The 72,089-nt window shown below is 41.4% G+C and overlaps 2 protein-coding genes and 1 pseudogene across 3 annotated transcripts; 2 read left to right on the top strand and 1 right to left on the bottom strand.

Annotated features, from left to right (window-relative positions):
• Positions 1–35,215: 35,215 nt before the first annotated feature.
• On the bottom strand, positions 35,216–37,175 carry Scgb2b12 (secretoglobin, family 2B, member 12). Its single transcript, NM_001281508.1, has 3 exons — positions 37,099–37,175; positions 36,453–36,634; positions 35,216–35,467 (listed from the first exon to the last, which is right to left on the bottom strand). The coding sequence occupies exons 1-3, from the start codon at positions 37,157–37,159 to the stop codon at positions 35,372–35,374; spliced, it is 339 nt and encodes a 112-aa protein (NP_001268437.1). The 5' UTR covers positions 37,160–37,175; the 3' UTR covers positions 35,216–35,371.
• A 6,936-nt stretch (positions 37,176–44,111) lies between these two features.
• Scgb1b12 (secretoglobin, family 1B, member 12) lies at positions 44,112–45,431 on the top strand. 2 transcript variants are annotated; one of them, NM_001310633.1, is made up of 3 exons: positions 44,112–44,191; positions 44,311–44,498; positions 45,283–45,431. In NM_001310633.1, exons 1-3 carry the CDS (start codon positions 44,128–44,130, stop codon positions 45,310–45,312), a joined length of 282 nt encoding a protein of 93 aa, NP_001297562.1. In that variant the 5' UTR covers positions 44,112–44,127; the 3' UTR covers positions 45,313–45,431. The 2 variants fall into 2 exon arrangements, with proteins under 2 accessions (NP_001297562.1, XP_030098761.1); XM_030242901.1 differs by having other exon boundaries at positions 44,128–44,215; positions 45,283–45,312.
• Positions 68,840–70,014, top strand: Gm9142 (predicted gene 9142; annotated as a pseudogene).

Raw genomic sequence — 72,089 nt, forward strand, 5'->3', positions numbered from 1 at the left:
CAGCCTTATTTATAATTTCCAGAAGCTGGAAAGAACCCAGATGTCCCTCAACAGAGGCATATATGCCTCAGTACAAGGGAATGCCAGGGACAAGATGTAGGAGTGGGTGACTAGGGGAGTGGGCAGGCGGGTATTGGGGACTTTTTGGATGGCATTGAAAATATAAATGATGAAAATATATAATAACATTTTGAAAAAAAATTAATGAACATGAATGAAATACTGGGTTCTTACAACTTACAGAAGAATTCCAGAGGATCTGTAGATGCTACTTCTGGGAATTGATTTCCCTCCAGTCAAAAGACTCAAGAATAGGTAATGTATTTGGGAAAGAGGTTAATTTGCTTCATGATCTGAAATGTTGAAAGTCAAGGATAGGGCAAACTCAGGTTGCCAGGGACTTGTGATGTCTGATCCCAGGGTACACAGCAGAAGGATACCTGGGGAATGTGGAAGACAGAGAGCAGAGACTCCACTCTGCTTCTCAAGCACCCATGATATGCTCACTGACCAGGCCTGCCACAATGAGGACCAATACTCAACGTGGGTATTGGTATGTGCCTCATACATGTTAATGCATATGTGGCCCTTCCTAAGGACATGTTGTTTTTTTATACAGACTGGGTATTTAGGAGACAAATTACCCAGGCAGGTGGAGAAAAAGTGTTTTAGGTAATGAGGGCAGAGCATATGAAGGCCCTGCTTTTTGCGTGTGTCACACTTACAGAGAAAGGGTGCCATACCTAGTACAATGTCTCTGCAAATGACACAGTGGTTAAATGGTAAATTTCAGGTACAGGCTTACACAGAGCAAATACATGACCAGCAAAGTCCAAAGAAATGATGTGAAGACATGTTTCTTTCCACTTGTTATCCCAATTTGTGGGAAGCTGAGGTAGGTATGCCCCAGTTACCTGTTTGGCATCTCCTTAATCACAAAGATAAAAATTTTCCACAGGTAGGGGGATCCTCTAGGAGGCTGGCTTCTAACCTCTTCTTTTCCCTCCCTGTTTGGCAACAGTGAGCAGAAGCTGGCTCTAAATGAAATATATATTTTAGCTAGCCTCTATAAAAGACACAAAGACTTGGTAGACAGGATTGTAACAAAAGCCTGCACTTGTTAAATAAATGTTCCTGTGATTTCTCCCTTTGAGTCTGTGACAACACTTGAGCATATGTGTATATTGAGCCACCTCTGGAATGATATGTTCTTTAATTGAGTACAACACAACTTTACTGAGAATATTGTGTCTATTTTCATCATTGAGTAGCGTATAATTTTCATTTTATGTTGTGTCTTTGACTTGGTATCAGAATAATATTGGTGTGACTTAATGAGTTCTGCTAATATACTTTGTAGAATACCTCAAGATTCATTATTCTTAGTACTTTAAAAGCTTAGGAGAAGTCAGCAGTGAACCCAGCCAATCTTACCTGGGACACTTTTCACTACTGCTTCAATCTCATTTCTGTTATAAGTTACATTGTAGTTTTAAGATACACTGTACTCATAAGTTGCATTGTAGTTATAAGTTACATTGAAGTTATAAGAGACATTGTAGTCATAATTACATATCTTACCTTTGGTTAGCCTTTTTAGTTTTCATACATTCTCGCGCGCGCTCGACTGGCCAGGAAGCACAACGCTGCAACAGGATCCTTCTGCACACGTTTATTGGGAGAGCTTGATTGTAGAGGCGAAAAGACCTCGAGCCCAGAACTGGTGCTGCTTTTATAGGCGTAGGACAGGCGTTCTCTCTCATCTGATTGGTTAACTTGTCTCTCATCTGATTGGTTAACTTGTCTCTCATCTGATTGGTTAACTTGTCTCTCATCTGATTGGTTAACTTTTGTCAATTCTCAAAACCTCACCTTGGCAAAAGAACCTTTACTGGCTATGTATGTGTGGTGGCCAGCTGTAGCCAACTGCCACTCTGCAAATGCCACTCTGTAACTGCCACTCTGTAACTGCCACTCTGTAACTGCCACTCTGTAACTGCCACTCTGTAACTGCCACTCTGTAACTGCCACTCTGTAACTGCCACTCTGCAACAGCTTCCCACATCTCCTCCTTTTTGTTTTAATAAAATGAGGCTGGTCTAGGCCTGTGCAATTACGTCCATCTGCCGTGGCTCCTGTTTTAGGTTATTCCTCTAATGTCACAGCCTTTCCTGTCATAGGGTAACCCTATCGCCACTGGGCCCCGTGTCTTAGGTTGGTCTGTGCATGAGGAAAGTTGCCCGTCTCTGGATACCGCAGTGCTGTGTGACAGTAACTGCTAAATGACCTAGGGCGAACTCTGCAAAAGAGGCCAGCCAAAAAATGAATTAGTGGGGAAATCATGATCACCCTATTGATGAGCAAGGGCTGATCAATGATCGTTTAGTCTCTCTCATCCCAGTGCCATTGGGTGCAAGAGCAGAGAACTCAGATGCCAACTAATTCTTGAGCATAGATAACCAAATTTCAGGGGAGGAGCCGTTTTCAGTAGCTAAAAGTGCCTGAGTTATAATCACCTTGTCACATTTTTGTTGGGTTCTGAATTTGCATACCAACCAGAGCATGAACACCAGTCCACAGCATATGGCAGCACCAAACAAAATCACTCCCACCCATTCCTTAAAGTAAGAAAAAGCAGAGGTAAGCCAAGAGGTAAAGTCTCCGAGGGTCACTGGTTCCACTCTGGTCCCATTAAGGTTCAGGATCTGCATCTGCAGCCTCGTCTGCAACCTTTCCAGCTCCTGCGACCAGTTCCCCTTCAGGTAATTCGATAGGTCGGTACTTTTAAAAAAAGAATTATTAATGTACCTATTGGGAGTAATGCACACATGCAAAGTGAATGCCACACAACTCATTTTTATGACATCCATCATCTGTTCCATGTCATGTTGTAAAATATCCACTCTCTGATTCACTAACATTAACCCTGAGGTGATATGAGAATCCACCCTTCGCAGGGTAAGCAATGCCTCAGATGTTTTTTGTTTGTTTGTTTGTTTGTTTTTTGTTTTTGTTTTTGTTTTTGTTTTGTTTTGTTTTTGTTTTTTTTTTTTTTTGCTATCTGACTTATAGTGTCAGCAGTATTAATTTGATCTGCCCAATTAGAGATAATCTTTTTCTTAAAAAAATTACAGGGTGTAAAAGGTTTATCCACATTATGCACAAAGCATAATGTATAATTTAAATGAAAACTAGTATTCTTATACACCCATGGTTCTTGAGGAGTTTGTCGTACATAAGGCACATCCAAAAAACATTCCTTTGCAAAAAAAACAAAGGCTAGGTAGAAGAATTGTAATGTACCGGTAAAGGTACTGGCCATGATCTTACTATGGCCATCAAAGGTATACTTATCCCGGTCTCAATCATCAGGAACAGTATCATCTTGGGATTCATCTTGATCTTTCACGGTCCTTGTCAGTCGCATTGGAACCCAAACTGGATTTTCTTCACCCTGTGGAAAAACACAAATAGCTCCCTGGGACCTGATTAAGATAGGATCCGGGCCATACCATTTATTATCAAGGACATTTTTCCATTTGACCATTTCATTGGGCGATTGAGGCCATTGTCCATGCCTTTCAGCTGGTGATTTTCCAGCATCATCCAATTTTTTAAAATTAAGAGTAAATATTGCAAGGGATAGAGCCATCTTTGGCGTCATAGCCTCTATTTCCCCTTTCTGTTCTTGCAAATATTGTTTCAGAGTGCGATGGGCTCTCTCAATGATGCCTTGGCCCTGTGGATTATAGGGTAATCCAGTAATATGTTTCACTTGCATTTGTTTGCAAAATTGGCTAAATTTAGAAGAAGTATATGCAGGACCATTATCTGTCTTTAACACTAGGGGCTTGCCCCATGCAGCCCAAGCCTCTAAGCAGTGAGATATGACATGAACTGCTTTTTCCCCTGTCAAGGGAGAGGCATGTAGGACACCAGAACTGGTATCGATGGATACATGCACATATTGTAATTTCCCAAAAGATGGGATATGTGTGATGTCCATTTGCCAAACATCTAGGGGTCGCAATCCACGAGGATTAACACCCACGGAAGGTGCATTAATAAATTCTACACATTTACCACACTGTAGGACAATATTTCGGGCTTCTGTTCGTGTGAGCTTAAACTTTTGTCGTAATGTAGAAGCAGGGACATGATAAAGCTGATGAAAATTCTTAGCACTTTCTATAGAACTTTGTGATAGGAAAACCATGTCTCTGGTGGCTGAATCAGCAATTGCATTTCCCTTAACCATAGGTCCAGGTAATGATGTATGTGCTCTAATATGTTGAATATAAAAGGGATGCTCACGCATCAAAATACAATTTTGTATTTTCATCAAAATTTCAGATACTGGACTAGACTGCTTAAAATTTCCGGCAGTCTCTAATGCTAGAACCTCATTAACTACATAAACAGAATCAGAGATAATATTTATGGGCATAGGAAATCTTTTAAAAACCTCTAAAACCACCAAACATTCTACCAATTGAGGAGCTCCTGGTGTAAATTGCAACCTTACAGCCTTTTCATTAATTACATAACTTCCAATTCCTGTTTTGGATCCATCTGTATAAATATCGATGGCTCCCTTTATAGGGGTATTAGCCGTTACCTTTGGAAATATTACTGGATGTAATAACATAAAATGTAATAACGGATGTTTAGGATAATGATTATCAATTAAACCAGAATAACTGCATCTAAGAATGGCCCATTCATCTATAGTAGCACACAATATTTGCATTTGTGCGACAGTATAAGGGACAACTATGCTATCAGGTATTTTTCCAAAGTGCGTAATTGAAGTTTTTATCCCTTTGTGGGCCATATTTGCTACCATGGTGGGATAATGCTCTATAGTCGTATTAGGGGATATATGTGGGTGTATCCATACTAAAGGACCATCTTGCCATAACACAGTAGTTGGCAAATTGATGGTGCGTAATATGCATAGGCACAAAGGTTCTTGCTCATTTATACAAGCTAACTGTGCTGTTTGGATCGCCTTTTCCACTTTCCTAAGAACATCAGAAGCCTCAGGTGTTAATTGTCTCAATGAGGTAATATGTGAGTCTCCTTCTAAACTTTGAAATAAAGGTTTTAATTCCGAAGTAGGGATTCTTAAATAAGGTCTAATCCAATTTATATCACCTAATAATTTTTGAAAAGCATTTAGTGTCTTTAGATGATCTTTTCTAATGCTAATCTTTTGTGGGGTGACACATCGTAAAGTAATAGTGGCTCCTAAAAAATGACTAACGTCATACTGCTGTACTTTTTCTGGTGCAATAATCAAGCCATTATTTTTTTAAAGTTTCATTAAGCAAGCCATAAGCTTGCTGTATACTTTCTTCTTCAGGTCCACAAATCACAATATCGTCCATATAATGACAAATTTTTAAGGAGGGGAAACCATCCCTAACTGGTTGCAAGGCTTTTCCTACATATAACTGACATATGGTAGGGCTATTTGCCATTCCTTGAGGTAATACCCGCCATTGGTACCTTTTATCAGGCTCCATATGATTAATAGAAGGCAAGGTGAATGCAAATCTAGGTTTATCTTTCTTATTTAATGGAATGGAAAAGAAACAATCCTTAATATCTACTACTATAATTCTCCAATCCTTAGGTAGAGCAGAGAGTAGGGGGAGTCCTGTTTGTACAGGACCCATAACTTGCATTTGTGCATTAATGGCTCTTAGATCATGTAACAATCTCCATTTACCTGACTTCTTCTTTACAACGAAAATAGGGGTGTGACTGTGACGACCCCATACCTAGTCTTTCATGTTCCACACAGTCGCCACAACCACAAAAAAGACTCAGAAAAATTACTCCAATGGCTAGAAAAAGAAAGTAACCCATAGACTGTCCCTATTATCCTCTTACTTTCACTTTCCTCTTACTTTCACTTTCTCTCTTACTTTCACTTTCTTGTCTCCAGAGCCGGAGATCCTATTTTTCTCTTTACCAAGAACCTATTTCTTAGGAGAGCATGCTTCTCAAAGACTCACATTAATTTCTTTCTACTTACCAGTACCACCGTTCCTCAGCTGAAGAGTTCTGAATTCACGCTGTTGAATCCTTCTCAGCAGCCTGTTTTACAGGAACCTTTATTACCACCGTTCCCCAGCTGAAGAGTTCTGAATCCACACTGCATCCTTCTCAGCAGTCTGTTTTACGGGAACCTTTATTAACCGCTCCTTCCCCGTGATGCAGTTCTGAATCCTCCCTGTAGCAGGGGGTCTTCGCTCGTGCCCGAAAATGTTTCTTTTCCCGGGTTTTCGGCACCACCTCTCGCATGCGCTCGACTGGCCAGGAAGCACGACGCTGCAACAGGATCCTTCTGCACACGTTTATTGGGAGAGCTTGATTGTAGAGGCGAAAAGACCTCGAGCCCAGAACTGGTGCTGCTTTTATAGGCGTAGGACAGGCGTTCTCTCTCATCTGATTGGTTAACTTGTCTCTCATCTGATTGGTTAACTTGTCTCTCATCTGATTGGTTAACTTTTGTCAATTCTCAAAACCTCACCTTGGCAAAAGAACCTTTACTGGCTATGTATGTGTGGTGGCCAGCTGTAGCCAACTGCCACTCTGCAAATGCCACTCTGTAACTGCCACTCTGTAACTGCCACTCTGTAACTGCCACTCTGTAACTGCCACTCTGCAATGGATTCCCACAATACATAAAATCTATTTCTTTAGATTTTCCAATTAGTGTGACATTGGGTTTAAAAGAGTGTCTTTATGATCTTTCTAATATTGTTGGTATTGTTAATCTAAAGGGTGGGAGGGAAAAAACACCCACCCAAATCATCATGGTCATATTAATTAAAGCATGCAATTAATTAAACTGAGCTATTTATTTATGTATACATTCTGCTTCTCCCTAAGTTGGGGTTTGATATGTCAACATTGGACATGAAGAATACAAGACCTATACAGCCCATGGGTAGGGAATTTGGAGATAAGGGATTTGGCAGGCAAAATAGGTAGGAAAAAGAAATTAGTCCTAACGACCTCTTGAATCAAAGATATGGCTGCAAGCTGTGAGTAACATGGTGTTCATAGTCAGAAGTCTTATCATAAGGAGCCATATAAACTTTCTGAAACAAAGATAGGGTTGCAAGATGTTTTCAAACAACGTTTGAAACAAAGAAATGATTGTCAGTCCTAGAACAGTAAGTATGGAGCCACATGTAGTTAAGGTCACAAGTAGGACTTAGTCCAATTCTTAAGATACAGACCTTTGTTTAATCATTAACATGAATGAATTTAGTTTATCTTTACTATAAGATGGCTTTTAAGCATAAGAAGGAGGCAGGCTAGTTCCTGATTATCTGTGATGTTATCCTCTTTCCTTCTCCTGTATTGTATTGAGTCTTAACTTCCAATTGGATTTGGATTAGGGCTTACAAATTAAATTCATTTTTTTACCCTATTTAGTTACTTAGGGAGGGTGGTGCTCTTTGCTGGCAGTTAACAGTAACTCACTGTGACTTGCCTTATACTCTAGCAAGGGCATGATTTTACCAGCTGCAAATAGTTTCTGTGAATGTGTGATATTTGGATTTCTGGGAACTCTTCAGAGGTATATAAACAATAGGACCACAAGAGTTCGGCGTTTGGGAGCCGCTGAGGCAGCACTCTTTGCGGGCCGCAGACAGCCGGCCACCGTCCGGACCAGAGGACAGGTGTCCGCCTGGCTCGGGAGGCGGCCTCAGCCTCAGCAGCAGCGGTCGCCATCTTGGTCCCGGGACTCCGTGGAACTTAGGAAATTAGTCTGAACAGGTGAGAGGGTGCGCCAGAGAACTGGACAGCTTCTTGGACAGGCGGAAGCACAGAGCCACTGAGGCAGCACCCTTTGCGGGCCGCAGACAGCCGGCCACCATCTGGACCAGAGGACAGGTGTCCGCCTGGCTCAGGAGGCGGCCTCAGCCCCAGCAGCAGCGATAGCCATATTGGTTCTGGGACTCCGCAGAACATAGGAAATTAGTCTGAACAGGTGAGAAGGTGCGCCAGAGAACCGGACAGCTTCTGGGACAGGCGGAAGCACAGAGCCGCTGAGGCAGCACCCTTTGCGGGCCGCAGACAGCCGGCCACCTTCCGGACCAGAGGACAGGTGTCTCCCTGGCTCGGGAGGCGGCCTCAGCAGCAGCGGTCACCATCTTGGTTCCGGGACTATTCGGAACTTAGGAATTTAGTCTGCACAGGTGAGAGTCTGCACCACAGAAGCTGACAGCTTCTGGGAACTGCCAAAGCAACACAGCTTCTGAGAAAGGTCCTGTTTTGGGCCTTCTTCTTCGGCCAGGAGGAGGTCCAAACACAAGATATCTGCACACCTTCCCTGTAAGAGAGCTTGCCAGCAGAGAGTGCTCAGAGCACTGAAACTCAGAGGAGAGTATCAGTCTCCCAGGTCTGCTGATAGACGGTAACAGAATCACCAGAGGAACAATCTCTAAACAGAGTCAACTATAACTACTAACTCCAGAGATTACCAGATGGCGAAAGGTAAACGTAGGAATCTTACTAACAGGAACCAAGACCACTCACCATCATCAGAACCCAGTACTCCCACTTCGCCCAGTCCAGGGCACCCCAACACACCCGAAAACCTAGACCTAGATTTAAAAGCATATCTCATGATGATGGTAGAGGACATCAAGAAGGACTTTAATAAATCACTTAAAGAAAAACAGGAGAACACTGGTAAAGAGTTACAAGTCCTTAAAGAAAAACAGGAAAACACAATCAAACAGGTAGAAGTCCTTACAGAAAAAGAGGAAAAAACATACAAACAGGTGATGGAAATGAACAAAACCAAACTAGACCTAAAAAGGGAAGTAGACACAATAAAGAAAACCCAAAGTGAGGCAACACTGGAGATAGAAACCCTAGGAAAGAAATCTGGAACCATAGATTTGAGCATCAGCAACAGAATACAAGAGATGGAAGAGAGAATCTCAGGTGCAGAAGATTCCATAGAGAACATCGGCACAACAAACAAAGAAAATGGAAAATGCAAAAAGATACTAACTCAAAATATCCAGGAAATCCAGGACACAATGAGAAGACCAAACCTACAGATAGCAGGAGTGGATGAGAATGAAGATTTTCAACTCAAAGGACCAGCAAACATCTTCAACAAAATTATTGAAGAAAACTTCCCAAATCTAAAGAAAGAGATGCCTATGAACATACAAGAAGCCTACAGAACTCCAAATAGACTGGACCAGAAAAGAAATTCCTCCCGACACATAATAATCAGAACAACAAATGCACTAAATAAAGATAGAATACTAAAAGCAGTAAGGGAAAAAGGTCAAGTAACATAAAAAGGCAAGCCTATCAGAATTACACCAGATTTTTCACCAGAGACTATGAAAGCCAGAAGAGCCTGGACAGATGTTATACAGACACTAAGAGAACACAAATTCCAGCCCAGGCTACTATACCCAGCCAAACTCTCAATTACCATAGATGGAGAAACCAAAGTATTCCACGACAAAACCAAATTCACACATTATCTCTCCACGAATCCAGCCCTTCAAAGGATAATAACAGAAAAAAAACAATACAAGAACGGGAACAAAGCCCTACAAAAAACAAGAAGGTAATCCCTCAATAAACCTAAAAGAAGACAGCCACAAGAACAGAATGCCAACTTTAACAACAAAAATAACAGGAAGCAACAATTACTTTTCCTTAATATCTCTTAACATCAATGGTCTCAACTCCCCAATAAAAAGACATAGACTAACAAACTGGCTACACAAACAAGACCCAACATTTTGCTGCTTACAGGAAACACATCTCAGAGAAAATGATAGACACTACCTCAGAATGAAAGGCTGGAAAACAATTTTCCAAGCAAATGGTATGAAGAAACAAGCTGGAGTAGCCATCCTAATATCTGATAAGATTGACTTCCAACCCAAAGTCATCAAAAAAGACAAGGAGGGGCACTTCATACTCATCAAAGGTAAAATCCTCCAAGAGGAACTCTCAATTCTGAATATCTATGCTCCAAATACAAGGGCAGCCACATTCATTAAAGAAACTTTAGTAAAGCTCAAAGCACACATTGCACCTCACACAATAATAGTGGGAGACTTCAACACACCACTTTCATCAATGGACAGATCATGGAAACAAAACTAAACAGGGACACACTGAAACTAACAGAAGTAATGAAACAAATGGATCAGACAGATATCTACAGAACATTTTATCCTAAAACAAAAGGATATACCTTCTTCTCAGCACCTCATGGTACCTTCTCCAAAATTGATCACATAATAGGTCACAAAACAGGCCTCAACATATACAAAAATATTGAAATTGTCCCATGTATCCTATCAGATCACCATGCACTAAGGCTGATCTTCAATAACAAAATAAATAACAGAAAGCCAACATTCACGTGGAAACTGAACAACACTCTTCTCAATGATACCTTGGTCAAAGAAGGAATGAAAAAAGAAATTAAAGACTTTTTAGAGTTTAATGAAAATGAAGACACAACATACCCAAACTTATGGGACACAATGAAAGCATTTCTAAGAGGAAAATTCAAAGCCCTGCGTACCTCCAAAAAGAAACTAGAGAGAGCACACACTTGGAGCTTGACAACACACTTAAAGCTACAGAACAAAAGGAAGCAAATTCACCCAAGAGGAATAGACTGCAGGAAATAATCAAACTCAGGGGTAAAATCAACCAAGTGGAAACAAAAAGAACTATTCAAAGAATCAACCAATTGAGGAGCTGGTTCTTTGAGAAAATCAAAAATATAGATAAACCCTTAGCCAGACTCACTAGAGGGCACAGGGAAAGCATCCTAATTAACAAAATTAGATATGAAAAGGGAGACATAACAACAGATCCTGAAGAAATCCAAAACACCATCAGATCCTTCTACAAAAGGCTATACTCAACAAAACTGGAGAACCTGGATGAAATGGACAAGTTTCTAGACAGATACCAGGTACAAAAGTTAAATTAAAATCAGGTTAATGATCTAAACAGTCCTATATCCCCTAAAGAAATAGAAGCAGTCATTAATAGTCTCCCAGACCAAAAAAAAAAAAAAAAAAAAAAAAAGCCCAGGACCAGATGGGTTTAGTGCAGAGTTCTATCAGACCTTCAAAGAAAATCTAATCCCACTTCTTCACAAACTATACCACAAAATAGAAACAGAAGATACTCTACACAACTCATTCTATGAAGCCACAATTACTCTAATACCTAAACCACAAAAGACCTAACAAAGATAGAGAACTTCAGACCAATTTCCCTTATGAATATTGATGCAAAAAACGTCAAAAAAGTTCCTGCTAACTGAATTCAAGAGCACATCAAAACAATCATTTATCCCCTCCAAATAGGTTTCATCCCAGGGATACAGGGATGGTTCAATATATGGAAATCCATCAACGTAATCCAGTATATAAACAAACTCAAAGACAAAAACGACATGATCATCTCGTTAGATGTTGAGAAAGCATTTGACAAAATCCAACACCCATTCATAATAAAAGTCTTGGAAATATCAGGAATTCAAGGCCCATACCTAAACATGATAAAAGCAATCTACAGCAAAGCAATAGCCAACATCAAAGTAAATGGTGAGAAGCTAGAAGCAATCCCACTAAAATCAGGGACTAGACAAGGCTGTCCACTCTCTCCCTACCATTCAACATTGTACTCAAAGTCCTAGCCAGAGCAATTAGACAACAAAAGGAGATCAGGGGGATACAAAATGAAAGCTAGAAGTCAAAATATCAATTTTTGCAGATGATATGATAGTATATATAAGTGAACCTAAAAATTCCACCAGAGAACTCCTAACCCTGATAAACAGCTTCAGTGAAGTAGCTGGATATAAAATTAACTCAAACAAGTCAATGGCATTTTGTACACAAAAAAATAAACAGGCTGAGAAAGAAAATAGGGAAACAACACCCTTCTCAATTGTAACAAATAATATAAAATACCTTGGCGTGACTCTAACTAAGGAAGTGAAAGATCTGTATGATAAGAACTTCATGTCTCTGAAGAAAGAAATTAAAGAAGATTTCAGAAGATGGAAAGATTTCCCATGCTCATGGATTGGCAGGATCAATATTGTAAAAGTGGCTATCTTGCCAAAAGCAATCTAAAGATTCAATGCAATCCCCATCAAAATTCCAACTCAATTCTTCAACGAATTAGAAGGAGCAATTTGCAAATTCATCTGGAATAACAAAAAACCTAGGATAGCAATAACTCTTCTCAAGGATAAAAGAACCTCTGGTGGAAGCACCATGCCTGACCTAAAGGTTTACTACAGAGCAATTGTGATAAAAACTGCATGGTACTGGTATAGAGACAGACAAATAAACCAATGGAATGGAATTGAAGACCCAGAAATGAACCCACACACCTATGGTCACTTGATCTTCGACATGAGAGCTAAAACCATCCAGTGGAAGAAAGACAGCATTTTCAACAAATGGTGCTGTCACAATATCATGTAGAAAAATGTGAATCGATCCATACTTATCTCCTTGTACTAAGGTCAAATCTAAGTGGATCAAGGAACTTCACATAAAACCAGAGACACTGAAACTTATAGAGGAGAAAGTGGGGAAAAGCCTTGAAGATATGGGCATAGGGGAAAAATTCCTGAACAGAACAGCAATGGCTTGTGCTGTAAGATCGAGAATTGACAAATGGGACCTAATGAAAATCCAAAGTTTCTGCAAGGCAAAAGACACCGTCAATAAGATAAAAAGATCACCAACAGATTGGGAAAGGATCTTTACCTATCCTAAATCAGATAGGTGACTAATATCCAACATATATAAAGAACTCAAGAAGGTGGACTTTAGAAAATCAAATAACCCCATTAAAAAATGGTGCTCAGAACTGAACAAAGAATTCTCACCTGAAAAATACCGAATGGCAGAGAAGCACCTGAAAAAATGTTCAACGTCCTTAATCATCAGGGAAATGCAAATCAAAACAACCCTGAGATTCCACCTCATACCAGTCGAAATGGCTAAGATCAAAAATTCACGTGACAGCAGATGCTGGCGTGGATGTGGAGAAAGAGGAACACTCCTCCATTGTTGGTGGGATTGCAGGCTTGTACAACTACTCTGGAAATCAGTCTGGCGATTCCTCAGAAAATTGGACATAGTACTACCGGAGGATCCAGTAATACCTCTCCTGGGCATATATCCAGAAGATGCCCCAACTGGTAAGAAGGACACATGCTCCACTATGTTCATAGCAGCCTTATTTATAATAGCCAGAAGCTGGAAAGAACCCAGATGCCCCTCAACAGAGGAATGGATACAGAAAATGTGGTACAATTACACAATGGAGTAGTATTCAGCTATTAAAAAGAATGAATTTCAAAATTCCTAGCCCAATGGATGGACCTGGAGGGCATCATCCTGAGTGAGGTAACACATTCACAAAGGAACTCACACAATATGTACTCACCGATATGTGGATATTAGCCCAAAACCTAGGATACCCAAGATATAAGATACAATTTGCTAAACACATGAAACTCAAGAAAAATTAAGACTAAAGTGTGGACACTATGCCCCACCTTAGAAGTGGGAACAAAACACTCTTGGAAGGAGTTACAGAGACAAAGTTTGGAACTGAGATGAAAGGATGGACCATGTAGAGACTGCCATACTCAGGGATCCACCCCATAATCAGCATCCAAACGCTGACACCATTGCATACACTAGCAAGATTTTATCGAAAGGACCCAGATGTAGTTGTCTCTTGTGAGACTATGCCGGGGCCTAGCAAACACAGAAGTGGATGCTCACAGTCAGCTAATGGATGGATCACAGGGCTCCCAATGGAGGAGCTAGAGAAAGTACCCACGGAGCTAAAGGGATCTGCAACCCTGTAGGTGGAACAACATTATGAACTAACCAGTACCCCGGAGCTCTTGAATCTAGCTGCATATGTATCAAAAGATGGCCTAGTCGGCCATCACTGGAAAGCGAGGCCCATTGGACATGCAAACTTTTTATGCCCCAGTACAGGGGAACGCCAGGGCCAAAAAGGGGGAGTGGGTGGGTAGGGGAGTGGGGGTGGGTGGCTATGGGGGACTTTTGGTATAGCATTTGAAATGTAAATGAGCTAAATACCTAATAAAAAATGGAAAAGAAAAAAAAAGAAATACAAGAAATAAAAATTGTAAAAAAAAAAAAAAAAAAAAAAAAAAGAGTTCGACATTTTCTTGTTAGTTGCCGGATGTTGTTGGTCACAGATTGTTAAGTAGTCATCTTCAAAGAAGAAAAAAGAATAACATTTTATATGCTGATGATGTAGATCAAACTTGTCCCAAAAGACTCAACCCTTAATCAGCAGGAAGTATTGAAATGATAAAAGGACCCACTTTTCAACCTCTGAATCAATTTGTGAATCTCTCTATCTCTCTCTTTTCTATCTACTGTTAGGAATATGAAAGGGTACAAGGAAAGAGGTGGATAAGGGTGGAAAGAAGAAAACACAAGGAAGGAATAAGACAGCTTTACCCTGTAGTCTGTAATAGTCTCCAACATGCTTACAAGTTCAAAGTCTTTTATGATATTCCTGAAATCTCTTAACTGTAATTCCATGTAAAATAAAGATAAAAAGTAAATCACATACTTCCCACAGATATGTCACAGGATAAATCTTACCATTCCAAAAGGAGCATAGTAAGGAAATACTGGACCAAAACCAAACAGAAAACCAACTGAGAAATCTCCAAACTCTGCTTTCTGATGTGTGATGTCAAAGCACTCTTCAGATGTCCAATTTCTTTCAACTTTGTTGACTGCAACACACTTCTTTTTCTTGGGCTGCTTCCACTCCCAGGTAACAGCTCTCCTAAACATGTTTACCACTGCTCTGGTACTGCCAACATCTTGGGGTCTCCAAGTCAATCCAAGTTTCACCTTAATACCTTCAATTAAAGGCCTCTCTTGGTCTTCTTGCGAGGATATTGCTGACACATGCCAGACATCAGAGGCTTTCTTGAGTTGAAAAGGTAGATCCTATAACCCATTTCCTGTCCCTGAAGCCAGAACCACATGGCTGAAGCTTCTAAGGTCTGCTGTTTGTTGGGGCTGAAACATTACTAACTTGATCAACCACAACTTCACCAGCTTTTGTTTTTCGATAGTCTCTTTCACTGCATATATTTGGTTTTCCTGGAAAATACATTGTTGACCAGGCTGGACTTGAACTCTGGAGTATTCCTGTCCTTTAAGGGTGTATACCATCATGCTCCACCATAAGCATTTCGTATTTCCTTTTCACAAGTTGGAAGCTTAGCTAGTCACCACTCCTTTTATTCCATTTAATATCAGACCTTCCATAGTGTGTTTACCTCCTTTAATACAAGATTTAGCTCCATTACACTTCTTGTTGCCCCTTTTCTCCTTGTAGTGTACATCTTCTAATTTTCCTTGCTTAGTTTGCTTATTTTTGTTATAAATTTTAATAACAGTAAGCACTAATAACCACCCAAAAAATAAATTCTAGGCTGTTTTGAGATTTCTTGTATTAAGAGAATTAATTTAAAAAAGACTGTATTTTAGCATCGTTGTGGAGAGCTGTGCCATGAGCAATCGCCATTAGAAGGTGGCGCTGGCTTCCACTGCGCCTAACTAGTAAACAAGCCTTATGCTCAAGTGCAAGAGTGAATTCACGCCTAGTCACTGCCCATCTCCGGGGTGGGGGGGAGTAATGGGGTGATGGGCAAGCAATGAATCAGGAGCTTTCACGCCACATCAGGTGCTGAAACGTCACGCTGCGGGCTATATAAGCAGCATCATTTTCTGGGTTCGGGGTCTTCCTCCTGATAAGTAGCCAATAAAGCCTTTTGCCGAAGAAGATGGCAGTTGTCCTGAGTATGTTCTTGCCAGAGGGGACCAAAGCTCGGGGAATAAGTGGCGCTGAAGGCCCGGGAACTACCATCACAGTGGCGCAAGGGAGATCCCTCATTCGTGGGGCAGAACCAGAACTGCAGGACACGTTACAGCTTTACCAGGTATGTCTAGCCTTGAACTTTCTCCAGCGTTAGAAGCATTCCTGTTCCTTTTCACTTGCCAACAAGTGGTTAAGGCAGGGCAGAGAATTCTGGACGAAATTCAAAACAGTCTATCAGAGGTAAAGCAGGGAGAGAGAGCAGGAGCAAAGAGGAAACATGGTGCACCAATTAAGCATACAGGCCTTTCCACGGGTCTCGAACCCGAGGAAAAGATCATGTCAGGGAAGAATACCTGGTGAGAGTTTGGAAGGAAGGAGAAGGAAAAAGAGAAGAAAAAAGATCAATCAGCAGATGTTTCTAGGAGAAGGAACCTATACCCGTCACTAGATGAGTTTAAGCGGCTAGCTCTTAGTAGCTCAGAATCAGATGAAGGACTTAGCTCCTCTGAAGAAATGGACTTGGAGGAGGAAACAGTTAGTTATAAGAGAGAAAGGTACCAGCAAGATAAAATGCAAGCTACTCAGTCCAGAAAAAGGCAAAAAGGAGCTGGCAAAGGCCAGCTTGCTGCTTGGCCTCTGGACTGTCGGCTTCAGGGTCCTAGTGCACCTCCGCCCTATGTGCAGAGGTTCCATTCAGAATCTTATGTGCAGAGATACCATTTAGACACGTTCATTCCAAAAGAGGAACAGAGGAAAATGAAACAGGCATTTCCAGTTTTTGAGGGAGCTGAGGGTGGGCGTATTCACGCTCCGGTAGAGTATATACAGATTAAGGAGCTTGCAGAAGCAGTCTGCAACTATGGAGTCAGCACTAATTTCACTATAGCACAAGTTGAAAGGCTTGCGTATCACGCTATGACTCCTGGTGATTGGCAGACTGTAGTAAAAGCTGCAGCCCCCAGTATGGGAATATATCTTGAGTGGAAAGCCTTGTGGCAGGACTCCTGGCAGACACAGGCAAGGGCCAATGCCACCATGGAAGGGGACCAAAGAACATGGACGTTTGAATTGCTTACAGGTCAGGGACAGCACGCTGCTAACCAAACAAATTATCATTGGGGAGCATACGCTCAGTTCTCAGCTGCCACTGTTAAGGCATGGAAGGCACTCTCTAGGAACGAGAGGCGAGTGGACATTTGACAAAAATCACCCAGGGTGCACAGGAGTCATTCTCAGATTTTGTGGCCAGAATGACGGAGGCAGCAGGGAGGATATTTGGAGACCCTGAGGCAGCTATGCCTTTGATTGAACAGCTGGTTTATGAACAAGCTACGCAGGAATGCAGATCAGCAATCACACCTTGAAAGAGTAAGTAAGGGTTTACAGGACTGTTTAAAGGTTTGCCTTGAGCTTGGAGGGCCACTTACTAATGCTGGATTGGCAGCCGCCATTCTGCAGGGGCGGAGGCGCTTGGACTCAGCGGAGCTCAAACTATGCTTTAATTGTGGCAAACCAGGGCATTTAAAAAAGGACTGCAGAGCCCCCATATAAAGGACAGCACCAGGATTGTGTAATAAATGTAGGAAAGGATGTCATTGGGCTAAGGACTGTCATTCAATTAGTGATATAAGAGGCAGGCTCTCACAGCCAAGGCCCTCTCAAACGGTAGAAAATGAGAATGAAGGCATTTCAAAAAATGAGTTTTGGGCCCCCAAGTCACAGGGCCCCAAAATATATGGGACTCCGATGGGCAACAAATGGACACTACAGTCAGCAGGGCAACAGAAGGCTCGGCTGCATTGGACCTCCACGCCTCCACCCTATTCATGCTGATGCCTCAGCTGGGAGTGCAGCCAGTTCCTACTGATTATGGGGGGCCTCTGCCATCTGAAAGTGTCGGCCTAAATTTGGGCCGGGCTTCTCTCACCTTACAGGGCCTTATTGTCCACCCTGGAGTTGTAGATCATGATTATAAAGGGGAAATTCAGGTTCTCTGTTCCTGCCCTCAAGGTGTCTTTTCTATATGACAAGGGGATAGAATAGCTCAATTAATAATTTTGCCAAGCCTACATGGGCTGTTTTCCCTCCTCTGGTATTCTTCGAGTTCCCAGAGGGATTGATTCTACGGGAAATGATTCTGCTTACTTAATAATGCCTTTAGATTCCAGGCCATCCTTGGAGTTAGTTATAGAAGGGAAACAATTTAAGGGAATTTTAGATATAGGAGCAGAATTTCTTCTCACTGGTGGCCAAAAACCTGGCCAGTAACTCAGTCATCACACTCTTTACAAGGGCTAGGCTATCAGTCCTGCTCCACTCTTCTTTGGGAGAAATCAATATTTACATGTCTCTATTGACCTCTGCTCTGGTGTAATGTTTGTCACACCTTTAACAGGTGAAAAAGCCTCTCATGTTACACAGCACTGCCTAGAAGCCTGGAGTGCTTGGGGCAAGACCACAATCCTAAAAACGGACAATTGGCCAGTTCAGCGAGGACTGCCATTGCTTTCTGCCTTACCAAAAAATTGGGAGATTGTAATCATAGATATTAAAGACTGTTTTTTCTCTACACCTCTCTCTAATCTGTTTAGGCAGCTTTCTTTGTATCTTGCAGGAAATTGGTATGAAAGATTCGATGTGACCCTTGAGGCCCTGAGAGCGGCCGTTTTAAAGATCAACTCAACACGAGTGGACCTGTCATTGACATAGGGTCTCTCCTCCTGGATTTCACCTACATTTTATTATTTTAAGGAATGGGTGGGGGTAGTTTTATTTGCTGCTGCCATCTACTGTGAACTTGTGTTTATGCTCTGGTTGGTTTGTAAGCTCAGAAACCAACAAAACCGTGACAAGGTCGTTATTACTCAGGCACTTGCAGCCATTGAAAAAGGGGCTTCCCCTGAAATTTGGCTGTCCATGCTTAAGACTTAAATGGCATTTGAGTTCTCTGTTATTGTGTCCCATGGATTTGTGGATCCATTGCCCTGGGATGTAAGAGACTCAACACTCATTGCTCAGCACTTGCACTTCGCTGAGGTTTACTAATGCGTTTTTTTGGCTGGCCTCTTTTATAGAGTTCGCCCTAGATCATTTAGCAGTTAATGTCACACAGTACTGCAGTATCCAGGGATGGGCAACTTTCCTCATGTACAGACCAACCTAAGACACAGGACCCAGTGGTGATACGGTACCCTATGACAGGAAAGGCTGTGACATTGGAGGAATGACCTAAGACAGGAGCCACAGCAGATGGACATGACTGCAGAGGCCTAGACCAGCCTCAAACTTTAATAAAATAAAAAGTGGGAGATGTGGAAAGCCTTGCCGTGAGCAATCACCATTAGAAGATGGTGCCGCCTTCCACTGCGCCTAACTAGTAAACAAGCCTTATGCGCAAGTGCAAGAGTGAATTAACGCCTAGTCACTGCCCATCTCGGGGCATAGTAATGCGGTGATGGGCAAGCAACGAATCAGGAGCTTTCACGCCATATCAGGTGCTGAAATGTCACTCTACAGGCTATATAAGCAGTGCCATTCTCTGGGTTCGGGTCTTCCTCCTGAGAAGTAAGCAATAAAGCCTTTTGCCGCAGAAGATTCTGGTTGTCCTGAGTGTGTTCTTGCCGGTGGGGACAAAAGTTCGGGCTACATCATGATGACTTTCTGGACAAGAGTGGAAAGCAGCCTCATTCTTCAATAAAATATCCTAAGAACCATCTATAGGCCACATATTCTTATCCTCTGAAAACACTTGAAACACGGCCCCACCTTTCAAATCCCCCTCAGAACTTCACTCTTCTGACATCTCACTAAATAGCCCAGCCATTAATTCCTTCTTTCCTAATTCAAAATTCCAAAATCCATATTCCTCCAAATAAAAGCATGGTACACCAGTACCCCAGTCCTTGAATCCAATTTTTATCTTAGTTAGCTTTTTATTGCTGTGAAGGGACACCATGACCAAGGCAACACTTATCATTGCAAACTTTTAATTGGCAGTGGCTTACAATTTCCAGGTTCAGATCATTATCACCCTGCCAGGAAGCATGGCAGTTTGCAGGCAGACATATTGCTGGAGAAGAAAGTGAGAGGTCTGTTTTGAACGGCAGGCAGCAGAAGGAGACTGGGAATAACATCGGCATATCTTGAGTATATTTAAGATGTCAAAGCCTGGCTCCACAGTGATATACATTCTTCAATAAGACCATACCTACTCCATCCAACAAGGCTAAACTTCACAATAATGTTACTCACTATGGTTCAAACACATGTATCTCTGGGGGCCATTACTATCCAAACACCACAGATAGTGTGAATTTAATTTATGTAATGCCAACTACTTTTTCCAGACAGGGTTTCTCTGTGCAACCCTGGCTGTCCTGGAGCTCACTCTGTAGACCAATCTGACCTTGAACTCAGAAATCCTCCTCCCTCTGACTCCCAAGTGCTGGGATTAAAGGTGTGTGCCACCACTGTCCTGCCAATGCCCCCTTTTAATGATGGTTCTTAAATGCTTCAACCTCTTTTCTACCCATCTCAACCAGAGGTAGTAGAAAAGAAAGAATAAAGGGCAAATAGACCTTAAAATTTTAAAATGATTTTTTAATGAGTTTAAAAATGATTCTTTAGAGCAAATCTTATAAGTTTTGTCAGGAAATCACCATTCCCATTCCCAGGTAGCAGGAGCAGCTCAATCTACTCACAAATGCTCCATGGTTATACCAGAAATCCAGTTCAGAAGTGTTGGTTTACTAGAAGTGGTGGCACTACATAGCAGGAATGGTCAGGACTTGGCTTAATCTGCATTAGCCATCCATCAGGTGAGACCAGTGCCAAGAGGAAAGGCAGGAGAAGTTCATATCTGTGCCTCTCACATCAAAGTTAAGGTCAGGAAAGACATGAGACCAAGAAGTGTATAGCTATGCAAGCAAGCCAATCTCCTCCCACAGTCCATTGGGCCGTATTTATGCTCCCTCCAAACTTCATGGGTCCTACATGCATCTTGCCTTGCCAAGTGTCTTGCCTCAGCATCTGAATCTGACTTGGCTGTCATCATTCTGCCAATCATCCTGAGTCTTAGAAAGCAGTAAGAAGCACCAGTACACCACCAGACATTTTTTGGTGCCTTTCTCTCTGTGGAGTCCCAATAAATGGAGCTCAAATATACAATGAAAGGTGGACCAACTTTTTAGATATGGCCTATGCTGCTTGTATTATGCTCCTTTGGTCCCAAAAAATTCACAAGAATCTGCATGTCCATCCACGTGTAAGAAACTGAGGGAACCTGACTCTAGTTGGCTTTGTTTGGTAAATAAAGGCCCAGCACACAACCAGAAGTTTTTTGGTGTTTCTCTCTAGGGGTACCCAACAAATGGAGCTCAACTACATTATATAAGGCAGAACAATACATGTGTATAGTCAACAAAGGATCCTTGGTCACCTGTCCTTTCACATGCTTTCTTTAGTAGAACATCCTTTCTTTTGTGTCTGCTTCAGTGAAAAATCCCTTCATGAGTCTGTCTTAGCCTATCATCTATGTTCGTTTCAGCACAATCTTCCTTCAGGTGTTTGCCCAAGAATAACACCATCCAAAGTAATTGACTTGCCAAAGAACCCTAGGTTTCTACTTCAAATGAGGGTTGAAGGTTCAAAATGGCTTATGCCCCTCCCCTTCACTTTTCCATGAAAACCGCAAAGACACTGGAAAGGTTTATGTTAGCATTACAATACCGTCAACCACTTAAATTCCAAAATCACCAAAGAGAGGCTCTGTGCATGCCCATCTCCTTCTGTCACATATCACATCTTCTCTTCCTCCACTGTACAACTACAGGAACTCTGGACAGTACATGTATGTTCATAGGGAAGGTAAGACATGTAAAAAGAGAGTGAAAGACAATGGTAAAGGAAATGTGAAACTTGAAAAGTGAAAGACCATTGAAAAGAAAATATCAAAATTATAAAGTTTGCTCAGTGGATAAAGATGCTGGGTACTAATCCTAGTGAGACTAAAGGACTCTGCTCCTTCTGGAATTGGCCAGACACAGTATCATCCTCAGCTGACCCAGTATTTGAAACCCTATAACCTGTTTTCTGCACCCCTGGAAAGGGAAAACTGAGTTGATTGTCTTGCTCTGTGTTCTTGGACTTGGACTGTCTCTTCCCCTGACAGGGGTGAACTATCTGTGTGTTGATTAAATTGTCCTTAGAGACTGGGACAGACTGGGAGGTTCTTTTTCCCCTGGCCCAGTTCTGAGCCCTTAAGAACCCTACCATTTTAACCTGTTCTCTTTTAAGATCCTGGTGGTACCTCAATTCCCTTGGTGTTTACTGGGCCCTCCCTGGAGTTATTGCAACTCACTGATAGGAACATCTTCTTGAATCTCCAAGCCCTTCAGTCAATAAAATATGAGATTTGGTCTAAATTGTCTACCTTAAATGTTCCAGGAATGCCCAGACCCCTTACTACTTCCAGAGTGGTGAATATGTCTAAAAATGGAGCCAACAGCCCAGTTGCTGGACTCCTGTTGAAAGAGACACTTCCTGGTGCTGCAAAGGAGGTCTGTCCTGCAATTCACTCTGTACACCAGGGTGACCTCAACATCAAATATCTGCCTGCCTCTGCCTCCCAAGTGCAGGGTATAAAGGCTTGTACCACCACCACGTAAACAGACATATACTTAAAAAAAATCTTTTGAAAATCAATAATGAAAATATGTCAGGCAAACAAACATAGAAACAATATGTCAACTATATCTACATACCTCAATTGAATATGCCAGGATCAATGCCCGGCATACAATGTTACCATGACCTTGACATAAAAAAACTTATGGCAGGTAGTGCTGGTAGACACCCTTTGTCCCAGTACCATTATGGAGAGGAAGGAATATCTCTGTGACTTTGAGGCCATCAAGGTATCTGTGGTGAGTTCCAAGACAGCCTGAGCTACATTTTAAAAAAAAAAAACCTGTCTCAATGAAGAAAAAGGGAAACTAAAAATGATGCAGACCCAGTCCCCACAGAACAGTTGTTTCTAGACATTGCTTAGCAAAGAGAAACATGGTGTCTTGGAATTATATTATGTCTAAATATATGACCAAGCCACCTCAGATAGTCAATGGGTTCTCCAGGGAGGGAGTGATGATCAAAAAAGAACAAAAGACAATTAGACAACATTATAACATGACTGCAGCCAATTCTAATGCTGAAGAAAGTTTATATTTTCCCAGTCTGCTTTTATACCATTTTAATGATATGCAAGTAATAAGATAAGTTCTAGGTTAAGGAAATAGTAAGGTAATAAACAAAAAAAAACCAAGATCACTGTTTCTAGAGGCATATTAGGATGATCAACATATCTGAGACTACTTTTCTGTCCTGGTCCAATGTAAAATTACTGCCAAGTTTCCAGAAGTGGTCCTAAGAGCTCTCCACAAGGATGTCTTCTGGACTTCTTTTCAGATTGCTTTTTTTTTTCACATTAATTTTCAAAAATATGAGGGGCAAGCAGTATTACAAAATAAAACTGATTTTTTTCTTAGTTGGTTTTAAGTTAGTCAGTCAGCAGAGATGTTCTCTATTGGACTCTAAGAGGACACTGAGTTTGAGTTTCCTACTCATACATTGGGGGAAAATTGAAACCAAACCCAAAACTTGGATGTGGCGGCTACTTCCCTTGCACCATCTTCTCCCACAGGTCCTCTTCTAATCCAAATCCAATGAAACCTAAACCACCTCTATGTCTCTTATGCTCAGTTATTGGCTGTTGGCATCTTTATTTACCAATCTGTGAGGAACTGCCCTCACAGTCGCCGTTATAAGATGACGCTGACATCCATTGCTCGTAGTAAAATGTGTGCAGGCGTCAGGGTATCTTTCCATTACCTGAGCCCTGACTGTCTCGTGCCGTCATCTGGCTGAAGGTGGGCAGCCAATCAGGGTGGTGCATGTCTCCAACCGTACTTCTCAGCCTATAAAGGGAAGGAGTTTCTGCTCTCTGGGTCTCTTCTCCTGAAGCTGATCATCTATCTCTCAAGATGTATTAAAGCTTTACTGCAGAAGGATCCGAGTGGCCTGCTTGAGTTTTGCTGGCGAGACGGTAGCAACCGTCATCTGGTGCTGGAAGCACGGGGTTAACATCGCAGGCATCAAGGAGAACCCCCGGAGATGGGGTGGGTTCAGAACTACAGGGAAAAGGTAAGTTCGGAGAGGTATGTCTGATCGTGAACCTCTTTTCCCTTTTGATTACGGTCTTAATCTAGATGCACCCTAGGAAGGGGCAGTAGAAGATCTAGTCTTGGATGCCCTGGCCTTCATTCTGTTTCTTATTCTGTCCATCGAGGCTGGTGCTGAAATTTGAGGTTCTTCTAGGCTGGTGCTGAAATTTGAGGTGTGGTCAGTCCAACGTAGATAGACAGCAGCACCAAGGTACCTGTTTAAGCCTCCCGTAGATAAGGGAGTAGAGTGCTGTGTTTACTTTCGCTTTGCTTAAGGAGTACCATAAGATGGGCGTAGATCAGCCGCAGGCACTCACTCTATCATGGGCTCCTCACAGTCAGTGATCACAGCGTTACAGGCAGTGCTAAAGCAATGCGACCTGCAGGTCGCCTCTGGTACACTGCAGAACTTTGTTAAGGAGGTGGATCACGTTGCTCCCTGGTATGCCTGTTCGGGGTCTCTAACTATAGCCTCATGGAATAAGCTAGGAAGGGACCTTGACCATAAGCATGAAGAGGGAGACTTATGCCTGGGCACCAAGGCAATTTGGAAGCTGGTAAAAAACTGTCTAGAGGATGAAACCTGCCGACCTGCCATTGTGGAGGGACAGTGAATATTAGAAGAGGTTCAGGACAGTATGTCAGAAACTGAATGGAGCGAGAAAATAGGAGCTCCAAAAAAGAAAGACATGTCTAAGAAAAAGGGCCCTCCCCGGGATTCAGAAGGAAGGGGAGAGAGAAAGAAGGGTAGTGAAACTGAGCCCTCTACTAAGAAAAAGCCTTATACTCATTTTTATCCTATCCATGACTTGGAGGCCTTAGAGATTGATAGTTCAGGGTCCGAACATTTAGACCCCAGTGAGGAGGCTGAATTAGAGGAGGTGGCAGCAAAATATGAAGAACAAAGATATAACCCTGACCAATGATCGCAATCAGAAAGTAATAAAAAGGGTAGCATACCAGCTACTGTGCCCACAGCGCCAGCGCTTTATGAATTGCAGTATAGCGCTAACTCTTTTTTTCCTCAGAAGAGTTAAAAAAGATACAGGTAGCATTTCCAGTCTTTGATACTGGGGAGGTGGGGCGTATGCATGCCCCAGTGGACTATAAACAACTTAAAGAACCTGCTGAATCTATCCGTAACTATGGGGTCAGTGCCAATTTTTCTCTAGTTCAGGTCGAGAGATTCACCAATATGGCCATGACCCTTTCAGATTGGCAAATGATAGCGAAGGCTACACTCCCTAATATGGGACAATATATGCAATGAAAAAGGGGAAGTCGACGAGGCTCCTCCCTTAACACCAAGAGTGGCCATCTCCTTGGCACTCTTTACTCTTAATTTTTTGAATCTTGATGAACAAGGCCGGACTGCGGCTGATCGTCACTGTTTAGAACTAACAGACCTAGAGAAATGATCAAATGGAAAGATGTCTTAACTGGAAAATGGAGAGTCCCGGATCCTATTTTAATAAGATCCAGGGGAGTTATTTGTGTCTTTCCACAGGAAGAAGACATCTCACCTTCAGAAGATGTGGACAAAAGAGGGAACACTGAAACAACGATGGATACTGACACTTCTACTGGAGATCCTGGTTCCTAGTATATCGGGGAAATTGAGTTGGGGTATTATGTCCACCTTTTCCCTGCCCGTGCCTGTCATGCACAGTGCACAAGTGTTTCCACGTTTCTTTACTACTGATAGGGAGCTGGGAATTGCCGTTTTACCATTAGATGGGCAAATTCAGGCTCTGATGGAAAATAGAACTTTTCCCTCAAAGGAAGTCTGTGCTTTGTGAGGATCTCTGGTACTTGCCTTGGTAGCAACAGAAGCAATAGCTGCCTCTGTCACTGCTTCGGCCCTTGCCTTGTCTGCAACGGATCAGACAACGCAAACCATCAATGACTTTTCGGCAAGAGTGACATCAGCCCTGGACAGGCAGGCCACAGCCATCTCCCAGATATAGGGAGGTCTCATGTTGGTAAACCAACAGATCGTTCTGGTCCGAGAACAGGTGGATATCCTGTGGCAAATGGCTCAGCTGGGTTGCGAACATAAGCTGCCTAGCCTCTGTATCACCTCAGTACAATTTGAGAATTTTACAAGAGCAGCTAACATGTCAAAGGCTTTGTCTCATTATTTGTTACAGAATTGGACCATAGAATTTGAACAGACACTCTGGGAGCTGAGGATCGCCATCTTACAAGTCAATTCGACACGTCTTGTCCTGTCATTGGCGGAAGGATTTTCTACCTGGATTTCTGCAGCATTCTCCTACTTTAAGGAATGGGTGAGGGTGGGTTTGTTTGTTGTGGCTGTGTGAGGTGGAGTAGTGCTCCTACTATGGATGATGTGTAAACTTAAAGCCCAAACAAGTAGGGACAGGATGGTAGTAACCCAGATACTTGTTGCTTTGGAGAATGGTGCCTCCCCCACCATACGATTATTGATGCTTAAGCAATAGGTCGCTGGCCGCTCAGTTCTTACACCCCACGAGGCTAGTCTCATTGCACGGGATAGAGTGAGTGTGCTTCAGCAGCCTGGGAGAGTTGTACAGCGAAGCACTGCAGTAGAAAGGCTCTGCGGCATAAGATGAGCCTATTCTAGGGAGACATGTCATCTTGTATGAAGGTTGAGTGTCCAAGGGTACTTACCTCAGGAAAAAACGACACCGGAGCGGACCAAGACCCTCCGGGTGACGAGCCTGGGAGGTGGTTTGTGTAAGGCCCCTATGCATGCACACTGGGGATTTGACCTCTATCTCCACTCTCAGTACAGGGTGGCCTGTTGCTTCTAAAATAAAAGAAAAGGGGGAGATGTGAGGAGCCACCCTCACAGTCGCCTTTACAACATGGTGCTGACATCCTTTGCTCGAAGTAAAATGTGCTCAGACCTCAGGGTATCTTTCCATTACCTGAGCCCTGCCTCTCTCGTGGTGTCATCTGGCTGAAGGTGGGCAGCCAGTCGGGGTGGTTCACTTCTCCAACCGTACTTTGCAGCCTATAAAAGGGAAGGGTTTTCTGCTCTCTGGGTCTCCTCTCCTGAAGTTGGTCATCTATCTCTTGAGATGTATTAAAGCTTTACTGCAGAAGGATCAGAGTGGCCTGCTTGAGTTTTGCTGGCAAGACAGTAGCGTGGGTCACCAATCAGAAATAACTTTGGGGGAGAATCACAGTTCTACATGCAGACTCCAATTCTTGGGTAGATGGGGAGTCTACCTTTAGTATTACAACAGAGAGCAAGACAAAACTTCAAAATTCCCCTTTTTTGTCCAATAAATGGCTACTTTCTCATAGATATAAATTGAATAACATTATGACAATTATGAAAATCATAAGGTATAACATACCTATAATGTCCAGTCCATTATATTTGGCAATTTAGAAAAAGTATTTATTTTTTCATCTGTGCTAACTTAATGAGTTTACAATTCTGTACCTTCCCAGCATACTCTCCCCCACTTCTATAGGAGTACCCAAGCAGCATCCACTCTTCTGCTGTGGGTGTCTGCATCTGTCTGAGTCAGATGCTATTTGGAGCTTCTCAGAGGACAGCTGTACTAGACTCGTGTCTGCAAGCAGATTAGAATATCATTAATAGTGCGAGTGACTGATACTTGCCCATGGGATTGATTTCAAATTTGACCCATTATTGGTTGGTCATTCCCTTAGTCTCTGCTCCATCTCCACATCGCACCCAAGTCTCTGTTTTAAAAGTGTCTTAGATAGAGTCTTACAACTGTGAACAGACAGCATGACCAAGACACGTCTTATAAAGACAGCACTGAATTGGGGCTGACTTACAGGTTCAGAAGTTCAGTCCATTATCATCAAAGTAGGAACATGGCAGCATTCAGGCAGACATGGTGCAGGAGTTGCTGAGAGTTCTACACCTTCATCTAAAGTCTGCTACCACAATACTTGCTTCATGGTAGCTAGGATGACATTCTTAAAGCCCATACCCACAGTGACACACCTACTCCAACAAGATCACACCTACTCCAACAAAACCATACCTACTAATAGTGCCACTCCATGGGCCAAGCATATACAAACCATCAAGAAAAGTCATCCTCTTCATATATTAAAGATCTCACACTGAAGGAGACCTTGAGCTACTGGCTCTCCCTCCTTCGATGGGAGAAGATTTACTTTGGAGTAAGACCTTGAAGCTCATGGAGTGTGTGAGCTATAGAGACAGCTTAATGCCTGGCAGCAGAAATGACTGCCATAGTGGCCTTTGTGATATAGCCATCACCCATACGTTGACATAAACATGGATATATAAGCTATGGAGGACAGATATGTGAGAGGGGTCAGTAGCCATGTTGTTCTTGTAATCTGCATTAATCCCTTTCAAGAGGTCTATCACTACTAGTCCTTGGGACTGAACCTTGCACACTCCTGGGAAGTGGTGTGTGTCATGTCCCATAGTATTCGAAGCCTAACATGTAGGACTTCATGTATAATCCTTCAAGGATATCAGGTGTAGAATAAGCACATTACAAGTTGCCAGAAATAAAGCCAAACATGATGTTTAATTAGTAAAAATTGAGGGCAGCAAACCCAAGAAGGCTGTTATGGATAGCCCTGGGTCTAATTATATTTGATGTTAATTCTTTTCTCTTGTGAGGGGTTAAGAAGAAGGACAGAGTCAGCACTTAGATGACTACCTGTATTTGTGCTTCCCATCTTAATTTGTAAAATAAAGGAGAGCTGATGATTGGAAGATAAAGGGTAAGTGGAGCAGAAGGTAGGGGAAGAGAAAGAAGGATAAAAAGGAAGAGGAAGAAGGTGCAGAGTAGGAGGAGGAAGAAGAAGAGGAGCAGAAGCAAATGGCCTGGTGAAACCGCAAGTTATATAGGGTTACTTGATGTGGAAGATGGTAGTGTAGTAGTAGATCTGCCCAATCTAGGCACACAGCATGTATTCATATTAATTGTGTTGTGTTTTCATTGCCTAGGCATATTTGGGATGGAGATTTACTGCAACAGAAGGCTCTTAGTACTGTGCTGTGAGAGATGAGGGCACACAGGCAGTCTCCAGGCTTCTCTGGTTATGTCTTTGTAGGGAAATATTTAAATGTTTCTGGCTACACAGAGCAGAAAGTGGAAAAAGAAGAAAGAGATGATAGTCCGTTTACCTGGAACTCAAAGTCAGTCATTACTGTTCATGATGGTATGCTCTGGTCAAAGTAAGAATCTCTTCGAAATACTAGGAGTAGGCATTGCCCAAACTCTGGATTTATAACATATAGAAGAAATCAGATTCTTGTGATGGTTTTAAAAATAATTTATTTTGTACTGGACCATTTCTTTTATTAAGCTTTGGGTATGAAGAATTGCTTTGCCCTCTAAATGTGCATAAATTATAAAATGTGAGAGATGTATTGTTGTTGATGTTGTTGTTGGTGGTGGTTTTGTATTGTGATTCTGGGTGTCTATGTGTAACCCTGGCTGTCATAGAAGTCTCTCTGTTGACCAAGCTGGACTCCAACTCAGAGATATTTCTGCTTATGCCTCAAAGGTGCTTAAATCAAAGGCCTGCTCCACCACTGACCCACAGGGTAGATGTTATTTAATGTATAAAACCAAGAAATCACTGTAGGCAGTTAATGAACACCTTCACTGCTTCTAATGTGACCTCTTATTTCACCCCTTTCCTAACTGACTATCAGGGTGTTCATTGATTTGTTTTCCCCTTTCAGATGAACTTGTGAATAAAATGATTGTCATTGATGCATGTCTCATTTCTACATGTGAGATTTTACCTTCTAGATATGATGGAACAAGAAATTCAACAATGAAGGAACATACTAACTAAATATATCAAAAGAAGGCACAGAGTAAATGACATACAAAGCTATGTCAGACAGACCATTGTTGAGTGGGAGAAAGAAAAACATGAGGAAATAATCAAACTCCGGGGTAAAATCAACTAAGTGGAAACAAGAAGAACTATTCAAAGAACTAACCAAATGAGGAGTTGGTTCTTTGAGAAAATCAACAAGATAGATAAACCCTTAGCTAGACTCACTAGAGGCACAGGGACAAAATCCTAATTAACAAAATCAGAAATGAAAAGGGAGACATAACAACAGATCATGGAAAAATCTAAAACACCATCATATTCTTCTACAAAAGGCTATACTCAACAAAACTGAAAAATCTGGATGAAATGGACAAATTTCTAGACAGATACCAGGTACCAAAGTTAAATCAGGATCAAGTTAATGATCTAAACAGTCCCATATCCCCTAAAGAAATAGAAACAGTCATTAGTAGTCTCCCAGCCAAAAAAAGCCCAGGACCAGATGGGTTTAGTGCAGAGTTCTACCAGACCTTCAGAGAAGATCTATTTCCAGTTCTGCATAAACTACTCCACAAAATAGAAGTAGATGGAACTCTACCCAACTCATTCTATGAAGCCACAATTACTCTGATACCTAAACCACAGAAAGATCCAACAAAGATAGAGAACTTCAGACCAATTTCCCTTATGAGTATCGATGTAAAAATCCTCCATAAAATTCTCTCTAACCGAATCGAAGAACACATTAAAGGAATCATCCATCCTGACCAAGTAGGTTTTATTCCAGGGATGCAGGGATGGTTTAATATACGGATATCCATCAATGTAATCCATTATATAAACGAACTCAAAGACAAAAACCACATGATCATCTTGTTAAATGCGGAAAAAGCATTCGACAAGATCCAACACCCATTCATGATAAAAGCCTTGTAAAGATCAGGAATTCAAGGCCCATAACTAAACATGATAAAAGCAATCTTCAGCAAACCAGTAGCCAACATCAAACTAAATGGTGAGAAGCTTGAATCAATCCCACTAAAATCAGGGACTATACAAGGCTGTCCACTCTCTCCATACCTATTCAACATTCTTCTTGAAGTCCTAGACAGAGCAATTCAACGACAAAAGGAGATCGAGAGGATAAAAACTTGAAAAGAGGAAGTCAAAATATCACTTTTTGCAGATGATATGGTAGTATATATCAGTGACCCTAAAAATTCCACCAGAGAACTCCTAAAAATGATAAACAGCTTCTGTGAAGTAGCAGTATATAAAATTATCTCAAACAAGTCAATGGCCTTTCTCTACACAAAGAATAAACAGGCTGAGAAAGAAATTAGGGAAACAACACCCTTCTCAATAGTCACAAATAATATAAAATATCTTGGTGTGACTCTAACTAAGGAAGTGAAAGATCTGTATGATAAATCTTCAAGTCTCTGAAGAAAGAAATTAAAGAAGATCTCAGAAGATGGAAAGATCTCCCATGCTCATGGATTGTCAGAATCAACATTGTAAACATGGCTATCTTGCCAAAAGCAATCTACAGATTCAATGCAATCCCCATCAAAATTCCAACTCAATTCTTCAACGAATTAGAAAGAGCAATCTGCAAATTCATCTGGGATAACAAAATACCTAGGATAGCAAAAACTCTTTTCAAGGATAAAAGAACCTCTGGTGGAGTCACCATCCCTGACCTAAAGCTTGACTACAGAGCAATTGTGGTAAAAACTGCATGGTACTTGTATAGTGACAGACAAGTAGACCAATGGAATAGAATTGAAGACCCAGAAATGAACCCACACACCTATGGCCACTGATCTACGACAAAGGATCTAAAACCATCCAGTGGAAGAAAGACAGCATTTTCAACAAATGGTGCTGTCACAAGTGGTTGTTATCATGTAGAAGAATGCGAATTGATCCATTTCTATCTCCTTGTACTAAGAACAAATCTAAGTGGATCATGGAACTTCACATAAAACCAGAGACACTGAAACTTATAGAGGAGAAATTGGGGAAAAGCCTTGAAGATATGCGCATAGGGGAAAAATTCCTGAATAGAACAGCAATGGCTTGTGCTGTAATATCGAGAATCAACAAATGGGACCTCATGAAACTGGAAAGTTTCTGCAAGGCAAAAGATACTGTCAATAAGACAAAAAGACCACCAACAGATTGGGAAAGGATCTTTACCTATCCTCAATCAGATAGGGGAATAATATCCAATATATATAAAGAACTGAAGAGGGTGGACTCCAGAAAATCAAATAACCCCATTAAAAATGGGGCTCAGAACTGAACAAAGAATTCTCACCTGAGGAATACCGAATGGCAAAGAAGCACCTGAAAAAAATGTTCAACATCCTTAATTATCAGGGAAATGCAAATCAAAACAACCCTGAGATTCCACCTCACACTAGTCAGAATGGCTAAGATCAAAAATTCAGGTGATAGCAGATGCTGGTGAGGATGTGGAGAAAGAGGAACACTCCTCCACTGTTGGTGGGATTGCATGCTTGTACAACCACTCTGGAAATCAGTCTGGCGTTTCCTTAGAAAATTGGACATAGTACTGCCTGAGGATCCAGCAATACCTCTTCTGGGCATATATCCAGAAGATGTCCCAACCGGTATGAAGGAAACATGCATCACTATGTTCATAGCAGCCTTATTTATAATAGCCAGAAGCTAGAAAGAACCCAGATGCCCCTCAACAGAGGAATGGACACAGAAAATATGGTACATTTACACAATGGAGTACTACTCAGCTATTAAAAAGAATGAATTTATGAAATTCCTAGCCAAATGGATGGACCTGGAGGGCATCATCCTGAGCGAGGTAACCCAATCACAAAGAAACTCACACAATATGTACTCACTGATAAGTGGATACTAGCACAAAACTTAATATACTCACAATATAAGATTTTGCCAAATGCATGAAATTATAGAAGAATGAAGACCAAAATGTGGACACTGTGCCACTTCTTAGAATTGGGAACAAAATACCCATGGAAGTAGTTACAGAGACAAAGTTTGGAGCTGCGACAAAAGTATGGACTGTCTAGAGACTGCCTTATCTAGGGATCCACCCCATAATCAGCTTCCAAGCGCTGACACCACTGCATACACTACCAAGATTTTGCTGAAAGGACCGAGATATAGCTGTCTCTTGTGAGACTAGGTAAGGGCCTAGCAAACACATAAGTGAATGCTCATAGTCAGCTATCGGATGGATCTCAGAGCCCCCAATGGAGGAGCTAGAAAAGTATCCAAGGAGCTAAAGAGATCTGCAACCCTGTAGGTGCAACAACATTATTAACTAACCAGTACCCAGAGCACTTGACACTAGCTACATATATATCAAAAGATGGCCTAGTCGGCCATTACTGGAAAGATAGGCCCATCGGACACACAAACTTTATATGCCCCAGTACAGGGGAACGCCAGGCCAAAAAAATGAGAATGGGTAGGTAGGGAAGTGGGGAGGAAGGTATGGGGGACTTTTGGTATAGCATTGGAAATGTCATTGTGGAATTTATGTAATAAAAAAAAAAGAAAAACATGAGTAAGAGGCATCACCCTTTTCTTGGGGACTCCTTGGGCACAGGAAACAGTTCTTGGATTTACTGGTTTGAATAATCTCAACATGTTTCCAATTCGGGACCATGCTTGGTCCTGAGATGGTATTTTGGACAAATACTGTCTAGGGTCTTAAGAGGTGAAGATTTTCTGTTTTCTCAGAGTCAATGGTTTGCCTGTGAGAGCTTTTCCCTGGGAAGGCCATTTGGCCTTTCACAGGACCAGTCAACCTTCTTTAGGAAGCCATAGGTGTTGTTATGTCACATCAGGAAACAGATGAACAGAGCAATGGCTCCATGCTTGTCAGTCTTACACACTGACCAATATGTGCTGTTTGTATGACTTTCATACCCTCAGCCTGCTCACAGGAACTTTCTCTGTTCAATGAGTCTTTTCAATTTTTGCCACTAATATACAGAATAAGAGTCGTGTTAATATGTTGTATGTCCATTGTAACAAATGGAGTTCATCATTTTAATTTACATGGATTTCCAGGCCTCTTTCCCTTTTACTTGTTGGATTGCTGTTTTGTGTTTGAGTGTATAAGGGAGAGCAGGTATGCATATACCACAGCATGCATGTAGAGATCAGAGGACAATCCTGAGCCATTGTTAAGTACAGACCTCTGGGTTTCTGATATTGTGGAATGCCAGGGTATCTGGTCTACAAACATTTGCGAATTTACCTGAGCCCCCAAACTCTCAACAGGAGCACTAGGACTCTAGACACATGCTAACAAGTCTGGCTTTAAATGGATTCTAGGAGTCAAACTCAGGCTCCCAATAATGCACTGAAGCACTCTATCCATTGAACCTTCTTCCAAACACTTCACTCTTTCTTCATGTTGGGCATAAACTCCTATCCCTTTCCCCATTGAATTTTTTTTGTATATTATAAAGTCCTTAGTTTCTATTAAAGATTTATTTACTTATGTTATGAACATGAGTAAACTATTGCTGTCTTCAGACACAGCTGAAGTGGGTCACAGATGGTTTTTATGCTCCATGTGGTTGTTGGGAATTGGACTTAGGACCTCTGTAAGAGCAGCCAGCATTCTTAGCTGCTGAGCCATCTCTTCAGCTCCTTGGTTTTGTTTTAGAGGTAGGGTCTCAGAGTGTAACCTTCACTGTCCTAGAAACTGCTATATTGGCCAGGTTGTACCAAATGATAACTGTCACTATCAGACCAAGATTATCTGAGAAGCACACCCATGTGATCTCTACTTTACTCTCCTATTATAACTGGACACAAGGATTTCATAGTCTAGTGATCTAGCCCAGAGACATCACATGAGGAAAGTTTTTCTCCACTTCTTTTCTATCCTGACAACCTGGTGAATCCTGTGGCTACTTACATGCTATTTTCCCTCGGAAAATCTCAGTCTCCAGAGTCTCACAGAGCTCCAGTAAACTGAGCAGGGGGGCTCACATCTATAGTCTCAGCACTTGGGAGTAAGAGACACATGTATCTCTGTGAGTTCCAGGCCAGCCTGGTCTACACAGCAACAAAAAAAAATGAGACCAGAAAGGCTCTCTCATGATCACCTGGCTAACCAGGAACACTCACCCTGCTCTCAGTGACTATACAAATCATTTCTCTTAGTATCTCCTGCATCCCCTGAAAACTTTGTTCAGCACATAGACACAGGTCACAGAACAGAGTTGCAAGCTTTTATTAGAATCAGTCTAAGAGACTGAATGATGAAGGAACAGTATCAGGAATCCAACTTCAGGAGAGAAAGAGGACAGGTCAGCAAGATGGCACTTGGATCAGACATGTTGCAAAGATGGGTGCCCAAAACACATTAACATCTATTCTCCTAATAGGTTGGAAATAAAGTCTAAAATGGATCTAAAATTGTCAAGACTATAGTATGACCGGCATTCTGGGCTGGCGACCATGGCTTCCTGGAAAACAAAAAGGCAGAGATGGACAGTGTTGGCTACAGGCAAGGTATAAGACCTCAGCAGGGCTCCCCAACCACAGACTGCTCCTCAACCACAGGGAAGAAAATCCCATGCAGTGATTCAGGTCCCTAGTAACAAATTCTGCCTCAAGGGAACTGGAGTCCATGCACACACTTCAGGAGGCAGCCTGAAAACCACTATAGCCAGCAGGAGAGTAGGGGAGAAGGTTCTGGAATGTATGATGTGGGCTAGGTCTAGAGCGGGACAGTAGAGCTGAGTATGAATTTGGTGATGTCTCCCACACCTGAGGACCTCTATCTAGACACATTGGCTGTGTAGCCATGTTAAAAGTTTGTCCTCCATGTGGACTTGTTAGAGGAAAATCATTTTGGATAGCACTGTGGTTTTTCAAGACCTGATACTCAAGTAAAATACTTTGGGAAATAGGGTGAGAGCTGCACTGTTCAAAATGTACATCTCTGCAATCCATTTATGCTTGAAACAAGAGACTAGAAGAGACAACAGTGGTGAGCAACTGTAGGCACTTGCTGGGTTGGGGGTGGCATTTCAGATGTGGTGGGAGGTTTTGTTATAGCACAGATGATGCCCCCAGCAAAGGGATTCATCGATGGCTGAGGAATAAGAAACCCCAGAGAGGTTTCCAAAAGGACGGTGGAGAGAAATTTCAAGCATCTTAAAGTAGAGCTGGGGGTACCAAAACTGTGCAGAGGCCATCGAAGGACTCCACTGTTCTTATTATGTGTGAGAATGGCATGTTTACCCACCATGTGGGAGTGAACTGCAGGATGGTGTAAGGAACAGGTAGGCTGTGTACATGGCATGCTGCTTTACATGTATTAGGGTGGGCAAGTGTTTCAGTTCTTAGTTGCAGGTCACCTGACATGCAGTAATGGTTGTATTTATCACGGATACACAGCCTTACAGCATCTGTTGCATGGGTGACTGGAGGTAGGCAGAAATTTACCATAATTTTGGGTTCCAGAAGTATATTTCTTAATCTTTCCTCTCTGTAGCAACCCTGGATTTTTTCCAAGGCCACCTTTTCCTCTGCAGTAGCATCGAATGATTGGAGTTCATGATACAACCACACCCTACTTCCTGAGAGAACACTTGCATAGACTTCGAAGAAAGGAACACATGCTTCTGCTGCAAACACAGAGAGAAAAATACCATTAAAAGACAATGGGATGGTCAAAGCAGAGGCTTAATGTTCCTTGGAGCATCTACAAATGTCTTAACTGACTTTTCACATAGTCAAACCCTCCCAAAGTCTTCAGACTCCCAGAAAAAAACATGGTTTACATGAGATAAACAGATCTAGCAGAAAAACATCCATGAGTGGAGAGACCTTGATATCTGACTTTCACATAAGCCCAACACTTGCCTCAGATTCAACTGAGCATCTAAGGTCCCTTCACCATGAGTATCATCACCAGCACACCTCTGTCTCCATGTCCCACAAACCCAACAGTTTTAACTCAGAGCAGAAAGCATCAATTGTCTTCTACAGCTCCTTGCCAGTGGCCTCCCAAGGACACCTAGGTCTGTCTCAGGGCCCTACTTATATCTCCATGGGGCTGAGATTGGATGAACAAGGGTACCACTCTCACTTGTCTGGAAGCTCAGCTCTCCAGTTATCAGCAAGCCCAGCAGAAGAAGTATCCCCTTCATGGTGAAGAGTGCTAAATGCTCTCTCAGAGGAGATCCTCTTCTTTATAAATCATTATAGCTCTGAGCCCAGCCACACCCATCCGCAAATATGCCTTCAGGAGTTCCAAACACCATTTGGGCTAGAGCCTAGCAACTGTGGATCTCCTTTCAACTTGTATAGAGGGAGCAGCATGGGGGCCCCTCCTATTATGAAGAACAAACAACCTGAGACAGCCTGATGACATCAGTTTCTGGAGAGAAGTTGTTTGTACCTTTGCCAAAGAGGGTTTAAAGCTGATCTTTGCAAGCAGCCCAAGTGCTGAACAAAATGAACTGTGGTCCTGATTTACTTGTCACCTGTGCTTCCTTGTCAAACTCCTTACCTATTCTTGATCCCATTGTCCAAGCTACTGAGACCTTTGTATTGGAAGGCTGAGAAAATGGAGGCACCATCCACCTCTCTGTGACACTCAGCCAGGGTAGTCCCCAGCTCTTTGGCAGTGTGGATATCCTTGGTAGCTGATGATGCTTTTTTACCACAAATTGTGCTTCACTCCACATTGCTCATTCATGTAGTCATGTTCACCTTGTCCACTCTCAGCTCTGTTAGGAACCATGCCTTAAAGAGGTTGGAACAGTATTGTCCATGTTGTGGGAACACTGAGTGGTAGAGTGAGGTATTCAACCCTGAACATGAACTCTGCTGTCCACAACCACTCAAACTACTGTGAACTGCCTGCCTGTAAACTACACTGCTCCACAGGCCACAGGAATTGCTGTGTGTATAGAGAGTCTCAAGTTCAGAACAACATACTTACCTTAAGGAAGACATTTCCAGCACAGATATGATTGTCAGCTGTGTGTGGTAGTTCATGTTTCTTAAGACAGGCAGGTCTTAATTTTAGGCTCACCCTGTGTGAAGTGTATAATGGCTAATCTTGATGATCATTCTGACTGGGTTGAATGTTGCCATAGAAAAAAGGTTCTGAGTGGGTGTTTTTAGGTTTGGTCAATTGAGGTGGGTAGACTGACTTTCATGTAGAAGTGTGTACTATGGTTACATATAGGGTGGACAGAGGTAAACAAGCTGAGAAGAACCATTCATGACACTCTGCTTCCTAATTGTAGATGTGACTAACCATCTCAAGTTCCTACACTGTGCCTAACTGACTGTGATTGACCATATCTCTTCAAACTGTGATTATAAATTTTGCTTCTCACCTGGCATTTTCTCACTAGTTCCCTACAACAGTGGAGGCATAGTTTTTTAGTGTGTGCAAAGCCCTAGGGTTCTCTTACAGCACTGCACGCATAAATAGTAGCAACCAACGAGATAGCTCAGTGTGCAAATTGCTTCTTGTGCAAGCATAAAGTTCAGGGTTCAATTCCATTGGACCCATAAGAGTGTTGGCATACATGTCTAATTCCATGTGAGCCTCATGTTCAATAAGAGATTTGGTCTCAAAAATTCATGTGGAAGGATGTTGAGATAGCTTAGTGATTAAAAGTGCAGTGATTGAAGTTGAACACCTGAGTTCAAATATCAGAAACCACCTGGTAGAGAAGAGAATTAACTCCTCTAAATTGTTGTCTGACCTTCACATGCACAAACATACACACACACACACACACACACACACACACACACACACACACAAATACACACACACATCTTAGTACTACTGTCCATACACAGGTACATACACAAGTATACAAACACATGAACAAACATCTAGAATTTTCTGTGGAAACTGGCATGAGGAAGCATGAACAGGCTCCTAATTGACAAATATAAAACAATTTGAACAAAAAAACTAAACAACATGATAATGGATTGTACTAGAATTTTGAAATAACCTATAAAACCATGTTGTTGTGAATGGTTTTGTGGCATATAAATGAGCATGGATGAAAGTCAGTGTGCTTACATCTCACAGAATAATTCCAGAGGATCTATAGATGTTTCTCCTGGGAGTATACCCCCCTTAAGTCCTTCACTGTGAGCTCTATGTTCTCAAGAAAGCAGCAGGGTGAGCTTGGGGGACAGGCAAGTAAGTGAAGTAGTTGCTTGGTATTCACTCTTGAATCCATGGTTTCTAAACCTCTGAACTTCTGAGGACAGCTAGGCAAAAAGTGACCCCTGGTAACTCCAGCCCCAGAGAGCTTACTGGCCAGTCCATCTAGCCATTAGCAAGCTTCAGAAAGAGGCCCTGTCTCAAAAAATATAAGGTGGTCCCAGCTATTAAAATGACACACAATCACTTCCCACTACCCACATGGTAGCTAACAACCATCAGTAATTCTGTTTCCAGAGGATCCAATACTCCCCTGTGACCTCCACAGGGAAAGCATTCAGTACTGCATAAAACACTCATGCAGACACAATCCCCATACACATACATTCAAACTAAATAAAATGTCAAATAAACACACACATATGCATATATGTATGAATACACAGATGTAATGTATATACACATATCTCCATGTTGGAGAGCAATTGAAGGCCCTCACTGTCTTTCCCTGGCCACTTTGTACATACAGATATAAATGGCATGTGTCTTAGTTAAGATTACTTTTACAGTGATACAACACCATGATCAAATCAGAGTAGCATCGGGTCACTGGGCAGTAGACACTTGCTTAACCACATGATGTCCTTTTCTCCATTCCGAACCCTGTGCAGAAGAGAGAAGCCCCCAGTGGGCACATTCTACAGGCCATCTCAGCCCTCAGGACATGCAAGGTCATAAAAACAAAGATAAGTGGAACAAGTAGAGAGCTCACAATTAGATCTCAGTACTTGGCACCTAATTGACCAAACAGTTACAGGAGGTAAATCCTGTTTGGCTCGGATAACCAGTAAAATTCAAAGGCTTTGGACTCTTTAAGTCTTCTGCAAAGTTCATTCTGTCACCGTGTGCTGTACAGATTGTGACAGTCAAGTGCATTTTACAACAAACTACTTAAATGTGCCTTATCAAAACACGGATAATCTTTACTTTTAAAATTAAATACCAGCCAAATTACTTAAGCAGAAACACTTATGTAACATAGACATGGGGGAAGAGTAGTTTGAAACCAAGGCTGCATTATATGACAAGATAGTTTTGTCTGTTTTATGTACAGTCTTGTTTATTGACCGGAGAGAAGTGAAATAGCCCTTTGGCCAGTCTAACCAGCATTTGTGAAGACCTCCTATGTGTGCTGACTCTCAGAGAGAGGAAGGCTTTGCTTACTGAGCATCCAGACATCTAAAGAACACCAAAAGTCAGCCAAAGTAAGAGGAGGTATAGAAGAGGAAATGGGATTCAGAGCCTTTGCTATGGTGAAGGTCAGGTGTCTTCTTATATACAAGGGATCCATGTGGACTGTAAGGTTGTAATTCAGGTTGTGTTGCTATGAAAAATGACCCAAGACTAGGTCATGTATATAGGAAAGAGTTTAACTTGCTTCATGGTCTGGAATGTTGAAGGTAGAGAACAGGGGAACTTCAGGCACCCAGGGACTTGTGTTAACTGAATACAGGGAGAATTGCAGAAAGGCAACAGGGGATTGTGGAAGACTGAGAGCAGAGGCTCTACCTTCCTTCTCAAAGACCTCCATATATTCCTCAGTCCTGACACAGTGGGGACAAAGGCTCATTGTGGGGGTTTGGTGTTTGCCTTCAACTTGGTGAAAGCTGTAGCTGGCCCTCCCTCTGACATGTTGGTTTTTGATGCAGTCTGGGGATTTAGGTGACAAATTTCCCTTGAAGATGAAGGGAAATCATTTCAGGCATTGAGGGCAGAGCATATGAAGGCCCTGGTTCTCTCTTGGGTCACAATTATGTAAAAAGTATTGAAAAATCTAATGTAGAGACTCTATAAATAATAAACACACTGGTTAAATGTTAAATTCCAGGTTCATTTGTACACAGAGCAGTCAGATGACTGGCAAAATGCAAAGCAATGAGATGAAGACATAGTGCTTCCCACCTGTGGTAACCACTCGTGGGAAGTTGATGCAGGTGTGTCCCAGTTACCTGTGTGTGATCCCCTCAATCACAAAGGAAAAATTGTGCTCACATAGGGGGATGCTCTCCCAGGCTGTTTTTTGGCTTCTTCACTGCCCACCATGTTTGACAACAAGGAGCAGAATGTGGCTATAAAAGAAATATATATTTTGGCTAGTCTCTATAAAAGAAACAAAGATTTGTATGTTATTTGATGAGCTGTAAACCTAGATCAGACAGGTTGTGTATAATTTGACTTGCATACAATCCATATGCCCGATGTTAATTGCTGTTTAAGTGTTGCCCAGGGTTATTTCTGCTCCATCAGCCTGTACTCATGTGCACAGCTCCTGGTCATGTGCTCCTGACACATCAGGGTCCAATGCTGCCTTCCCCTTTATCCATCTTCTTCCTCTTCCTCTCTCCTCTTCTCTTGCCTTCTGATCCCTACCTGTGACACCAAGCTCAGAAAAAAATAAAAAGCCTAGAATATCTCTCTTCTCTCCATCATTGCCTGGCATTTTCATTTTCTTAGATAGTTAGAGGTTTAGGTGAACTAATTTACTAAGCAGCATCTGGTGTGTGTTAGAATTTGTTAAAGAGATTGGCAAGTACTTGGAGGTTTGGGGGATTCCATTCCCTGGGGTCCAGTACTTAGCATTTGAATACACAGCAGCAAGGGACTAACTCCAACAGGTAGCAGGTGGTAGAGGCAGCAGTGGTATACTCTCCTGAGCAGTCCTCTTACTAGCATGGGACCCTGAGGACTACCTGTGCTGCAGATCCTCCACAGCATGGACAGGAAGCTGAGCCTTTCTGGCACTCTGCCAAGATGAGTCTCCAGGCCCTAATGTAGTCTCCAAAGATTGTACAGCTTCCTAGACCACTTTTGGCAATTGGGGTCTAATTATCCTGACTTCTGAATCCCTTGTGTTCTTCGTCATTGTCTGCCTCTGCCCTCTCTTTATTCCATCACCCTATCTACTCTCTCCTGCATTTCCCCCATTAAATGCTTCAGCTACCATAGAGCAGTAAGAGACTTGACCTATTTCACAGCTCATCCTGCTGAACCTTCAGCCTTTACATGTCTGCCCCAGGCTTTGCTCTGCTGTCTTCAGCTTCCTCCATTGATGTTTGCTCAGCCCACACTTCCTAAAGAAGAATAAAAGAGCTGTTAAAAGACCCATTTCATGAAGCCTAAAATGGCAATGCCAGGGTGGCCAGTATATTGACTATCTGAGTGAATGGGCTTAAGCAGTCTGCTTCCAAGTTGCCTGGAGCAGGGGCCCTACCACAACCTTGGCTCTTAGCACCCTTCCCAACAGTCCCCTTATGTCCCTGTGCAGTGGGAGATGCTCCTCTCTGGCCCAGGTACAGTGGGTTGAAGGGTCATCTGGAATTCTGTGGTAGCAAAGATCCGCTGGACACAGTGGCACAGATGGACTGATGCTGAATGTTCTGGAGCTTGGGAATCCAGCTGAGATTGGACTCTAATTTTTACAGGGTAGCTGTGGAATATTCAAAATGGCCATCATGCAGGCTTTTTGATCAGTAGTCAGAATAGCTAGAGTAGCAATGTAGAGTCTGGTAGTGACCAATTAGGGGTCCAGGTACATCTGAACTGAAATGTCCATACTTAGTTATAAGAAACTGAGCACAAGGCACTTGATGTGAAAATTTAATGAACACACTAATAATGTTTTTACCAGGGTCTTCCTGTGTAATTTTGGGTAGCCTAGAACTCTTTGTGTAGACCAGACTGACCTCAAACTCACAAAGATAGGAACACTCTTCCTCCCAAATACTGAGATCAAAGTTGAGAATTATCATACCAGCACATTGTTAACAGATTTTGACAATGATTTCCACCAGCCCCAAAGAAAGTTGAATCCACCACACATAAACATAAACAGATGGACAGACAGACAGCCCCACAAACAGACAGACAGAAGACAGATAGTTAGGCAGGCAGGCAGGCAGGACCACACACCCATTTCTCAGGAAGGTTATGAGGTCAAGACCAACCTGGGCAAGATCTTCTTTAAAAAACTAAAACCAAAAAGTTAAAAGAACATTAAACAAAAAAACAAACAAACAAACCAACAAACAAAACAGAAAACCTCAACTATGGGTTTAAGAAGTGAGGTTTAGGTAGAGGAGAAATACTTGCCTTTTATTCCACTATGCACAAGGGAGGGAGTCAGAAAGACTTCTGTGAGTTCAAGGCTAACCTGTTCTACATATTTCCAGGCCAGCCTTGTCCTAGAAGGTAGGCCCCCTGCTCCACACCTCTTGGAAACAGACTGCTTAAGCCCATTCACTCTGATAGGAGATACACTGGCTTCCCTAGCATTGCCATTTTAGGCTTTATGAAAGGGTTCTTTTGACAGCTCTTTTGTTCTTCTTTAGGAAGTGTGGGCTGTGTAGAGAGACCCTATCTCAAAAAAAGAAAACTAAAACCAACAACAAGAAAGTCAAATTGAAGGATGCCTTCAAAATCAGGATAAGCATGGGTTGAATAGACTGGTTCAAGGGAAGGCACGAAGCATATGGAAGGTAGGGGCAGAACAAAGATAGGGCAGGGGTCACATGGCCAGTGGTCTTAATTTTGGCTTGTTTAGAACTGACTATGAATATGGCTCTTGAGGTTTCCAGTGTGACAGGAGGACACAGGCCTCATTCTAGAGGTCTGATTGAGAGACCATTTGATCCTCTCCCTACTCATACTTTCCCTTTTCTGTCAAATGACAAGTCACATTTTTCATATCTTAAGAAGATTACTAAGAAGGCACATAAGCTGAGATAGGTTATTGACCAGGATCTTGCCAAAATACATATTTCCCAATGACGCAAACACACACCCTCAGGAAGTTCCAAGATGTGTACTGGGAGGGGCATGGAGAGGCTCAGACACGGGCCCCTCCCTTCCCACTGAGCCAAACAGGGCAGTTAAAGAAGGGGACCAAGCTGTGTGGGATCACCTGCCACCATTATCATGAAGCTTGCTGGTGCTATGGTGATCCTCGGGGCTGCCCTGCTCCTCCTGACTTCAGGGGGAGGTTGGTATTGCCATGTGGGGGTCAGTGAAGCAAGCTATCCAGGCTCTCACACCCTCTATCCCCTGGGATATACTGGTGCAGGCCTTACCAGTTAGGGTCAACTTGTCTTTGTGTTCCAGATTGTGGCATTTGCCCAGCTATAAAAGAGGATGTTCGTCTATTTTTAAATGGAACCTCAGAAGCGTATGTTGAGTACGTGAAACAATACAAAGATGACCCTGTAACACTGGAAAATACTGCAAAAATAAAGCAATGTGTCGATAGCACCTTGACAGAGGAAGACAGGGCACATGCGACTACTTTCATAGTGAGTATCTATGTGTCTGGTTAGAGGCAGGGCTTGTGCTCTTACATACCACTGAAGCTTCACTGAGAATCAAGAAATGTGACACACCTGATTGAGGATGTCAGGAGGATGGTGCAGGAAGGAACTATCAGACTGCCTGAGTCAGCACTGGCTGCTCAGATCAGCCAAGCCACAGTAGATATCTGCCTGAGTTTGGCCTCCCTCAGCCTTCCTACAAAGCCTTCCAAGTCTAGCTATAGAAGATTGGAACCTGGCACACTTCTCTAGCCTGGGTCTTTTATCCTAAATTTTCAAACCTACCACTCGATCTCCAAAAAAGTCATATGTTATTCTGTTCTCTGAACTTTGAAGGCCACTTTGTGGACTCCATGTGTGGACATTCAAGGCTTTGATTAAAGTGACCCCCTCATCTCCCTAAGACAGGTGTGTTAAGGCCCTGCCTTTAGCTGAAGATATTTGAGGGTCATCATCAACATGTGACAGTGGTCATTTTGCTTGTGTGGCCCCAGCTGCCCAGAGGCTCCCGAGGTCCTCTTTGAGTTCCTCCGCGTTTGGTGCCACTGGGACTATGTTGTCTCAAAAGTTGGCTCCTCCCATCTGGCTAGATTTGAGGCTCTTTTCAAAGTTGTCTCAACGGTTTGGAGAAAAGACTCCTTCGTCCTGGTCAGATACAAGAGCAATTGCATATTGGATGCAGGTCTTTTTAGGAGGTGTCGCATTGCATGGTCAGTGGGGCATGAGGTCTCCTTCACCCAAAAGGTTTCACTTGGCTTTCTGTTTGCAGGAAAAGATAGAAGCCAGCCCACTATGTTGATGGCTACAACTTTGGTCTCAAGGAATCCACTGCCTGCTCACCTGCATAGATGCGGCAGATTATAGTCTTTCCCTCTAGGTGTCTAAGAACAGGAATCCAACAATAAAACCTTGCAATTCAGAAGGGAGCCAGGATTTTTGAATTCAAGGTTGGGTCTGATTTGGTTGAAGGATATTGCAGGGACAACCTCTGGGACATTGAGTTGCCACAGCTCAATTGTGATGCTGCCAAAATGCCCTGCAGAATGCATTAGAGAATGCTAAGAGACCATAGTCACTACACTAGAGTGTCTGTCACCCTCGTGGGACAGGGTCCACAGGGCACATGCATGATCTCCCAGACTGAACTCCCCAGGAACATGGAACTGACTAGTACCAGGAATACCAAGGGTCTGTTGAGGACCACACAGGCTCTAGATAGCAGAAACTGTCCCTGCTCACTAGTGTTTGGTACATGATCCAGTTGTGCGTGTCTGTGTGTCACAGTGTGTCCCATGTAGAAAATAAACTAAAAGTACCTATTTCAAAGGCTGTTGTGAGGCTTCCTGCCCCTCACAGTGAACAGAATTTCAGCCTAGAAATTAGAGTGGGACCTGGCCAGAACAGAATTCAGGTTATCCTAATATCAACTACCCAGTTCTGAACACAGTTACTTCCCCACTGGGTGTTACATGGAGTGGGAACCCTGGGTCCTAGGGCTTTAGGATCTGTCCTGTGGCACTTCTCGTTAGACATGGCAGGAAGTCCTTTCCCACACCACTCACCAAATAGTTGTTCTGTGGCCAGTCTCAAGGCCATGTGCATTACTGCTCCATCAATGAGTCTGATCCTCACATAGGTCCCAGGCTCACACCAGCAGGCATATCTAGAAGAATATACAGGTTCCTCATGATGCAGAGACTCATGGAACGCCCAACATGTACAGTCTTTCTCATTATAGAGTATGAGCTGAAAAAAGTAAAAGGTATTATTCTTTTTCATAAGGCTATGATAAAATAACCATGGTTGTGCATTTATAAAGAAATTCTCATCCTTTTGAAGGCTCCAGGTCCACATTCCCGCATCTTAACTTCTTAGCTTTTGTTGCTGACCCCCTCACCATCAGAGGCACAGAAAATTGCATGAGACTTGTTACCAAGTCAGTGTGTGGGTTGTCTCCAGTCCTCACCCAATCTATAGCAATTGCCCCTTCCCATGGCAACACCCCAGAGACCTAATCACATTTCCAGTTGTCTCCTGTTCTCCATCACGGTATATCTTGAGACCATATGATGGTAACATAGTTTCCAGCACAGGACACAAGGATTCAGATTCGAATCACACAGCACATTAGGAGGCCATGTTACATAGACTGAGGCCTGATATCTGTGGCCCTGGCCTCCAAGTAACCCTTGTCTAGCCAGAGGTTGCTTCTGAAGGAGGTCTCCTGCCTTCTGGAAGCTAAGGGTGCTGGGACTTTGTAGATGTTGTGACCTAACTGTTCACAGTACACATATGAGTCAGAGAAGGCTTTTCTACCATGCTTCTCTCTACAGATTAAAAACCCAGAGCCCCTCCATCTGATGAACTGCTGTCCTTGGTTAGCTGGGATTTCCTAAAATTCTAGTGGACTTTCATATATACTTTCATGAAGGGTATTCATCTGCAAATAAATTTATTGTTGGGGGTAGTAACTCTTGTGTCCATGAGACAGTTAAGTAGAAAGCTTCCTTAATCCATTCATTGAAAGAATTAAACTTTAGTGAAATATTGTCCTAATGTACTTGATTGGCTGGTGTTCATTTTCATCATAGAAAAGTGTTTATTTTCACTTGTTATTCTTTGACTCTTGGGACTTAAGTGATGGTCTTACCTTCCTTCCTGATATTATTTGATATTTTCCATTTTAATCTTCTTTTGCTTGAGATAGGAACTCTCGATATTGACTAGTCTATGCTCAAAGGTGGAGAGAGCTGCCTGCAAGTGTCCCTTTGTTCTAGGATTTAAGAAATGTATCACCAAGACCCAGCCTTTAAATTTCTTCTTCTTCCTCTCCCTCTTAGTCATTTTCCTCCTTCTCTTGTTACTTCTCTCCTTCCTCCTCCTTTCATGCATCTGTTTTTCCTTTCCTTTTCCTTCTTCTTTTCAGATATTTTCAATATTTAGTCCTGGCCTGCCTGGAACTTGCTGTGTAGATTATGCTGACCTCGAAGTTACTAAGGTTCACATGTATTTGCCCCATGAGTGCTTGGATTAAAGATATTCCCTCCCTTGCTCAGCTTCTCTTTTAATATTTTGATCATGCTTAGAACAGTTTTATTAGTGTTATGTACCTAGAATGCACAGGAAATACTCACTTGTTGCCAAGGACTGTAAAAGACTAAGAAATGGTAGGAGCTCAGATTTTTTCACAAAACAAAGAAAGAAACAAACAAACAAAACTTGCTTTAAGGAGCTAGACACTCTTGATCAGCAGGAAATAGACAAACCATATTATCACATTTAAACCCTTGACTTTATTTGGGGATGTTGTCCTTTCTTTTTCCTTTTTTTCCCTCCTCTCTAGTGCTTTGGGGTTGGAAAAGTGCAAGAAGGCAATGGGAAAAGAGTGGAATATAGAAGAATCCATGAACTAGCAAAAGATAGTGATGCCCAGCATAGAGGTAAGGCAGAATGGGAAATGATTTCAAATGAGGTAGAGAAAAAAAGCAGGGGGTGAAGGGATAAAGGGATGGACTTTTTTTTTTTTTTTTAAGATTCCGTTAAAAATTTACTGGGGCCACAACTACTAGTGTATCTCCCATTCTACTAAGAGAGGGGTTTTTCTGTTTTTTGTTTTTTTTTTTTTTTTTTTTTTTCTTCTTCCTAAACCTGTGTCAAGAAATATTGGGGGAAATGATTGTGCAACTGGAAAAATTGCTGTTGGAAATGGGGGTCTGAGATACATAAAAATGCCTGCAATGCAAAAACAAAAGGGCCTACTCTGCTCTTTTCTTTCTGAAGGTTAATTTATCCATGAGCACAGTACAAATAGTGTTCTGCTTATGTTACATTTTACAAATGTTAATAAGAAAGGAATAACAGCATCCAAGAGACAATGAGTTATAAAAAAGACTGTGGAATTAAATCTTTCTATATACATAAAGAATATGTTAAACACAGAATGAATTTCCTAAAATGTTTTTCACTGAGAACAGTGATTTGTTTATATTTTCTTCGGGAAATGAAAAACTTTGAATGCAATGTCATCCTGCAACATCTGACTGATTTCAAAATATGTTCTGCATGTCTTGGCTATGTACTATTGTCTTATAAATTATTGGAGATAATTAAAATTTTGTAATGTTGGTAAGAGAAATTTGGCTTAAAACTGGTAACTCAGGTTTGGAGTAATTCAGAACAACAACATGGAATTGCACAGATGGCTCATTGGTTAAGAGCACTGATTGGTCTTGCAGAGATCCTGAGTTCAATTCCCAGCAAACACATGGTGTCTCACAACCCTCTGTAATGGGATCTGATGCCCTCTATTGGTGTATCTGAAAACAGTTACAGTGTACTCATATGAATAACATAAGAAAATAAATCTTATGGAAAAAAAGAAAAAAAGAAAAGAAAAGAAAAGCAAGAAAGAAAGCAAGAAAGCAAGCAAGAAAGAGAGAATGAAAGAAAGAAAGAAAGAAAGAAAGAAAGAAAGAAAGAAAGAAAGAAAGAAAGAAAGAAAGAAAGAAGAAAGAAAGAAAGAAAAAAAGGAAGGAAGGAAGAAAGAAAGAAAGAAAGAAAGAGAGACAGAAAGAGAGAGAGAGAGAGAGAGAGAGAGAGAGAGAGAGAGAGAGAGAGAGAGAGAGAGAGAAAGAAGGAAGGAAGGAAGGAAAAAACATATCTGACATGAGCTTTATAGACCAGGCAAACTGGACTTTAATGATATCTCTAAATTAGGCCATAGTGTATGTAATTCTTATTCTAGAAACCAGACTTATAAAACATAGGAATTAAGGCCATGTCACTGTGGTGAGGTATTGGAGGCTGCACCATTATTAGTTCGTCTGCAGGAACTGGCAGCCAAACTTTGTAGCATGGGGGTGATGCCCATGGTACTGATTTTAGAGAGAATGGATTGTTTGTTGGAGGTTGCTTATTAATTTCCAAAGTTGTGGTTGTACTCTGATGTTGCAAGGGAACCTTGAAGATTGTGGTTGAAATGCCAGTGTCTATTGGCTGCAGTTTGCAGTTTGATCTCAGGCTCAGGATTTTAAATCACACATATTTGGAATTAGGAGGACAGATTGATTAGGCTGTGTGAGGGTTGATGAGGCTATGGAACTTATGAAGGCATTAGAGCCTAACTTGCTTACTCCAGCTGCCTTTAAGGAAATGCATATAGAATTATTATGGATTTGGATGGTTGTTTTTATACTATTCCTTTGTATCCTGTTGAGTGTGGTAGATTCACATTTAGTGAGCTTGTTTGTAATTTTACAGAACCCATGAAGTGATAACAATAGAAAGTTTTGCCTCAAAGAATGGCCAATAGCCCTACATTATGTCAAAAATTTGTTCCTGCTTCAATACAAGAAGTTAGGACTTTGAATCTTTCAGTGTATATTATTCACTATATGGTTGGATTATATTACCTGATTTCTCTGAAGTCATTGTACTACAATCCTTTGCTCTTATACAACAAACTTTGAAAGCTGGGTGATTTAAAGTTTCTCCAGAAAAGATTAAAAATCCATATCCCTTTCAATACTTGGGACATCAGTTATATCCTAAGCAAGTTTTGGTACAGAATATTCATATAAGAAAACATAATTTATTTACTTTAAATGCTTTTCAAAAGCTGTTAGGGAATGTTAATTGGCTAAGAGATTATCTTAAGCTTACCTCAGGAGAACTTAAGCCTCTGTTTGATAATCTTAAGATGGATGCAGATTCTAATTATCCTCGACAATTAAGTGATGTGGGAAGAATAGCTTTCCAGAAAGTAGAGTAATTTATTAGAAAACAACAGATACATTATATAGACTATGATAAATTGTTGGGTGTTTGTTTTCTTGCTCCTTCTCAAGCACCCACAGCAGTTCTTTGGGAAAAGGGAACATTAACGTGAATGCATCTTTCTTCATTTCTTTTTTTTTTATGGCAAATTTTTTTGTTTTTATTCTAAAAGAAAAAAAATTAAATCATCTCATTTTTGATTTATAATATAATACATTTTTATATGTAACAAAAGATCCCTTTGAAGCTTTCAAGTTATGGAAATATCCTAGATTTCAAGAGCTTTAGAAAAAAAAACTTAGAATCTTTTACATTTAAAAAATATGTTTTATTATTTTCTTTATTTACATTTCAAAAGTTATGCCCATTCCCAGGTTCCCCTCCAAAAATCCCCTATCCCTGTCCCCTTCCCCCTGCTCCCCCAATCAAACCACTCCCATTAAAGGACCTGGCATTCCCCTATATTGAGGCTCATAACCTTCCCAAGGCCTAAGGCCTCTGCTCCCATTTATGACTGACTAGGCCATCCTCTGTGTCTTTGTCAGGGTTTCTATTCCTGCACAAACATCATGACCACGAAGCAAGTTGGGAAGGAAAGGATTCATTCATTTCACACTTTCTACATTGCTGTTGATAACCAAAGGGAGTCATTACTGGAACTCAAGCAAGCCAGGAAGCAGGAGCTCATTCAGAGTCCATGGAGGGATGGTACTTACTGGCCTGTTTTACTGGCTTGCTCAGCGTTGTCTCTTATAAAACCCATGACTACTATCCCAGAGATGGTCCCACCCACAAGGAGTCTTTCTCCCTTGATCACTAAATAAGAAAATGCCCCACAGTTGGATCTCATGGAGGCACTTGCCCAACTGAAGCTCCTTTCTATGTGATAACCCCAGCCTGTGTCAAATTGACACATAAAACCAGTCAGTACACTCTGCTACATATACAACTAGAACCACAATTTCCACCATGTGTTTTCTTTGATTGGTGGTTTAGTTCCAAGGAGATCTGGAAGTACTGGGTATTTCATATTGATGTTCCTATGGGGCTTTAGACCCCTTTAGCTCTTTTGGTACTTTTTCTAGCTCCTTCATTGGAGACCTTGTGCTCTGTTCAATGGACGATTGTGAACATCCAGTTATGTATTTGCTAGGAACTGGCAGAGCACTTCAGGAGACATCTATATCAGGCTTCTGTCAACAGGATCTTGTTGGAACATGCCATAGTGCCTGGATTTGTTGGTTATTAATAGGTGAATCCCCAAATGGGTCAGTCTCTGAATGGTCATTCCTTCAGTTTCTGCTCTTAACTTTGTCTCTGTAACTCCTTCCATGGGTATGTTGTTCCTCCTTCTAAGAAGGAATGTGAGCTTCTGGAATAATATCCACTTTTCAGTTAGTGCATATCATATGTTATTGAGTATTGTGATTGGGTTACCTCACTCAGTATGATATCCTTCAGATCCATCCATTTTTCTAAGAATTTCATAAATTTATGGTTTTTGATAGCTGAGTAGTACTCCATTGTATAAATGTACCACACTTTCTGTGTGCATTTCTCTGTTGGGGTACATTTGAGTTCTTCTTAGTTTCTGGCTTTTATAAATTAGACTGCTATGAACATAGTGGAGCATGTGTCCTTATTACATCTAGTTATAGTCTCATGAGTGGTATTGCTGGATCTTCTGGTAGAACTATGTCCAATATTCTGAGGATCTTCCAAAATCATTTCCAGAGTGGTTGTACCAGCTTGCAGTCCCACCAGCAATGGTGGAGTGCTCTTCTTTCTCCACATCCTTGCCAGCATTTGCTGTCATCTGAGTTTTTAACCCTAGCCATTTTGACTTTTGTAAGGTAGAATCTCAAGGTAGTTTCTATTTGCATTTCCCTGATGATTAAGGATGTTGAACAATTTTTTCAGGTGCTTCTTAGCCACTCGATGTTCCTTAGTTGAGAATTCTTTGTTTAGCTCTGTACCCCCATTAAAATGGGGTTACTTGAATTTCTGGAGTTCAGTTTCTTGAGCTCTTTGTATATATTGCATATTAGTCCCCTATCAGAATTAGAATTGGTAAAAATACTTTCCCAATCTGTTGGTGGCCTTTTTGTCATATTGACTGTGTCTTTTGCCTTACAGAAGCTTTGCAGTTTTATGAGGTTCCACTTGTGAATTCATGATCTTACAGCACAAAACATTGCGGTTCTGTTTAGGAATTATTCCACTCTACCCATATTTTTGAGGCTTTTCCCCACTTTATCCTCTATAACTTTCCGTGTTTCTGGTTTGATGTGATGGTCTTTCTTCTACTTAGACTTGAGGTTTGTAAGGTGAGATAAGAATGGATGAATTTGTATTCTTCTACATTATAACCACCAGTTGTGCCAGCACCATTTTTTGAAAATGCTGACTTTTTACCACTGCATGGTTTAATTCCATTGTCAAAGATCAACTGACCATAGGTGTGTGGATTTATTTCTGGGTCTTCAATTGTATTCCATTGATCTACCTGTCTGTCTCTGAACCAGTACCATGCTATTTTTATCACAATTGCTCTGTAGTACAGCTTAAGTTTAGACATGGTGATTCCAGCAGAGGTTCTTTTATTGTTGACAATAGTTTTTGCTATCCTACTTTCAAAGGATAGACATTTTGATTATATTAATCCTGCCAATCCATGAGCATGGGAGATCTTTCCATCTTCTGAGATCTTCTTGAAATTCTTTCTTCAGAGACTTGAAGTTCTTATCATAGAGATTTTTCACTTCCTTAGTTAGAGACACACTAAGGTATTTTGTATTATTTGTGAGTATTGAGAAGGGTGTTGTTTCACTAATTTTTTCTCAGTCAGTTTATCCTTTGTGTAGAGAATGACCATTGATTTGTTTGAGTTAATTTTATATCCAGCTAACTTCCCTGAAGCTGTTTATCAGGTTTAGGTGTTCTCTGGTGGATTTCTTAGGGCCACTTACATATACTATCATATCCTCTGCAAATAGTGATATTTTGACTTTTTCCTTTCCAAATTGTATCCCCTTGATCTCCTTTTGTTGTCAAATTTCTCTGGCTAGGACTTCAAGTACTATATTGAATAGATAAAGAGAAAGTGGGCAGCCTTGTCTAGTCCCTGATTTTTGTGGGATTGCTTTGAGTATCTCTCTTTATTGATGATGGCTACCTGTTTGCTGTATATTGCTTTTATTATGTTTATTTATGGACCTTGAATTACCTATCTTTCCAAGACTTTTTATCATGAACTTGTGTGGGTTTTGTCAAATGCTGTTCAGCATCTAATGAGATGATCATGTGGTTTTTGTCTTTAAGTTTTTTTATAAAGTGGATTACGTCGATGGATTTCCATATAATAAACCATTCATGCATCTCTAGGATGAAGCCTCTTTAGTTATGATAGATGACCATTTTGATGTGTTCTTGGATTCGGTGTGTGATGATTTTATTGAGTATTTTTGCATTGATATTTATAAGGGAAATTGTTCTGAAATTCTCTTTTTTGTTGGTTCTTTGTGTGGTTTAGGTATCAAAGTAATTGTGGTTTCATAGAATGAATTGGGTAGAGTACCTTCTCTTTCTATTTTGTGGAACTGTTTGAGGAGAGTTGAAACTAGGTCTGCTTTGAAGGTCTGAAAGAATTCTGCAATAAACTCATCTGGTCCTGGGCATCTCTTCGTTGGGAGACTATTGATGAGTGCTTTTATATCCTAAGGTGAAATGGAAATGTTTTGATCCTTAATCTGATCCTGATTTCACTTTGGTACCTGGTATCTATCTAGGAAGTGGTCGATTTCATCCAAGATTTCTAGTTTTATTGAGTATAGCCTTTTTAGTAGTATCTGATGATGTTTTAGATTTCCTGAAATTCTGTTGTTATGTTTCAGTTTTGATTTTTGATTTTGTTAATTATGATACTATCCCTGTGCTTTCTGGGTAAGGGTTTATCTATGTTGTTGATTTTCGCAAAGAACGAGCTCCTGGTTTGGTTGATTTTTTGAGTAGTTCGTTTTGCTTCCACTTGGTTGATTTCAGCCCTGAGTTTGCATATTTCCTGCAATCTACTCCTCTTGTGGGAATTTGTTTCCTTTAGTTTTAGAGCTTCTAGGTGTGCTGTCAGGCTGCTAGTGTATGCTCTCTCTAGTTTCTTTTTGAATGCACTCAAGGATATGAGATTTCCTCTTTGAACTGCCTTCATTGTGTCCCATATGTTTTGGTATATTGTAGCTTCCTTTTCATTAAACTCTTAAAAGTCTTTAATTTCTTTCTTTATTTCATCCTTGACTAAGGAATCATTGAGTAGAGTGTTGTTTAGTTTCCACGTGAATGTTGGGTTTCTATTATTTATGTTGTTATTGAAGATCGGCCTTGGTCTGTGGTGATCTTATAGGATGCATGGGATCATTTCAATATTTTTTATTTGTGGAGGCTTGTTTGGTGACCAATTATATGGTCAATTTTGGAGGAGGTACCATGTGGTGCTGAGAACAATCTATATCCTTTTGTTTTAGGATAAATTGTCTGTAGATATCTATTAAATCCATTTGTTTCATAACTACTGTTAGTGTCCATGTGTCTCTGTTTAGTTTCTGATTCCCGGATCTGTTCATTGGTGAGAGTGAAGTGTTGAAGTCTCACACTATTATTGTGTTAGGTGCAATTTGTTCTTTGAGCTTTACTAAAGTCTCTTTAATAAATGATGCTGCCCTTGGATGTGGAGTATAGTTATTCAGAATTGAGAATTCATCTTGGTACATTTTACCTTTGATTAGTATAAAGTGCCCCTCCTTATCTCTTTTGATAACTTTGAATCAGAAGTCAATTATCTTCGATATTAGAATGGCTACTGCGGGTTGTTTTTGGCAGACATTTCACTTGGAAAATTGTTTTCCAGACTTTCAGTCTGAGGTAGTATCTGTAAATTTCCCTGAGGTGGGATTCCTGTAAGCAAAAAATGTTGGGTCCTGTTTGTGTAGTCAGTATATTAGCCTACGTCTTTTTATTGGGTACTTGAATCCATTATTGTTAAGAGAAATTAAAGTAAAGTAATTGTTGCTTCCTGTTATTTGTATTCTTAAAGTTGGGATTCTTTTCTTTTGGCTGTCTTCTATTAGGTTTGTTGAAGGATTATTTTCTTGATTTTTCTAGGGTGTAGTTTCTGTCCTTGTGTTGGTGTTTACCCTTTATTATCCTTTGACGCGCTGGATTCATGGAAAGATGTTGTGTGAATTTGGTTTTACCAAGGAATACCTTGGTTTCTCCATCTACGGTAATTGAGAGTTTTGCTGGGTATAGTAGTCTGGGCTGGCATTTGTGTTCTCTTAGCGTCTGCATAACATCTGTCCAAGATCTTCTGGTTTTCATAGTATCTGGTGAATAGTATGGTGTAATTCTAATAGGCCTGCCTTTATATGTTACTTGACTTTTCCCCCTTACTGCTTTTAATATTCTATCATAATTTAGTGCATTTGTTTTTCTAATTATAATGTGTCGATAGGAAATTCCTTTCTGGTCCATTCTATTTTGAGTTCTGTAGGCATTTTGTATGGTCATGGGCATCTCTCTTTAGGTTTGGGAAGTTTTCTTCTATAGTTTTGATGAAGATATTTGCTGGCCCTTTAATTTGAAAATCTTCATTCTCATCTACTCCTATTATCCGTAGGTTTGGTCTTCTCAGTGTCCTGTATTTCCTGGATGTTTTGAGTTAGGATCTTTTTGCAATTTGCATTTTCTTTGTTTGTTGTGCCCAAGTTCTCTATGGAATCTTCTGCACCTGAGATTGTCTCTTCTACCTCTTATATTCTGTTGCTTATGCTCTCATCAATGGGTCCTGATTTCTTTCCTAGATTTTCCATCTCCAGAGTTGTCCCACTTTGGCTTTTCTTTATTGTTTCTACTTCCCTTTTTAGGTCTTGGATGGTTTTGTTCAAATCCATCACCTGTTTGGTTGTTTTCCTGTAGCTCTTTAAGGGATTTTTTGTTTCCTCTTTAAGGACTTCTACCTCTTTATCTCTGTTCTTCTCTATTTCTTCAAGTGAGTGATTAATGCCCTTCTCTATGTCCTCTACCAGCATCATGAGATATGATTTTAAATCCGAATCTTGTTTTCGGGTGTGTTGGGTTATCCAGGAATGGTTGAGGTAGGATTACTGCGTTCTGATGATGGTGAGTGGTGTTGGTTTCTGTTAGTTAGATTCGTATGTTTGCCTTTTGCCATGTGTTTATCTTTGGTGTTAGTTGTTAGAGTTATCTCTGGTTGGATCTTGTTCATCCTATGAATCTGTAAGCCTCTGTCAGCACTCCTGTGAGTCCTGCTCTCTCCTGACCCTCAGTGGTCAGAGTACTCTCTGCAGACAAGCTCTCTCCTTGCAAGGAGGGTGCACAAACATCTGCCTCCTTGGTGATGATGAATGCCCAAAACATGGCCTGTCTCAGAAGATGTGTTTCCTCTGCAGTCTGCATGCTCATATGCACAGACTACTTTCTGAGGAACGTGCGACCCAAGATGGCTCTTTCACCAGCTCTGAAAGTCAGACCCCTCCAGGGTGTACACATCTCTTCTATCGTGGAAAGTGCCTAGATATCTTGAGCTTAAGTTGGGGTCTGTCCCAGAAGCTGTGTTGCTTTTGGAGTTTGTTTGCTCACCGTCTGCAGAGCTGAACTGTGCAGATTGGTCTCTGAGGCATCCGGGAACCATGATAGTTCCCTAACCTTCTCTGGCAGTCAGAGTCCTCCTTGGGAGGGCACCTCTCCTCTGGCAGGGAAAGTGCTCGGATTTCTGGAGCCTGAAATGAGGTTTGTCCACGAAGCTATGTCACTTCTGCCTGTCTCAGTAGGAATGTAGTTTTTTTAGTCAACATTCTCACCTATGCAGACTAGGCTCTGAAGGACCTAGGACCCAAGATGATTCGCTCACCTTCTCTTGCAGTCAGAGCCCTCCTGGGTGAACACCTTTTCTCTGGCAGGGATGTCTGGTGCCCAAAATAGGCTCTGTCCCAGAAGCTGTGTTGCTTCTGCCTTTTCCAGAAGCTGTGTCCCTTCTGCAGTCCAATTCCACACCCTCCACAGATCTGATCTGCACAGACTGTTCACTGAGGGACCTGGGACCCATGATGACTCACTCACTTGCTCCTGCAGTCAGAGTCCTCCCAGGAGGGCACCTCTCCTCTGGCAGGGAATGTGCCTGGATGTCTGGAGCCCAAAATGGGGTCTGTCACAGAAACTGTGTGGCTACTGTCTGTCCCAGAATCTGTGTTGCTACTGTAGTCAATACTCTCACCTCACAGAATAGTCTTCAAGGGACCCAGGACCCAAGATGGCTCCCTCACCTGCTCTCTTAGTCAGAGCCCTCTTGGGCAGTCACCTCTATCTAATCCTGAGCCTTGTATTGATTATGATACCAATGATCAAGACAACTCAAAATCCCTATCAACCAGCTGAGTTAACCTGGAGTGAAGTATCCACTAATACTTGTGAGTAAGTATAATCTATCAATTCTCAAGGCTACTCCCCATATAACTGGTGACCAGACTTTGTGTTTCATAATTGCCAATTGGCAGCTGAACTGAGTACCTGGGATATTCCTGCAGGCAACTTTAATGTTGTTGCTTTTAACTTTTGGAAACAGATTGCTTGCCTTCAGACAGGATCACTGTTAGCAAGGTCACTATTCACCATGACAGTTATTCTTCTCCATTTAGAAATGCATTGAATGCATATTCATATGTCCTTTGTGGGTTTGGCATAAATGTGAAAGAGTGTGCTTTTGAAGACTGGTAGCCAGGGAAGAGTAGGAGTGTTCTTGATCTTCTAGCAACCTTAACCAGAGACACACATCACAATCTATGTTTGTTACCCACTATGGGTATGTAGGAGCAATAAGGACACAGATCTATGGGAGGCATGTTCCCTTAACCACTCTATAGCCTATCTGGGATTATGGAAAACAAGTAAATCTTGTAACCCTGTCCATCTAGTGATAGCTGCTCATTTTTAATGAACAAAATGGGAAAATTATGCTCTTCCCCCATTCTGAGTAGGCTAAACAAACCCAGGATAGTTTTACAACTTAGCATGAGTCATCTGGTCTTGTTACATTTGTAATTTTTTAAGGACCTTTGAGGAGTTAACTGCCCACTGAGCTTGCTTTGCAACTCAATCCAGATGAAACAAAGGATGGGGTCTGTAGGCTTTCCCTATATAATCACAGTGTTGAAAATTAAACTTTGCCTTGATCAGAAATTCTGTCTGGGCTTTATCTTTCTCTCACACCTGTTCTTTTTTATTTATAGTCCCCTTTTCAGGTAACCCAGCTAATCCATGGATGCTTGACAACTAAAGAGAAGGAGAAGGAGTTAGTCCTCATGCCAGGAAAAGTGTAGCTGTCATAGCTGAGACATAAAGGACATATAGTCAGCCAACATGAAAGAGCTGGGGAAGAGCAGCCCAGGAGGCTAACCAATGGGGTGTACAAAAACAGAAATGAAATACAGATTTAAATAATAAATTGATAATATAGGAGGAGTGTGTTAGCCATGCAGAGGTTTGGCAGTGGTCCAGCCATTGATCAGTTTAAGGCATATTAAAATAGAAGGCCCTGTGTGTGTGTGTGTGTGTGTGTGTGTGTGTGTGTGTGTGTGTGTGTGTGTGTGTGTTTGTGTTTCGTTTGGGAATCGAGAACATTGGGGCAGGAAGCAAGCAACTCCTGTTTCTGCTACCACTGTATATGGTCAATTGGAGAAAAAAATTAACTGGCAACAGCTGCTGCCACCATCACATTCAAAGCTGCTGCCACCATCACCAATGTGTTTATTAGAGAAGAAATTAATTGACAACAGCAACAGGAGTTGGGGTGCCTTTTGCCTGATGAAATTGAATTGGAGGGTGCTGTCATATTCAGCTTCAGGTGTCAATTGATACAATATAGAATCACCGAAGGAGGGTGGACATCAGCAGAGGTCCTGCCAGGAGTAACCATGCAGGCAGTAAAATAAAATATAATAAAACAAAATAAATTAAAATCTGGCACATGGATGTATTTTATTTTTCAGAATTTGAAAAATTAATTCTGTTGTTGTGTACCATTGATACATATTCAGGTTTCAATGGGTAACTGCTTTGAGTTCTGAGAAGGCTGATTCTATAATTGCACATTATTGAAAGTAAGGCTATGGTGAAAGTAACTGTACAAAAAAGACTGATAAATATCCCCAATAAGATGAAGCAATTCTATGCTTATTATAATATGAAGCATATTGGTGGTCCACCATACAATCATACAGCACAAGCTGTTGTAGAAAGTTCTAATCACAACTTAATGAATGATTATAAAACAAAACAGAATAATAAAGTCCATCAGAGACAGAAAACAGTGCTATCTCAAATATAAAATTTGAATATTAATGAGAAAGAAACAACAGTAAAAATACTCAATAAATGTCTCGCTAACTGAATCCAAGAAGACATTAAAATAATCATCCATCCTAACCAAGTAGCTTTTATTCCAGGGATGCATGGAAGGTGTAATATATGGAAATCCATCAATGTAATCCATCATATAAACAAATTCAAAGACAAAAACCACATGATCATCTCCTTAGATTCAGAGAAATGATTTGACGCAATACAACACCCATTCCTCATAAAAGTCTTGGAAACATCAATAATTTAAGGCCCATACCTAAACATGATAAAAGCAATCTACAGCAAAACAGTAGCCAACATCAAAGTAAATGGTGAGAAGCTGGAAGCAATCCCACTAAAATCAGGGACTAGACAAGGCTGCCCACTTTCTCCCTACCTATTCAACATTGAACTTGAAGTCTGAGCCAGAGGAATTCGACAACAATAGGAGATCAAGGGGATACAATTTGAAAAGGAAGAAGTCAAAATATCCCTTTTTGCAGATGATATGATAGTATATTTAAGTGACCCTAAAATTTCCACCAGAGAACTCCTAAACCTGATAAACAGCTTCAGTGAAGTAGCTGGATATTAAATTTACTCAAACAAGTCAATGGCCTTTCTCTACACAAAAAATAAACAGGTTGAGAAAGAAATTAGAGAAACAACACCCTTCTCAATAGTCACAAATAATATAAAATACCTTGGAATGACTCTAACTAAGGAAGTGAAATATCTGTATGATAAGAACTTCAAGTCTCTGAAGAAAGAAATTAAATCAGATATCAGAAAAAGGAAAGATCTGCTATGCTCATGGATTGCCAGAATCAACATTATAAAAATGACTATCTTGCCAAAAGCAATCTACAGATTTGATGGAATCCCCATCAAAATTCCAACTCAGTTCTTCAACGAATTAGAAAGAGCAATCTGCAAATTCACCTGGAATAACAAAAAACCTAGGATGGCAAAAAGTCTTTTCAAGGATAAAAGAATCTCTGGTGGAATCACCATGCCTGACCTAAAGCTGTACTACAGAGCAATTGTAATAAACTGGCATGGTACTGGTATAGCGACAGACAAGTAGACCAATGAAATAGATTTGAAAACCCAGAAATGAACCCACACACCTATGGTCACTTGATCTTTGACAATGAAGCTAAAACTGTCCAGTGGAAAAGAGACAGCATTTTCAACAAATGGGGCTAGCATTACAGGTTGTTATCACGTAGAAGAATGCCAATTGATCTATTCCTATCTCCTTGTACTAAGGTCAAATCTAAGTGGATCAAGGAACTCCACATAAAACTAGAGACACTGAAACTTATAGAGGAGAAAGTGAGGAAAAGCCTCGAAGATATGTGTACAAGGGAAACATTCCTGAATAGGACAGCAATGGCTTGTGCTGTAAGATCGAGAATCAATAAATGACATAAAGTTGCAAGGCTTCTGCAAGTCAAAATACACTGTCAATAAGATAAAAAGACGAAGAACAGATGGGAAAGGATCTTTACCTATTCTAAATCAGATAGGGGACTAATATCCAACATATATAAAGAACTCGAGAAGGTAAACTCCAGAAAATCAAATAACCCCATTAAAAATGGGGCTCAGAGCTAAACAAAGAATTCTCACCTGAGGAATACCGAATGGCAGAGAAGTAACTGAAAAAATGTTCAACATCCTTAATCATCAGGGAAATGCAAATCAAAACAACCATAAGAACGGCTAAGATGAAAAATTCAGGTTACAGCAGATGCTGGCGAAGATGTGGAGAAAGAGGTGCATTCCTCCATTGTTTTGGTCTCCCTGGCACCCACGAATAACTGAATCCCTCGGGAAAGGATACACCACAGGTTCTTCTATTGTTCAGACTGGTTTTTGCTATCCTAGGTTTTTTATTATTCCAGATGAATTTTCAAATTGCCCTTTCTAACTTAGTGAAGAATTGAGTTGCAATTTTGATGGAGAGTGCATTAAATGTGTAGATTGCTTTCGGCAGGATAGCCATTTTGACTATATTAATCCTACCAATCCATGAGCATAGTAGATCTTTCCATTTTATGAGATCTTCTTCAATTTATTTGTTCAGAAATTTGAACTTGTTATCATACAGATCTTTCACTTCCTTTGTTAGAGTCACACCAAAGTATTTTATATTATTTATGACTATTGTGAGGGGTGTTGTTTCTCTAATTTTTTTCTCAGTCTGTTTATTCTTTGTGTAGAGAAAAGTCATTGATTTGTTTGAGGTAATATTATATCGAGCTACTTCACTGGATCTGTTTGTCAGGTTTAGAAGTTCTCTTGTAGAAATTTTAGGGTCGCATACATAAACTATCATATCATCTGGAAGGAATGATATTTTGACTTCTTCCTTTCCAATTTGTATCCCCTTGATCTCCTGTTGTTGTCGAATTTCTCTGGCTGGGAATTCAACTACTATATTGAATAGGTACAGAGTGAGGGGACAGCCTTCTCTAATCACTGATTTTAGTGGGATTGCTTCGAGTTTCTCTCCATTTAGTTGGATGTTAGCTACTAGTTTGTTGTATATTACTTTTATTATGTTTAGGTATGGGCCTTGAATTCCTGAACTTCCGAAGCCTTTATATCATGAAGTTGTGTTGGATTTTGTCAAATGCTTTCTCAGCATGTAATGAGATAATCATGTGGTTTTTGTTTTTGTTTGTTTATATACTGGAATATATTGAGGTTTTTCCATGTGCTAAACCATCCTACATTCTTGGGATGAAGCCTACTTGATCATGATGTATGATCATTTTGAAGTCTTTTTGGATTTGGTTTCCAAGGATTTTATTGAGTGTTTGTGCATCGCTTTTCATAAGGGATACTGGTCTGAAGTTCTCTTTCTTCTTTTGGTCTATATGTGGTTTAGTTGTCATAGTAATTGTGGCTTCATAGAATGAATTGGGTAGTAGAGTACATTTTATTTCTATTTTGTGGAACAGTTTGAGGACAAATGGGATTAGTTCTTCCTTGAAGGTGTGATAGACCTCTGCACTAAACCCATCTGGACCTGGGCTTTTTTTTTTTGGTTGGGAGACTAATAATGAGTGCTTTAATTTCTTTAGGGGATGTGAGACCATTTAGATCATTAATCTGATCCTGGTTTAACTTTGGTACTTGGTATCTGTCTAGAAAATTGTTCATTTCATCCAGGTTTTCCAGTTTTGTTGAGTATACCTTTTGTAGTATTATCTGATGATGTTTTGAATTTCCTCAGGTTCTGTTGTTATGTCTCCCTTTTCATTTCTGATTTTGTTAATTAGGATACTGTCCCTGTGCCCTCTAGTTAGTCTGGCTAAGAGTTTATCTATCATGTTGATTTTGTCTAAGAAGCAGCTCCTGGTTTGGTTGATTTTTGAACAGTTTTTTTGATGTCACCTGTTTGATATCAACCCTGAGTTTGTTTATTTCTTGCCATCTATTCCTCTTGGGTGAATTTTTTTCCTTTCATTCTAGAGCTTTTAGGAGTACTGTCAAGCTTTTAGTGTATGCTCTCTCTAGTTTCTTTTTGGCAGCCTTCACAGCTATGAATTTTCCTCTTAGGACTGCTTTCATTTTGCCCCATAAGACTCGTTATGTTGTGGCCTCATTTTCATTAGACTCTAAAAAGTCTTTAATCTCTTTCTTTACTTCTTCCTTGACCAATGTACCATTGAGTATAGGGTTATTTAGCTTCTATGTTAGCATTCTATTATTTATGTTGTTATTGGAGATCAGCCTTAGTTCATTGTAATCTGATAGGTTGGATGAGATAATTTCAATATTTTTGTGTCTGTTGAGGCCTGTTTTGTGACCAATTATATGGTCAATATTGGAGGATGTACCATGAAGTGATGAGAAGAAGGTATATCCCTTTGTTTTAGGATAAAATAGTCTAGATATCTGTTGAATCCGTGTCTTTCATAAATTCTGTTAGTTTTCGTTTGTCTCTGTCTAGTTTTTGTTTCCAGGATCTGCCCGATGTTGAGAGTGCGGTGTTGAAGTCTCCCACTGTTATTGTGTGAGGTGTAATGTGTGTTTTGAGCTTTAATAAAGGTTCCATAGTGAATGTGCTGCCCTTGCCTTTGGAGCACAGACATTCAGAATTGAGACTTCATCTAGGAATATTTTAACTTTGATCAGTATAAAGTGCCCCTCCTTGTATTTTTTGATAACTTTGGGTTGGAGGTCGATTTTATTAGGTGTTAGAATGGCTACTCCAGCTTGTTTCTACAGACCATTTCCTAGGAAAATTCCAGCCTTTTACTCTTAAGTAGTACTTGTATTTGTCCCTGAGATGGGTTTCCCATATGCAGCATAAAGTTGGGTCCTGTTTATATAGCCAATCTGTTAGTTTATATCTTTTTACTGGGAAATTGAGTCCATTGATATTAAGAGATATTAAGGGTAAGTTTATTTCTTCTTGTTATTTTTGTTGTTAGTGTTGGGGTTCTGTTCTTAGGGGTGTCTTCTTTTAGGATCATTGAAGGATTATTTTCTTGCTTTCTCTAGGGGGCAAGTTCCATCCTTGTGTTGCAGTTTTCCCAGTATTACCCTTTGAAGGGCTGGGTTTGTGGAAAGATATTGTGTGAATTTGGTATTTGCATGGAATACTTTGCTTGCCCCATGTATGGTAATTGAGAGTTTTGATGGGTATAGTAGCCTGGGTTTGCATTTCTGTTCTCTTAGAATCTGTATAACATCTGTCCAGGATCATCTGGCTTTTGTAGTCTCTGGTGAGAAGTCTGGTGTAATTCTATTAGGTTTCCGTTTATATGTTACTTGACCCTTTTACCTTACTGCTTTTAATACTCTGTCTTTATTTACTGCATTTTTTGTTGTGATTATTATGTGTCAGGAGGAATTTCTCTTCTGTTCCAGTCTATTTGGAGTTCTGTAGGCTTCTTCTATGTTCATGGGCATCTCTTTCTTTAGGTTTGGGAAGTTTTCTTCTGTAATCTTTTTGAAGATATTTGCTGGTCCTTTAAGTTGAAACTCTTCATTCTCATCTACTCCTATTATCCGTAGGTTTCGTCTTCTCATTGTGACCTGGAATTCCTGGATGTTTTGAGTTAGGATCTTTTTGCATTTTGCATCTTCCTTGTTTGTTGTACCCGTGTTCTATATGGAATCTTCTGCACCTGAGATTCTCTCTTCCATCTCTTGAATTCTGTTGCTGATTCTCGCATCTATGGTTTCTGATTTCTTTCCTTGGGTTTCTATTTCCAGAGTTGTCTCACTTTTGTGTTTCTTTATTGTGTCTACTTCCCTTTTTAGGTCTTGGATGGTTTTCTTCAATTACATGTCCTGCTTGATTGTGTTTTCCTGTAATTCTTTAAGGACTTCTAACTCTTTAGCAGTGTTCCCCTGTATTTCTTTAAGTGAGTTATTAATGTCCTTCTTAAAGACTTCTAATAGAATCATGAGATATGATTTTGCATCCACGTTTTGCTTTTCAGGTGTGTTGGGGTATGCAGGACTGGCTGAGTTGGGAGTGCTGGGTTCTGATGATGGTGAGTGGTCTTGGTTTCTGTTAGTAAGATACTTACATTTGTCTTTCGTCATCTGGTAATATCTGGCATTCATTGTTACAGTTGTCTCTGGTTGGAGCTTGTTCCTCCTGGGATTCTGTTACCCTCTATCAGCAGTCCTGGGAACCCAGTTCTCTCCTGAGTCTCAGTGGTCAGAGTACTCTCTGCTGGCAAGCTCTCTTCTTACAGGGAAGTTGCACAGAGGTCTGGTATTCAGACCTGCCTTCTGGCTTAAGATGAATGCCTGAAACAGGGCCTGTTTCAGAAGATCTATTGCCCATGCAGTCTGCCAGCTGAACTGTGCAGACTGTTCTCCGAGGGACCATGGACAGAAGATGGCTCCCTCCCCTGCTCTGGCAGTCAGAGCCCTATCAGGAGGTCACCTTATCTCTGGAAGTTAAGGTGCCCTGATTTCTGTAGTCTGAAATGGGTGACTGTACCAGAAACTGTGTTGCTTCTGCCTGTCAAGAAGCAGTGTCACTTCTGCAGTCTGCACTCTCACCTGTGCAGACTAATCTCTGAGGGACCCAGGGCAAAAAATGGCTCCCTCACATGCTCAGGCAGTCAGTGTCCTCCCCCTTCACAACAGACACCTCTTCTCTGGTGGGGAATGTTACCAGATGTCTTGAGCCTGAAGTGGGATCTGTCCCAGAAGCTGTGTCACTTCTACAGACCACTCGCTCACCCTCCGCAGTCTGAGAGGTGACCTGGGCAGACTGGTCTCCAAGGGACCCAGGACCAAAGATGGCTCCCTCACCTGCTCAGGCAGTCAGAGACCTCCTGGGCAGACAGCTCTCCTCTGGCAGTGAAGGTGCCCGGATATCTGGAGCCCAAAACCGGGTCTGTCCCAGAAGCTGTGTGCTTCTGCCTGTCCCAGAAGCTGTGTGGCTTCTGCAGTCTGTACTCTCCCCTGAGCAGAGTGGTCTCTGAGGGAACCCAGACACAAGATCAAGACTTTAAGTTTTTATCATACAGATCTTTCACTTCCTTAGTTAGAGTCACTGAAACATATTTTATATGTTTGACTATTGTGGAAGGCATTGTTTAATTAATTTCTTTCTCATCCTGTTTGTCCTTTGTGTAGAGTAGGGCATTGATTGGTTTGAGTTAATTTTATATCCAGCTACTGCTCTGAAGCTGTTTATCAGGTTAGGAGTTCTCTGGTGTAATTTTTAGGGTCACATATATTCTACGATATCATCTGCAAAGAGTGATATTTTGGCTTTTATCTTTACAATTTGTATCCCCTTGATCTTCTGTTGTTGTCTAATTGTTCTGGCTAGTACTTCAAGTACTGTATTGAATAGGTAGGGAAAAAGTGGGAAGCCTTCTCTAGTCCATGGTATTAGTGGGATTGCTTCCAGTTTCTCTCCATTTAGTTTGATGTTGGCTACTGGCTTGCTGTATATTGCTTTTATTATGTGTAGGTAAGGGCCTTCAATTCCTGAACATCCCAAGACTTTTATCATGAAGTTGTTTTGGAATTTGTCAAATTCTTTCTCAGCATCTAATAAGCTGATCATGTGGTTTTTGTCTTTGAGTCTGTTTGTATAGTGGATTATATTGTTTGATTTCTATATATATTAAACCATATGTGCATTCCTGGGATGAAGGCTTCTTGATCATGATGGATGGTCGTTTTGATGACTTTTTGGATTCTGTTTTCAAAGATTTTATTGAGTATTTTTACATCGCTGTTCATAATGGAAATTGGTCTGAAGTTCTATTTCTTTGTTGGGTCTATATGTGGTTGCATTATCAGAGTAGTTATCATCTATACCTATTTTCCGTAGCTTTGGTCTTCTCATTGTGTCCTGTATTTCCTGGATGTTTTGAGTTAGGGTGTTTTTGGATTTTGCATTTTCTTTGTTGTGTCCATGTTTCTATGGAATCTTCTGCACCTGAGATTCTCTCGTCCATCTCTTGTATTCTGTTGCTGATTCCCGCATCTATGGTTCCTGATTTTATTCCTGGAATTTCTATCTACAGAGTTGTCTCCCTTTGGGTTTTCTTCATTGTTTCTAATTCCATTTTTAGATATTGCATGGTTTGGTTCAATTCCATTTCTTGTTTGGTTGTGTTTTCCTATAATTCTTTAAGGGATTTTCATGTTTCTTTTTTAAGTACTTCTACTTGTTTAGCAGTGAATTCCTGTAATTTTTTAAGAGCTTACACCTGTTTCACAGTATTCTCTTGTAATCTTTAAGTAAGTTATTAATGCCCTTCTTAAAATCCTCTACCACTGTCAGGAGATATGATTTTAAATCCTAGACTTGCTTTTTGGGTGTATTGGAGTATCCAGGACTCACTGTAGTGCGGTACTGGTTTCTGATGATGACCACTGTTCTTGATTTCTGTTAGTAATATTCATATGCTTGCCTTTCGCCATATTGTAATCTCTGGTGTTAGAAAATCTAGCTGTCTCTGGCTGAAGCTTGTTCCTCATTTGATTCTATTAGCCTCTGTCAGCAGTCCTAGGAGTCCATTTCTCACCTGAGTCATAGTGGTCAGAGCACTCTCTGCAGGTTAGCACTCCTCTTGCAGGGCAGGTGTCCAGAAGTCAGGAGCTCTGATCTACTTCCTGAGTCCCATGATGCCTAGGTTTTGGGTGTGCTAGGGGTCTTTCAGTATGGAGAGTCCGCTGGCTCCTTGGCTCCCTACACTGTGTTCAGAAAGAAGATGGCGGGGCTAGCCCCAACCAGAATGAATCCCAGCCTCTGGTAGTTTGGGGTTCCTTTGTCCCTCTTCGTGCTGGCACAAGACTGTCTGGGATTCTTTGGTGGTGATGTTCTGTTCCACTCACCCATGATTCTGAGGTCCTGGGATGCTAGGCATCCTGTGGAGTGGAGATACTTCTGGGGCTCACAGTTCCGGCCGGGTTCAGTAATGTTCATTTACCTGCCATGCAACCATTCACACCAGCATGGGTTTATAGCTTATTTCACCATTATAGTACAATCTCATGTGTTATTTAGTTTGTTTGTCAAATTGTTTCATAGTTTTCCATTAGGAGCTTCCTAATGCTTATTGATGCCAGTTTTCACAGACATTTGTAGGTGTGTGTTCATGTGTTTGTGTGCTTGTGTGTGTGTGCCTGTGTATGGATAGAGGTATCAAGGTGTGTGTGTTTGTGTGTGTGTGTGTGTGTGTGTGTGTGTGTGTGTGTGTGTGTGTGTGTTTGTGTACTTGGAAGGTCAAATGACAATTTAGAGAAGTTTCTTTTCTTCTACCAGGTGGGTTCTGAAATTTGACCTCATGTGTTCACCTTCAATCAGTGCACCTTTAATCACTGAGCCATCTCAACAGTGTTCAACTAATTATTTGAGACTAGTTCTCTTATTGAACAATTTATTTTCTGATTTGTTAATAAAAACTGATGTACCAAATGCTGGGTAGAAGAGAAAACTGGGATGTACTTCCATCAGCCAAGGGAGAGGATGAAAAAGAAAAAGAGAATTCAGCTACCAGGAAAGGGTCTTAAGGAGACACCATGGGAAAACACCTGGAGCAGAGACAGCCAGATGAATAGTAAAATGTAAGTATTGGCTCTCTGCTCCTCCCTACTCCAGAGACAGCAGCATCTTCTTGTGTAGTGCCAGGAATGTCCCAGAGACAAAATCGTGAAGATCCTGTGAACAGATTTGGCCTTATTGGGTGTCTGGTCACCAGGGCTGCCATCTGCTCTCTACATGGCAAAGTGGAGGTTTTTGCCATCAATGACCCCTACATTGACATCAACTACTTGGTCTATATTTTCCAGTATGACTTCATCCACGGCAAATTCAACGGAAATGTCAAGGCCGAAAATGGGAAGCTTGTCATCAATGGGAAGCCCATAACCAACTTCCAGGAGTGAGAACCACTAACATAAAATAGGGTGAGATAGGTGCCGAATATATCGTGACCTCACCAGGGTGGAGCCAAAAGGGTCATCATCTATGCCCCTTCTGCTGATGCCCCCATGTTTGTGATGGGTGTGCCATGAGAAATATGACAACTCACTCAAGATTGTCAGCAATGCATCCTGCACCACCAACTGCTTAGCCTCCCTGGCCAAGGTCATCCATGACAACTTTGGCATCATGGAAGAACTCATGACCACAGTCCATGCCATCACTGCCACTCAGAAGACTGTGGATTGCCCCTCTGGAAAGCTGTGGCATGATGGCCATGGGGCTGCTCAGAACATCATCCCTGCATCCACTGATGCTGCCAAGGCAGTGGGCAAGGCCACCCCAAAGCTGAATATGAAGCTTACTAGCATAGCCTTCCGTGTTCCTACCCACAATGAGTCCATAGTGGATCTGATGTGCTGCCTGGAGAAACCTGTCAAGTATGATGACATCAAGTAGTTGGTGAAGCATGCATCTGTGGGCCCACTGAAGGGCATCTTGGGCTAAACTGAGGACCAGGTTGTCTCCTACGACTTCAACAACAACTCCCACTCTTCCAACTTCAATGCCAGGGTTGGCACTGCTCTCAAAGACAACTTTGTCAAGCTCATTTCCTGGTATAACAATGAATATGGCTACAGAAACAGGGTGGTGGACCTCATGGCCTACATGGTCTCCAAGGAGTAAGAAACCCTGATCCACCCACACCAGCAAAAACACTGAGAGTAAGAGAGAGGCCCTTGGATGCTGAGGAGTCCCTATCCCAACTTGGCCACCAACACTGAGCATCTCCCTCATAATTTTCACCTCAAACCACCATAAAATTAGGGGCCAAGGGGGCCCTCCCTACTCTCTTGAATACCATCAATAACTTTTGCTGCACCCCCCCCAAAAAAAAGTATGTATCTTGGGGAATATTATTGGAAGGCTGGTAGTTTAGCTTAATGAAATAGAGCACATCAATGGCTGCCCACTTTTTCTGCTATAATGCTTGATTAAATAAATAGAATGGCCTCTGTCTCATTTATTTGGAAGATAACTAAGATATACAAGAAACAGCTCCTGTTAAAATTGCGTTAACAAAAAGCCCAGGTTCGTTGGTTCTGAAGAATTCAATAATTCTCTTATTTACCCATGAACTTATCTACCAACCCAAGTGCAGATCTCCCCATTCCACCCAGGGTTACTACAACAGTATGGGAAATATTCACAAGTATGGGGTCATGCCTCACAGTCACCTGCTTCGCAGTCACTGTCACCTGCCTCCCATTCACCTGTCTCACAGTCACCTTCCTCAGACTTCCCATCATCTACAGCACAGTTATCTTCATCACAATCCCTGTCACCTGCCTCACAGTCACCTGCCATATTTAGTCACCTGCCTCAGACTCATTGTCATCAACCTCACAGTTATCTTCATCACAGTCCCTGTCACTTGCCTCACAGTCACCTGCCTCACATTTAGTCACCTTCCTCACAGTTATTTACTTGCCTCACAGTTAGTCACCTACATCATTGCCACCTACCTTTATGTATTGTCCTGATTCATACCCAACCCAATGTGTGTCTCTTGGCAGCAATGGTCCCTTGCCAAACATCATTCTAACCCATATACTTGATAAAACCTCACCTGTCATTGTGACAGCCATCTCAGTCTGAGAGATAAGTCCAGTGTTATTAAGTGGACCACTCCCTTCCTTACACTTAGCACCAATGCCACAATCCTCTGAATGTTTCCTTCCCTAAGAATAGCTAACTTCTACTTCCATCCTCATATACATCACCAAAATACACAGTTGGTCTTCATTTGGGTTCTTGGTCCTGAATTTTTTCCAGACTTGTGTCCAGACATACACTCAAGGCCTTCACACAGACTTTTCCAGGACAGCCCATATTCAACAAAGCTCCAAACCTATTTCTTAACATTCCTTATGAAATAATGATGCAATTGATCTGTCCATAATAGGAGACAATATTTTCGTCTGTCTAGCTATAGACATCAAAAGCCTCAAGGGTTCTTGTGTCCCCTCTTTGCCTCTTATCCCATTGGACCCTCCCAGACCAACAGAAGATATTCTTTTTCTTTGTACCTGAAACCAAAATGATGATCCATCCAGAGCCCTGGATTATGGCCTTCACTGGCACTGTCCCAGGAGCTACTGTTTTAAGCCTATCTTCTTCTCTCCACTCCTCTGAGAGTGGAATATGCTGTTCCCACTCTGTTCACCTATAATGTTGGGAATGGCTGATGTTTGTATGTGTGTGAGAGAGGAGGTAAGGAGAGGAAGAAAGTGAGAGAAACCTCAAGCAGCAGTGAGTGCATTGAGAACAATCTTGGAAGACTTGCTTCACTGAGACAGTTCATTTAATTGGGTGGATAAACAGGTACTTAAACCTTTGGGGGTGATATGTGGCTTAGATGGTATGTGTATATCAGTGGTTGGAGCCATGGTGCTGGAAATGCCTCGCTTGCTGTTGAACATGACCTTGTAAGGGGAATCAAAAGATGTCTAACCTGGCTACTGGGCTATGAGAACTCCACCAGTGGGGCAAAGGTGGAGGCCCAGTTCTAAGCAGTCTAGCACAGGCAGTCCTACTCCTGCTCATCTCATGACAATATTTCTGGGATTTGGACATGATTCAAACCCACTCTTGCTCCAGGTTTGCCTCTCACATCTTCATAGATCCATTGATCCCACAGATGTCCAGTAAAACCTGATTCAGAAGACCTTCCCCCAAACTATAAAGCTTCCACAGTCACTAAAACCCCATAAACAAAGGCTCAGATCCTCAGCTGCCACTCTACTCCTGGATCCTGCATCTTTGCTCTCTGATCCTGCAAGACATGATAATGAACTACAATTGACTGTCAGCTGTCTCACTTCAGGATGTGCACTCATCAATTCAGGTAACTGTTATACGTTCTAAAGGACATGCTACTGGTAGTCAGATACTGGGAT

Source organism: Mus musculus, chromosome 7 (assembly GCF_000001635.26).
Source record: "Mus musculus strain C57BL/6J chromosome 7, GRCm38.p6 C57BL/6J".
In the NCBI taxonomy this organism is placed as follows: domain Eukaryota; kingdom Metazoa; phylum Chordata; class Mammalia; order Rodentia; family Muridae; genus Mus; species Mus musculus.

Excerpts from the sequence above, each read along its gene's own strand:
- Scgb2b12 (NM_001281508.1), bottom strand. The coding sequence starts at position 37,159 with ATGAAGGGGATACTTCTTCTGCTGGGCTTGCTGATAACTGGAGAGCTG. Across the intron at positions 36,635-37,098 it reads AGAGCTGAGCTTCCAGACAA|CAGAAGCATGTGTTCCTTTC; the intron begins GTGAGAGTGGTA and ends CTGTGTTTGCAG. Across the intron at positions 35,468-36,452 it reads TTCTGGAACCCAAAATTATG|GAAGCCATGGTCGCCAGCCC; the intron begins GTAAATTTCTGC and ends TTTGTTTTCCAG.
- Scgb1b12 (XM_030242901.1), top strand. The coding sequence starts at position 44,128 with ATGAAGCTTGCTGGTGCTATGGTGATCCTCGGGGCTGCCCTGCTCCTC. Across the intron at positions 44,216-44,310 it reads GTATTGCCATGTGGGGGTCA|ATTGTGGCATTTGCCCAGCT; the intron begins GTGAAGCAAGCT and ends TTTGTGTTCCAG. Across the intron at positions 44,499-45,282 it reads CACATGCGACTACTTTCATA|GAAAAGATAGAAGCCAGCCC; the intron begins GTGAGTATCTAT and ends TTCTGTTTGCAG.